Source organism: Dasypus novemcinctus, chromosome 23 (assembly GCF_030445035.2).
Source record: "Dasypus novemcinctus isolate mDasNov1 chromosome 23, mDasNov1.1.hap2, whole genome shotgun sequence".
NCBI lineage: Eukaryota > Metazoa > Chordata > Mammalia > Cingulata > Dasypodidae > Dasypus > Dasypus novemcinctus.
In genome coordinates, this window is record NC_080695.1 from 51,701,603 (window position 1) to 51,773,057 (window position 71,455).

At 45.2% G+C, this 71,455-nt stretch overlaps 2 protein-coding genes and 1 long non-coding RNA gene across 3 annotated transcripts; 2 read left to right on the top strand and 1 right to left on the bottom strand.

The window, feature by feature from the left end:
• Positions 1–24,855: 24,855 nt before the first annotated feature.
• On the top strand, positions 24,856–27,533 carry LOC139437454 (uncharacterized). Its single transcript, XR_011647257.1, has 4 exons — positions 24,856–24,978; positions 25,387–25,497; positions 26,668–26,861; positions 27,477–27,533. It is a non-coding gene; the product is annotated as an uncharacterized lncRNA (long non-coding RNA).
• A 688-nt stretch (positions 27,534–28,221) lies between these two features.
• Positions 28,222–33,368, top strand: LOC131275550 (ral guanine nucleotide dissociation stimulator-like). Its single transcript, XM_058286226.2, has 9 exons — positions 28,222–28,393; positions 28,642–29,312; positions 30,038–30,253; positions 30,539–30,642; positions 31,115–31,199; positions 31,543–31,617; positions 32,058–32,144; positions 32,553–32,585; positions 32,906–33,368. The coding sequence occupies exons 1-9, from the start codon at positions 28,228–28,230 to the stop codon at positions 33,029–33,031; spliced, it is 1,563 nt and encodes a 520-aa protein (XP_058142209.2). The 5' UTR covers positions 28,222–28,227; the 3' UTR covers positions 33,032–33,368.
• On the bottom strand, positions 33,311–36,988 carry LOC131275700 (ral guanine nucleotide dissociation stimulator-like). Its single transcript, XM_058286756.2, has 4 exons — positions 36,862–36,988; positions 36,426–36,611; positions 35,062–35,176; positions 33,311–33,692 (listed from the first exon to the last, which is right to left on the bottom strand). The coding sequence occupies exons 2-4, from the start codon at positions 36,576–36,578 to the stop codon at positions 33,517–33,519; spliced, it is 444 nt and encodes a 147-aa protein (XP_058142739.1). The 5' UTR covers positions 36,579–36,611; positions 36,862–36,988; the 3' UTR covers positions 33,311–33,516.
• Positions 36,989–71,455: the final 34,467 nt, after the last annotated feature.

Consider the following 71,455-nt stretch of genomic DNA (forward strand, 5'->3'; position numbering starts at 1 on the left):
TGCTGTGACAATTTGAGATTATTTATGAACCCCAAAAAGAGAAAGGTTATATTTGTAAACTTATCTGTTCCTTGGGTGTGATACCTTTGATAAGATTACTACTTAAGATTGCTTTCAGGGCTTTCTTTGATTGGACCACTGTCAGTATGGTGTGACTTGGATTGAGTTCCCCCCTTGCTGGGTTTGATATAAAAGAAAACACACTTGGAAGACACACAAGAGAGACCTTTGTCATTTTGATCTTGCCATGTGACAGAAAGAAGTCTCAAAGTTAAAACTGGTTTTATAGACCAGCGATATTGACCAGACTTTGAATGACGTTCCAATTGAGAGCTTTATTAGCCACATGGCAACTGCCTCATCCTACACAGAGGAGAGAGCAGCCCCAGGTTGCAGGGGAAGTTTGCTTATATAGGCCTTTAGGTTGGGGGGGGCAATAGCTCAGCAAGCAAGCACATACAGAAGGAGATGTTTGCAGTTAATTAAGTGCTGGGGATTCTATCAGGTGAGACAAGCAGTTGGGGAGTTTTTGTTATTTAAAAGGGTCTGGGTCAGGTTGGTCTTTTGGCAGGGGCTGACAAGACTTTCTACAGGAGGAGGATTTGAGATAAGGTTTTACAGTTGAGCAAGCTTGTTACAGAAGCAAGATATATGCGGTTAGGGGGCTGTGGAATTTTCCTCTTGGGTGGGGGTTGTCACAGGCTCCTACTTCTCCACACTGGGGGTAGACCATTTGCCTCATGGCTTACAGTTGACCATGGGAAGAGAGCCTGCTACTGGAAGCCCAGAGGGGAAGGCTGCACCCTCACAGAGATTGCCCACCATTTTGCCTCAACACCGCGGCAGCGAAGTTTGGTGAGGAAGCACCTCTCATGATACCTTGTGTTGGAGTTTCCACAGCCTTAGAACTATAAGCTTTTACCCCAATAAATGCTCTTTATGAAAGCCAACAGATTTCTGGTACTTTGCACCCACACTCTTTTGGCAAACTAATACACAAGGTAACATGTAATATTTTTCTCTGAACCTGTTTCTTATCTGTAAAATGGGGATGTGAAAAACAGGTTCAAGGAGGTTAGATTTTTTTTTTAGTTACAAATCCAGAGTGTGGGGAAGCTTAGCAGTTAAACACAGGCTGGGCTCTCTTCAAAGTTCACAGCACATAGATTTTGCACTCCCTTGGGTTTCTCTTTACTGTTCTGAAAGTGTTTGTTTATTTTTCTTCTATTGCCTGGACACAATGTAAAACACCAAATACAGATGATACAATAACTCTTTGTTTAGCTGTAATGCAGGTTTCCCAACCCCCAAAGTTATACTTCACAGAGCAAATCTAAGATGTTAGAGTCTTTTCATCCACTAATATATCCCATGCAACAAAATATTTTACCTTAAATATTAATACAATTTTCTGTTTGAGATCCCTTAAATTAAACCACAGGACTATTCTATAAAAGAACAGTGTGACTGAAATTACACTTAGTCTTGAATTCTATTTTTAGTTATCTCAATTGACTCATAACAGATATTCATAATTTATCTGTGCACACAACAAGGAGAATTGATGGTACCAACTTGTTATCAATAGTTTAGGAGACTAGCAGTTTTAATATGTTTACAAGGCATAAAAATTCAAGGACAGAATATTCTATAGTAATATCGATAGAAAATTTAAGTGAGGAAATTTAGGCAGAAATTTAACCTCTTTTAAGAATTTGGTGGGAATTCCCTTAGGGAAAATGAAACAAGAGTCTAAATTCTTTCTAGCTCATCTATTCTCTGCACAGGAATAGCAGCAAACAGTTACATCTTATTTACTAGCTGACACGTCTGTACAGGTGTTAATCATTGCAACCCTAGAGAGGACTGTTGCCAACCCCATTGTACTGATGAAGAGAGGCTGGCCCTGGGGGTTAAGTAACTGGCTAGTGAATGAGGGTGGAGGCGCCTTAGGCTGCAAACCCAGGCAAACTGTATTGGGGTTGATGACTGTGCCTTGCAGGTGGCCCCAGCAAGCTCGGAGAAAGATCTTCCACCTTTGCTCACTGTCATGGCTAAGGCAAATCAATTGACAATTCATCTGAGTTTGGGTTTAAATTCATTTCTTTTAAAGTTTAATCACAGAAAAGAGCTCCTGTTCCTGCAAGATAAGCTTTTGGAAGGCGCTGTGCTGTGCCCCTTTCTAAGGAACTACACATCCTTATTTCAGGGCCAGATTCCAATTTGTCTGCTTTTCTCAAAGGAGCAAAGATCCCCCTGCCTTCAGGGGGCCCCTGGGCACATGGAGAGGCAGAGTATGACCCCCAAGGGCCAGGCCTGGCCCAGGAGTTTGAGGGCCTTTGCCCCCTGGCCTTGCACCACCACTCCTGCCTCCTGGGATGCCTGGCATGGGGCCGGGGTTGGGGGTGCCCCCACCCAGCCCACCTGACTCCAGGTGAGGTCCCACTGTGCGGGGCCTGGAAGGGAAGCCTCATGATCACCCCGGGGTCTCCTCGCCTTACCCCATCCCCACTCTGACTCTGCAGGAGTCTGGCCTTCCTGCCCCAGCCTGCCCCTTGCCTGTGGAGGAGAGGGGTGGTGGGGCAGGGGAAGGAGGGACTGGAGAGGGCTAGGGGCAGCGCCCTCTTCTTCCAGGGCCCCCTCTCCACACCCCTGCAGTTTGTCCTGGGTTTTTGGAACTGGCTCTATTTCACCACACACACCCCTGTTGGAGTCCAGTAATTGGTTTCACTTTCTTTCAGTTCCTCCTCTCTCTTTTATCCTCTTGTTCCCATGTGCCCCTTTCCAGCCATTGCTCATGCTTGGGCTTTCCCCACCTGTCCCCTGGCCCCGGCCTCCCAAACCTCTTTGGGGAGAAGACCTTACTTTGGGCCCTCAAGGTCTCTAGGACCTTCTTGAATGACATGTTAATTTCTCTTATTCCCTGGCAGGTATTCAGTCAAAAACCCACTTGCAAAGCACATAGAATATGCCACATAATCTGACAAGTATTTATTTGTAGAATTACGTTAGGAGTTCCTGTGTCCACGGCACCATCAGTCTGCAAAGTCTTTTACAGAGAGGACCTCATTCTCTGCAGAATCCTGAGGGGCTTCAGCTTAAAACTTCAGGGTTCCTCACTTACTGGGTTCCTTTTGTCACCCTAGGAGGGGCACTAGCATTGCTTTTGTACAGTTCTGTATTTTGTAAAATTGGCAAATCTAAAATAAAATTTTAAGCACACAGGTTAAGGCTGCTGTACCTTTCCAGTTTGATTTTTCTTCCTATGCTTGGAGAGGACTTGGGATTTTGCTTTGGTATTAAAAATTCTCTGTGGTGCTTAATGCATCCAAGAGCTCTGGCTAGAGATTTGTGGGGCCAGGGAGGTCCAGGAGTGGTGGTGGCTTGCAGGTCTTCTGAGGAAATGGCTCTAGAACCGAGTTTGAAAGATTTCTCAAGGAAATAAAGAGAAGTTCATTCCAGGCCTCCCAGCCCAAGGGAACAAAGTGGCCTTAACAAAGGGAGTGATGGAGGCAGAATGGGGTGAAGCCACCAGATCAATCCTGTGTGGCTGGAGCCCAGGGGTGAGGCTGACAGCACATGGCTCCTAATGCTTGTGTGGCCTGGGGAGACCCTCACGGCTTAGGTAGGCTGTCCTGGAGAAGCCCTCATTTCTGATACTGTAAGATCCCTTTGGGTTTTTTGATGCTGATGTAAAATCTAGCTGCTAGGCAGCTGAGCCTAGAGAGAAGCAAGCCCTGGGAGAGAGACAAGATGTCCCAGCCTATGGCTGAGATTGGAAGAAGCTGGGACCATGGAGCTTTGGGAGGAGGAAGACTGAGCCCTTGTGGACATCGTCCACCATCTTGAAATGACACATGGCAATAGATTCAGGCTGAGAACGTACCTCTTGTGGCACCTTGAGTTGGGCACTTCAGGGTCTGGTCACTGTAAGCTTCTACCCCAAATAAATATGCTTTATAAAAACCAACCAATTTCTGGTATTTTGCATCACAACTCATTTGGCTGGTTAATACAGAGGGTGGAAAAATCTTAACTATTACAGGACCACAGTATATAAACCGATAACAAGTTTATCTGTGGTATTAAAGTGGACTTACCCTGGCGAGCTGACAGGGAGGTGAAGAGGGTCAACCACCACACCAGGGAGCTAAGAGTGCCTACAGCTGCAAACAGGAGAATCGCATCCATCATCCATGTGGAATCTAAGCCCCCTCTTGATATAGAGGGGAACTGGACATGACCATTCTAGGGTCCACAGGATGGAGGAATAGAGTATAGATTACACTGGACTTACTGGTGTTCTGCTGGGGGACTATTGTGATTAGTAAGAGAAGAAATTTTAGTAGTGAACTGGAGTGAGTGGCCACAGTGGCTGCTGATGGAAGGAAGATGGAAGAAGAGATATGGTGTGGGGGCATTTTCAGGATTTGGAGTTGTCCTAGGTGGTGCTGCAGGGATGGATGCTGGATGTTGTGTTTCCTGCCATGGCCCACTGGGTGGACTGGGGGAGAGTGTAGACTACAACGTAGACCACTGTCCATATCATGCAGAGGTGCTCCAGAAGGTATTCGCCAGGTGCAGTGGATATTCCACAATGATGGAAGAAGTTGTTGATGTGGGAGGGTGGGGTGGATGTGGTGGGAGGTATATGGGACTGCATTTTTTAAAATGTATCATTTAAAAGAAAATAAACAAGAAAAATAAGTTTAATGAGGGAGAGGTTAATTAGGAAGAGAAATGTCTAAAAGGGCCCCTTATAGGAACAATAATGAAAAAGTTTGAAAAATGCTATACTAGAATAGTGCTGTCCAATAGAAATACAATGGGAGTCACATATATAATTTAAAATTTTCTAGGAGATGAAAAGAACAGGTGAAAATGCAAAGAATATATTTTCTTTGATCCAAAATATCAAAAACATCCTTGCAACATGTAATAAACCTAAAATGATTAATAAATGTGGCATTGGTGTGGGAAGGGTGGCCATGGTGGCTGCTGGGTGCAGGGAATGGGAGGAAGAGATGAGATGGGGAGGCATTTTCAGGACTTGGAGTTCTCCTGGGTGGTGCTTCACAGACAACTACGGGACATTGTAGATCCCCCCAGGGCCCACTGGATTGGACGTGGGAGAGTGTGGGCTATGATGTGGACAATTGACTATGGGGTGCAGCGATGCTCAGAGATGTACTTACCAGGTGCAATGGATGTGTCATGATGATGGGCGAGAGTGTTGCTGTGGGGGGAGTGGGGGTGGGGGTGGTGGGGTTGAATGGGACTTCATATTTTTTTAATGTAATATTTTTTTAAAAATGAATAAAAAATTAAAAATAAAAGAAATTTTACCTTCTGTTTTTCCACTCTATTTGAATCAAGTGAGTATGCTACACTTACAGCACATCTCAATTAAAACTGGTCACATTTCAATTGGTCAATAGCCATAAGTAGCTAGTGGCTACTCTACTGGACAGCACAGTTCTTGACATTCCTTGGTGTTGTCCAGTCATCCACTGAGTTTGGATTCTGAAGAGCAGCTAGAGAACAAGGACAGCCTTGGTTGGTTTATGGCCAGGCTTGGAAGTGCCAAACCTCACTTCCATCCATATTCCTTTGCCCAGAAACCAGTCATGTGGCCCTATCCTAATTGCACAGTGTTGGGTGTTGGAACTGGGAAATATAGTCTACCTCTGTGCCCGGCAAGAAGTAGGATTGGTTAGAATCAAGGCAATCTCTGCTGCAGCCCACCCCATGCTCTCCAAATATCCATAATAGAGCCCAGATTCAAGGGGAGGGGATATAGACCATACCTTTCAAAGGGAAGAAAGTCAAAGAATTTCAGGACTATGTATAAATGAGCCACAAGAAATTTAGGGACCATTGTTTAAAATAGCCTTCAGATATCTATTTTATTAGAGAAATTGGTTTTTCACAGATTGGAATGTCATTTCCCCACCTTTCTACTGTCAAAAGACTGCCCATTCCTTAAAGATTTTAAATTGATTTTCCTTCTATTTCCTCTCAGTTACAATTAATCCTGGCCTCTTCTACTCTTCTGTAGCCTAGCTTACCTAGCCTTGCTTCCTCTGTTTCCACCATTGCACTGTAAACCACTGGACGGTAAAATTTAGAGTTAATCAATTTTCAGTCTTCATAGGGCCTGACAGATTGCACCATACATAGCAAGTGCTCAGTACATGAATGACAAATAAAGGATTGATAATAAGGCAGCTGGAAAGGGCAGAAAGAAGAGAAAGAGGGATCAGAGCAGGCAAGAGTCCCATTTTCTGTTTGAGACCTCAGGCTATATGGTTGGACATTGCCTCCTCTTAAATAATAACCAGGTGAATTTATGATAACCAAACATCTAGAAAGAGGAAGTATTGTTAGAAAATGCATCACTTTTCCCTCTGTTGGGTCATAAGTATTTCTGTGGCTTCAAAGGTTCTAGCTCAGGGCAATAATGAATGATTTTTTATGTAATACAGCAAACAGATAACTTGACATATATTCCTTATGTGGGAGTCTTTCCTAAGAGAGGCATTTATAATAATAATAATAATACCTCCAACCTCTTGTTATTTAAAAAGTCAAATAGTAGTTAGGCCCAGGCACTGTCTCACTCACATTTGATTATAAATTCTCTCCTAGCTTTATATTCCTAAACAGTTTGCAAGGCACAATTTACTAAGCACAGCCCAAAAATGTGGCAGCAGTTCCAAAACTGAGATCTGAGTTTGACTCATTAATAAATGTTGCCACTCCATCAGTCTCAGAAGACAAGCAGTGATCAAAGCTTCTTGAGAAGAGAGAGTGTTTTATTTTTCTGAATCTCCTTCAAAGCCTTATTTACAGCTGAATCCCTAACACAGACAGTGAAAAACTTTTATCCCCACTTAGGGCCAATCTTGTGTCTTGGGTGGACTTGTACCAGTTTAGCCTGGGACTAGATCATGATGTGTAATATGCTGTGACCCATTTCTCCAGAAATAGACATGGTCTGTTAAAATCACCTTGCTCAGGTTTTCTTGTGTTTCAGAGGGTAAAGACTTGATACTAAACCAAAGGGACAAAACCAAGAGTTCAGCCTAATTCATATCAGCCAGACTAACAGCCACACACTGGTTATCCCCTCTTCTCCACCCCAACCATCTCTGTCTTCATTATTTCTCACTTGGACTACAGCAGCAGTCTCCTTGCCCTTTGCCATGTCTCTAGTCTCTCTCTGCCTCCAATTCATGGTCTGCAGTCTGCCAGGATGTTATTTCTCTCTCTTTTTTTAAAGATTTATTTATATATTTATTTCTCTCCCCTTCCCGCCTCCACCCCAGTTGTCTGTTCTCTGTGTCTATTTGCTGCGCCTTCTTCTTTGTCCACCTCTGTTGTCAGCATCATGGGAATCTCTGTATCTTTTTGTCGTGTCATCTCTCTGTGTCAGCTCTCCGTGTGTGCGGCACCATTCCTGGACAGGCTGCACTTTCTTTTGTGCTGGTCGGCTCTCCTTACAGGGCACACTCCTTGCATGTGGGGCTCCCCTATGTGGGGTACATCCCTGCGTGGCAAGGCACTCCTTGCATGTATCAGTGCTGCACATGGGCCAGCTCTTCACAGGCCAAGGAGGCCCGGGGTTTGAACCATGGACCTCCTATGTGGTAGACAGATGCCCTAACCACTGGGCCCAAGTCCGCCACCAGGATGTTATTTCTAAGGCTCACCTTCCTTTCCTTAAAACTTTGTAATAACTGCTCATGATCTTCAGAATAAAGTGGCAGAAGGTTAGGAAGAAGATAAGAAATTGTTACTCAGTACTGAATGTGTGCCAAACACTTTTCCATCTGCTTAATCAGTACCACCATCCACCCAGTTGCTGAAGCCAAAATTCAACTTCTTTTTCCATCACCAACTCCTGACATTCCTCTGCAAGTTCTGATACTCTCACTCCAAAACATGTTAAACATCTATCAATGTTTTTTAAAATCTCCCCACAACCACACCCACCCTAGGTCCAGTAGCTTCCTAGAGCAGTGCATGCTGGGGTGGGCCCCCGACTCCCCCTTCAGGATGGAACCACTCATTCCTCCAGTTGCTGGGAAAGTTTGCTGCTGTTGTATCTTAGCTGAGAAACTCCATGGCTGAAAAGACCTGCCTTACCCAAGGTTATGTCCCCTCCCTGCGGTCAACCCTCATGCAATGATTGCTTAATGTGGAGATAAAAAGGACTGGTCTCTTTGCCCAAATTTGGGATAATTCTGAAGGGCCATCCCAGCTTCAAGAACCCCAGGTTTCAATGGAGTCCCTTGAAGCAACTGCGTCATGATTGAATTTCTCTGTCTGCCCAACCTTATTTTTCTCACTGCCCCTTGGGTGTGTTGCCTAGAGGACATGCCAGTGAACTTCCTGTGGGCAAATATCCCTCTCAGAATCTCCTTCCCAAGGGGCTTGACCTGTTACACATATCTAGTTTCTATTCTACCCCCTCTGTTGTGGGGCAACCATACAATTTGGATGGGATCAACCACACTCTTGGCTCTGGGATGGAATCTTACTAGCTTACAGCTGTCAGCAGAACTCTTTCTCCCTTGCAGCAGTTATTGGCTCAGGATGTTGGGGAATAAAAAGCATAACCTTGCAAAATATCTAACAAGTCAGTCCTGCCCCCACTTCTGTGGATCAACCTGTGAGGGCATCACCTTGCAGGAGAGTATCAAATACACAACTTCTGCCCCTGTTTCTGTAGATCAGCCTGTGGAAACATGGTCTAGTAGAAAGATATCAAATGCGTGACTTCACCCCTCACTTCTGTAAATCAACCTGCAAAATTGCAGCTACATTCTGCCTCTGCAACCCCACTGCTTACAAAATTTCACCTAGTATTGCATTAGCCAATCAACAAAAGTTGTGTTGATCCCACCAGAAATCCTATAAAAACCTATGAGAACTGAAAAATTGGGCTCAGAATTTGGAGATTGACTCTCCTCTGGGCCCACACATAAGAAAATTATCCATCCACCTTTCTGGCATGCTGGTTGAGAGTTTCTATGGTTCAGAACTTCTGGCTTTGCTGTAACATTTGATTCCCTGACCTGGAAACCCAACAGAGTTGACCCTTTGAGCCTGCAGTTTGGGGCTGGTGGGCATGGCCTGGAGAGATCTCCACACGAACAAGGCAGCAACAACTGTCCTCTTAATGGGGCCTGCTTCAGGGAAAGGATCCCTGTGGGCCGCCTCCTCCACCCTGGTCTGACTCAGTGGAGAGGTAGATTGAACATCAGGAATCATCAGAAATGTAAAGCCCCTGGGTTCTGAGTCCCAGTCTGGCCCATCTCTAGACGGAAGTGGAGATTGATCACCTTCCAACATCTTGAGATTTGAAAGTCCAGATAGGACAGTCCCTTGGGGGGACTGCATAACCTCTGAGTGATTGAGGGAATGAATGGGGACTGCAGAGGCTTGCCTCACTGATCCAGTTTATGGCTCCACGGCATGTGCTACGGAGTGTGAGTGGGCCCCAACCTGCATTCCGCGGCCATGTCATATGGTGTAACAGCTAATCTGGACTCTACAGAGACACCCTAGCTAAGATGAGCCACAGGTCTCATGAGAGATGTGGATAGGCAGGCATCTGAGTGGCCTCATGAAGGGCCCCCCTCCTTTGTTTGTCCTGTGACGCCAGTTCAGGGATGGGATCATCACAGTCCAAACACACAGTCTTAGAGGATATGATAAAAAAAAAATTCAAGAAAGGTTTTCCCAGGGATTATGGTATCCCTATGTCCCCTGGAACTCTCTAGACCTTGTGTGAGTTGGAGTGACCCACCTTTGGTATAGACTGGCCCTCAGAAGGAGCCGTAAATGTAACCAAGGTTCATGCAGTTTGGCAGGCAGACACTGAAGCCCCTGGCCACCCTGATCAGTTTCTCTACATCAATTCCTGGTTAAAAATTGCCCAAACCCTGCCCCCTTAGGTTCAATTCTGTGTTGAAAGGAAGGGTCAGAGCAGAGTCTTAGTAGCTCAGGTGGCCCATCCTCGAAAGCCTATTATTCTACAAGGACCTCAGGAGGAAGACGCTTTACCCTGCCATATGTTTCAGTCATTCCAGGGCATCTCCCTGTCCTAGAGCCTCCACAGGCAGATCTCCCAGAGACTCCTCCACCTTCAGTCTTCCTGGGCCATAGGCCTCCCGGAAGGGGGGATCCTGAGTCCCCTTTGGCAAGAAAACTCCAATCTGCACAGCCTGCCCTTCAGATGCCCATGCATGTGACACAGAGCTTAGCCCAGATCAGTGCAGATGTGACTGTCCAACCCGGGAGACCAATCCTGTTTTATCAGCCTTTCACAACTACAACTGTTTTAAACTGGAAGCACCACACCCCTTCATATTCAGAAAAGCCTCAGGCTCTTATCGACCTCATGGAGTTCATTTTCCAAACCCACCACCCCCCTTGGGATGATTGCCACCAACTCTTCCCAACTCTGGTCAATATGGAGGAGACACAGACACAGGATCCACGGGGGCTAGAAAGTGGTTGGAGAACAGGCCCCGCAGGTGTCTTGGAGCCACAGGAATGGGCCCGAGAGGTGGCACCAGAAGCCCAACAGGCCTGGGACTTTCACACAGATCAGGAGGGCTGCCCTTCAGTGGGACCAAGAAGCCTCCACAGAGGGATAAGGAAGGAGCGAGGCAGCCACAAACATGTCCAAGATGGCCTCTGTCACTCAAAAGCCTGAAGAACCTCCAGAAAGTTTTTATAAGTTACTTCACAAAGCCTTCAAGACTTACACCCTCTTTGACCCAGAAGCCCCAGAAAGCCAGAGAATGGTCAACACAGCTTGTGTCATCCTGGCGGCACTGGACACCAAAAAAAAAAAAAAAAAAATTACAAAACTGCTGAGGGGAAAACAAAAAGCAAATGAAACAGGAGGTCAGGAGGTCTTCTTGTTAGTTGCAGCCTTAAAAATCCAGACCCAACAAATCGAAAAAGGCCACCAAAAAGGGAGGGGGGAACACTTCACCCCAAAACTCCCCACTGCTGCCAGTACCACCTGGGGCCACCGGGTTTATGTGTCCAGATTTAACGGACTCAATTAACTTGGACTCAGGTCCCACAAAACTTAAAACAAACAAACAAAACTCCCCCACCTCTTTTCCTAAATCCTGACATTTTCCTGCTGATGGAAAGAGGAACTCCTGAGTGCAACTGTGCAAAAGTGACAAGAAGGCATGTACCAGCCTCCCCAACCTCCAGGACAGGCCATTTCCTAGCCCAGATCAAACCCTGTTCACAAAGGGCAGTGGTTTTGTCAGAAATGAGGAGAGGCTTACTAAGGTGCAGTCGCCACAGCTAAGTAAGCAGTGAGGGCGGCTCCCCTGCCTGGGGGGTGGTCTGCACAGCAAGCAAACACTGGGCACTGATTCAATCCCTACAACTGGCCACTGGGAAAACGGGGAACACTTGCACTAACTCTGAATATGCCTTCACCGCTGTACATGTCCATGGAGCAATTTACAAGGAGAAGGGACTTCTAACTGCAGGGGAGAAAAAAAAAGGAAAATCCTTCAATTGATGAAGGTGGTCTGGGGCCAGGCAATGTTGCTGTCATGCGTTGTCAGGAGCATCAGAGGAAAACAGATTCTGTTGCTGGGGAAAATGCACTGGCCAATGGGGTGGCTTGGCAAGCAACCAAGGCAGCCCTCAAGCTGCAACTCCACTACTGTTGCCCCACCTGTCCCTTTTAAAACAATGCATTGAAAGGCTGCAATGTCCCAGGGGAAGCAGTTGTGGGCAAGGAAGGCAGGGACACTTGTACAGCAAAGCCAGAAGTTCTGGACCATAGAAACTCACAACTGGCACTCCAGAAAGGTGGATGAACAGATATATTATGTGCAGGCCCAGAGAAGAGTTAATCTCCAAATTCTGAGCCCTGTTTTTTAGTGGTCATAGGTTTATATAGGATTTCAGGTGGGATCAGCATAACTTCTGTTCATTGGCTAACGTGTTGCTAGGTGAAATTTGCAAGCAGGGGTTATAGAGGCAGAATGCAGCTGCAAGTTTCCAGGCTGATTTACAGAAGCAGGTGGTGAAGTCACTCTTTTGATATCTTTCTCCTGGGCCATGTTTTCACAGGCTGATTTACAGAAACAGGGGTAGGAGTTATTTGATATTTTCCTGCAAGGCCATGCCCTCGCAGGTGGATCCACAGAAGTGGGGGCAGGAGTGGCTTGTTAGATATTCTGCAAGGTTATGCTTTTTCTTCCTCAACAACACCAGACCCCCGAGGGCGGCTGGCTACTCCCAGATGGCCAGGTCTTCATCCCAGAGTGGGCCGCCTACATCCTTGTTCAACAATACCACCAGCTCACCCACTTAAAATATAAAAACTGCTTTAAAGGCCCTGCTCAGAAAAGATTTCTACATTGCCAGGATGACCTCGCTCTGCACCACTGTTGGCAGCTGGTGCCAAACCTGCGCTGAGAGCAACCCCTCCCAGGTTCCCCAGCCCTGGCCAGCATCCAACACATGGAAACTGCCTCTTTTCAAAACTTAACAACGGACTTTGCAGAAGTAAAACCAGGTCAAAAGTATGGGTGCTTCTTAGTAATAATGTGCACCTCCTCTGGCTGGGTCAAGACTTTTACCACCATACTGAAAAACAAAATGTAGCTAAAGCTTTGCTCTGAGAAATAGTTTTCCAGCACAGGATACCTTTATCCATAAGCAGCAACAATGGCTCAGCTCTCCTGTCAGCTGTAGTTCAAGAGCTGGCAAAATGTTAGGAATTAAATAAAAACTCCACACAGCATATAAGCCCCACAGCTCAGGGAAAGTAAAACTCCTAAGTCAAACCCTCAAAACCACCCTACCCAAGGTCTGTAAAAATAAAAGATAAATAAATTAAAAACTGGCTGCCCATGAGTAAATCTACTCCCATTAACCATCCTTAAAGTCAGACTACAACTCTGGACCCTCAGGCTTTTGAACTTTTGAAGTTCTGTTTAAATAACCACCTCCCAATTTTTCAAACCTTCAAGAAAAATCTCAGGCTCCTAGGAAAAACTGACCAGGATTCTATCCTCCAGCAGTTGAAAAAACCCTTGTCCAAATACACAAAACTGTCCCATCTTGGGATCCCATCCCATTAGGAAACCTAAATTGAGTTAAAAAAAAAAAAAAAACCAAACAAAACAGAATTAATAATAATAACAAAATTTAATTTTATAACAAGGAAGCTTTTTGGCAGCCCGCCTCCCCTGCCAACTTGTTTCTAAAAGACTGTTTCTAGTATTACATGACAATAGGTATTTAAAATAAAAAGTTTTATTTGCAGATAACCTCACTGAATCATTATTTTGAGAAGTTTAGTTAGTGTTGATGGTAATTGTATGTTGTAAGAGTTTTGTTTTGAGACAGTTTCCAAAATCATTTTGATAATTCATGTATGTAGGGTATATAGAATGTGTTTGTATTATTAGGGAAACAGAAAGTAATTTTGTCCTAAGATAAAATGATTCGTTATCAAGAAAGAGTAAAATGTGGAATAAAACCTGAATGAATTCAGAAAGTGCAGAAGGTTTGTAAAAAAGGAATTTTTATGTTTAAAGTTAAGTAAGATTTAATGGGCCTATCTAAAAAATTCTAAAATCTTTAGTATCAAATAGTTACTAATGCAAAGTTAAAATTTTGTTCTTTCTCTGTTAGTGTGACAAAGTTTCTCAAGTCATCAGTCTGTTTTAGTAAAAGTTAATGGCGTTTTTCTCCTGAATAATCAGTATACAAAAAGTGTCGGTTTTATCAAAATAGCTTCTTGTATTTTATCCTTATCATTTCCTTGGTTTTCTGAGAAGAAAAAAGTCTCTTCTCTTTTTAAGGAACAAAATGTTCAAACCTGCTTTCTCAAAATGAGATCCTGAAAAATATCTTTTTATTTCAAACTATTGCAAAAGATTTGTTTTTTTTTCCTTTAATATATTATAAATTGAATGGAAAGTGTTCAAAAGTGTTATAAAATTATAAAGATTGTTTGGCCCTCTGTTAATTAAGTTTGTATAAGTAGGGGGCTCCTATGAATACTTAAAGAGTATACAAAATTCCCAGAAATCTACCCGTGTGTCAGCATAGTGTTAGACAGAGGTACAATATTGTTCATCGTGGTTATAATTATTTAATAGTATATGTCACAAAACCTGAAAAAGAGCCCCTCCAACCTACCTGGATGAGCCCACATACTGTTATCCCTGTAACCCCCTCTGCTCTCAGAGTTTCAAGTATTGGTCCTTGGGGTCATCATACTAGAGTTAGAAAGCCACACTCCAAGAAGAAACAAAACAATGGGACAACTCACCCTGTACCTGACTGTCCCTTGAAAATCAGAATTGCCTGGAGCCACCGAGAATCGCCATCACCTGACTAGATGGGGCTCCTATTCTTTTGGTTCCTAGTCCTCTTAGGACTGCTCAGCTTGCTGTTTGGAACTGGACTGGCAGCTACAGCTCCCAGAGACTGAAGTGTGGCTGAAAGGACACTAATCTTAAGAGTGTACTTGAGTCTTATAGGATGCTTTACTACCTGAAGTTGTTTTTCCATGTAGCAAAAGTGAGGCCTTATAAAAAGTGATTAGGGGCATCAGAGGGGTGATTGTTGAGGAACAAAAAGCATAACCTTGCAAAATATCTAACAAGTCACTCCTGCTCCCACTTCTGTGGATGGGCCTGTGGGGGTATGACCTTGCAGGAGAGTATCAAATGTCTGAATTCATGCCCTAATTCTGTAAATCAGCCTGCAAACTTGCAGCTGCATTCTGCCTCTATAAACCCACATGTTTATAAAATTTACCTAGCAACCCATCAGCCAATGAATAAAAATTATGCTGATGCCATCTGAAATCCTATATAAACCTAGGAAAACTGAAAAATGGGGCTCAGAATTTGAAGATTGACTCTCCTCTGGGCCCATGCATAATAAAACTGTTCATCCACCTTTCTGGGGTGCCAGTTGTGAGTTTCTATGGTTCAGAACTCCGGCTTTGCTGTAACAAGGAATGTCTTGTTGAAGCCAGCTAGTAAGATAGGGAATCAATAGATGGATCTGGAACCTGGCAGAGTCTATGTGGACTTCAAAAACCTCCAAAATGGCTACAGAAGAACCTCCCTAAGATTCTGCCACTGAGAAGATGACTTCCTCCAGAAGCCAGGAGAAGCCCTGGATATTCCCCAAGGACTTTATCTTTGGGCCCTCCTGGGAGATTGATGGGAGAAATAAGCAATCAAAACAGAGAACAGCTGGAACTCCTCCCCTGCCATTAGCAAAGGGGTGGAAAAAGGAACAATTCAAAAGGCAGGCCCCAAGCCCAAGCTCTCCCTCATGTGCTCTCTTGTCTGTGGACCCCTGTCCTGCCCTCTGCACACTATTCTCACCATTTTTCCTCTGGCATGTGGCCACACAATTAAAACTTGGGCATTTATAACCTATAATGGGGACTTGTAGTCTGTAAATCAGCCCTCTTTATCACTTTTCAGCCCCTTCCTCTCTACTTGGCCCTCTGCCCTGTTATTTTCTCCCATTTTTCATACCTGAATAAATTAATGTCCTAACTCACCCAATGTGTTCCTGAAATTCATTTCTGCAGCATAGTCAAGAAACTAGACAAAATCTGGTAACATTGTTATCACTACCCACAGTTAAGACAATTGTCAATGATATTCCCATGCCACAGTGATTGTTTTAAGGGTAAGAATGTGACCTAATTTGGACCAAGGAGAGTGTTCTATGGCTTGGGGAAGAGAGCAGTTTCTCTCCTGGAAGCCTATAGCCCTGGTTGCTCCTAGAAGCCACCCTGCAACGTAACAGAAATCCAAGTGAGGATGAAGCTGACGCAAGGTAGAGGGTAAGGGCTAAGAACATTTTAGAGAAATGTTGAGAGGGGCTGGGTGGTCCTTGGTTCGGTTCATTTGCTTGGTGTGGAAGAAGAGAAAGACACACAAAAGTAGGTTAGGAAGGAAAGGAGGGTTTATTAGGCCTCATCCATCTGCAGAAATTGCAGTATTTTATAACTGGGGTGCTAATGAGTAGTTGAGGCAGAGCTTGACAAAGGTTCCTTTGTTAATAAGCATTAAGGGGCTGAACATGATGGGGTGGGTACCAAACCAGTGAGAGTTACAAAGTTACAACCATTATCAGAGATCAAGGTTCTGGAGAGGAAATTACAGAATAGAGGTCAGGCACAAGGTTTTCCATGTGGCTATGAAACAGGAGGGTGGAGGGTTACTAGCACAATGGCAAGTACACACAAAGTGAGCCTAGCGCTGAAATAACCATAAACAATGGTAAATTCATTCTTGAATTATCATCACAATAGTAAATATATACAGGGGAGAGGCTAAGTCTAGAGAACCAGCCACAGGAGTGGGATCTGTTTAGAATGACCATCGTAATAGCAGGATTAGGCTAAATCTGGCCAGTTTCAGCAATTTCAGATATTGACCTTTTGCTATTTTATATAATATAAATATAAACTTTGTTTCACAATTATTTCTTAATTCTTAACTCTCAGTTACAGTTTTATAAAAAGCATTTTTGAGATATATTCATATACCATATTATTATCCAAACTGTATAATCAATGGCTTTCATTATAATCACAGTGTTTTGCATTCATCACCACAAAAAATTTAGAACAATTTCATTACTCCAAAAAGAAAAACTCCACAACCCATAGTAGTCACCTCTTGATCCCTCTCTCTTTCCCCAGCCCTACATAACCACTAATGTAATTTCCTCTTTATAAATTGATTTATATTTACATTTTATATAAGTGGAATCATGCAGTACATGGTCCTTTTGATTCAGGTTAGTATGGAGAAAGGGGGAGGCAGCTGAGGCCCTGCTGACCACATGGCCATGAGACCCCACCCAGAAACCTCCTGAGGGGTACCTCAGACCCTGGCCATGAGAACCCCATTTGGAGTGAGAATCACATTTGGGGTCATGGGAGAGAACTGGATACCCTCATAAGTACTCACCATTGGCCCCCTGGGAACTGACTGTGGGGGCAACCAGTAAGAACAGGAAACATCTGGGGCACCCCCAACATTAAGAAGGGGGAGGAGGAAATGCTTTAAAAAGCCTGACCTGGGGCCACAGGTGCGCATCTCACTCTGCAGCACACCCGTGGCCCATGCCTCAGACTATGCACTTTCCCTCAAGCCCCTGCTGAAACAATGCCCTAGCACTAACTTCTTCCTTCCTGCGATTCCTTTACTTAGAGTCAACATGGTTTAGTTTCACCCTGAACACTTCAAGTCACAGGTGAATTTGCTAGGCAGTGGAGTGAGAATTAGACTTGATCTCAAGCAGATTTGATTGACTCTGCGATCCCACAAGGCTAACTAGGAGCAGGACACTGCCGTGCACCCGCTCAGCCTTCCCCTTGACCCTGGGGCTAGGACCACCACATTGCCCAACGCCAGGGCCCCCATTCCCATTGTAGCCTATGTTTTGTGTTGTGAAACCTACTTGCCTAGTTGCTCTCCAAGACCTCACCCACCTCTGCAAAACCTCTGCAAACAGCTATGGAGGATGCAAAGAATAAACCCCACTGGCCACGCTGCCTGGGCAGAAGGGACCCAGTCCCTTCATGAGTGTAAGTCTCTACAGGCATTGCGGGTATGCAGCCCCTCAGCTTGTAGCTACCATTGAGCTGATGAACATTCTGGCATCTATGGGAGTTGTTTGAGAACAGAATCCCTCAAAGTGGTTATTATTATTTATGGAAGTTTGAGATAATTTTCTGAATTCCAGAAAAAGGAAAGATTATGTTATTTTTAACAAATAAATTTTATTGATGCATTTTGAAAAGCATAAATCCACACAAAGTATACAATCAGTAATATCTGGTATGGTCACATAGTTGTGCATTCATCTCTTCAGTCATTATTAGAGTATTTTCGTATTCCAAAAAAAATAATAATAATAAAAATCAGTCAGACAAACAAAGGCTCATCACTTCTCAATCTGTCAGTTCTTCCCCTGCCATACATAGCTGCTACTGTGTCCATCTCTCTAGCTTATTTGTGTTGATATTTTGTAAAAACAGTCTGATATATGCAATATCACCCATATTTGTCAAAACATTTCCAATTATGTGCACTGCATTAATGAATGGATACTGAAATGAAAGGATTACAAGAGCCCTGTGCCCAAAGGCAATAGAAAACTCTCCTCTGGCACCAGCACACCCACTGAGACCTCAAGACAATTTGGGAGAATTGACTAAATTAGGATAGTTCCTGCTGAACATTGGTCTTTACCAAAGCTACCCCAAACGTTGCTTGGTCTCAGCCAGAGAGCGATGGTAGCAAGTGGCTCTGCCTGCTGAACATTGGCTTGTTTGTGGATGCCCTAATGCAGGGCATCCCTCCTCCAAGGAATGCCCCATCCACCCAGGGCTGGAAGGCAGCCTCGAGCATCACATCATAGCCAGGGCCAGCCTCAGCTGCACCCATGGCTGAGATCCCAGCTATTCAGAGAAGGTCTTCCCAGGGCCACTGCAGCTACTGTGCTGAAAGTAGGGGTATGTGGCATGGTTTGCCCTGAGTTCTTCATTAGATCTGGGAACGAGACTCACATGGTCAGGGAGACCCCAGCCTTGAGCCCAGGGAGCTGTCACACATAATCTAGAATCTCCATATCCATCCCTTTCTCATTCCTGTCCAAGGGATTGAGAGTCTCTCCCTCCTCTTCATCCTCCCCTACTCATCTTCCCAATAATCATACATCAGCTGCCCTTGCCCACCATCCACCTTGGCTGGGCTAGGGAAGAGAGCTGGAGCCAGAAGGACACAAGGCCTTGCATGTCCTCAGGGAAGGTTTTCTGATTGGTCCCCTGGTGCCCTAAACCATGTCCACAGGTCACCTGGAGAACCTGTGTAAAATGACAGGTGTCAGGGATCAAGCCCTCAAGAAGCTGCTTTGAGAAATATGGGGTGGAACCTGGGAATCTGTGGTTTTAATATAGGGACAAAAATCAAAATAGACAGGTTAGAAATCCATTTACCCAAAAGCCTTGGGCAGGCTTCATGGTCACCTGAAGATAGTACAAGCCATTTTGTATAACTGCACTTTCCTGGTGCAAGCATCTGTTGAGCAATGAATCTCAGACTCCAGAAGAAATCAGCATTCCTATGGTGTGATCCCATTTACTAACAGGACATTTGAAGGTCCTAATATTATATAAGGTGTGGAATCATTTGTGAGTAGGATCTTGAAGACCTTACAAACAAAGGAACTTGGACATAGAGCCACAAGCCAAAAACCAGGAGAAGCCAGAGAGATGGGGGGGGGGGGAGATAAGGAGAAAGAGGGAGGGTGAAAGGGAGAGAGAGAGAGAGAAAGAGAGAGAGAGAGAGAAAGAGAGAGAGAGAGAGAGATTGTCATGTGATAGAGATAGAAATGCATCTACAAACCACAGCAGAATATTACAGACTCTCAGAGAAAACAAGCATAGCCAGTGCCTTGGTTTTGGACTTCTAGTCTCCAAAACTTTGAGCCAATAAATTTCTGTAATTTAAGCCAACAAGTGCTGTTGAGGCAGAATCCCAACTGGGACACCTCAGGCCTGCCCCAAGAACATGTCTGAAGGTTCTGTGAAGACCAGTGTCAGAAGAGATCAACATTTTATAGGCACTGAAGCTTTAACATTTGAGAAGTACCACCTTAATGAATGACAGGTACAGATGTTCGCAGCCCCACGTGCCATGGGCCACTGCATCTTAATCTTCAGGTCCATCCTTAATGGTCAAGGCCTCCCTTTCCTCACCTTACAGTCCAACTTCAGTCATGGTATGGCGGTTTGAAATTATTTTATGAATCCCAAAAGGAGAATGATTGTATTTTTAAACTAATGTATTCCCATGGGTGAAATTATTTTACGAATCCCAAAAGGAGAATGATTGTATTTTTAAACTAATGTATTCCCATGAGTGTGGTGACTTTTGATTGCATTAAAAGCATTTGACAGTCCTCTGATTAGATTACTTGACAAGATTGCTTCAGGCCTTTGGTTTGGACTTTGTCAGTGAGGCCTGACTCAGGTTGAACCTCTGCCCCTTGCTGGGTCTGATATAAATGGAAACACAGAAAGAGATACATAGAAAGACACAGGAAAATTAGGCCACCATATTTGATCCTGCAATGCTGAGACTGAGGAGACCCAGTGAGAGACAAGCCCTGTGCCAGGTTTGCCTGCAGCTGCAGAAAGGCAGAGAAGTCAGCAGAGACATCTTGCTCCCCCTTGTGGCAGCTGATTTTGGTGAGAAAACACCTGTTCAGGTGCCTTGAGTTGGACTGTTTGTAGTGTTGTGAGCTTTTACCCCAAATAAGTCCCATAAGAAATGCTAACCCATTTCTGGTTCTTGGCATCGGAAGGCCTTTGGCAAACTAGAACATGTGCCCTAAAGGGCCTGGCCCAGCACACCTGTGCTCATACTGCCCACTAGTCAGGCTGCTCTTTGCCCCATGCCTGTCCCACCACCTGCACAATGCCCAGGGTGTCACTGAGCTGCCAACTCCTCCAGGAAGCCTGCCTTGATGTGTCCCCTCTGAATTGGGTGACTTTCCTTGTTCCAGTCACACCTTCCTCTTGTCTCTGTGTTAGCATTTACCATATTGTTATGCCCAACTCTATCCTTCCCCAGTTGTCAGCAAAAACAGAGCACCGACAGGGCCTGACACCCTGTGCCATGGTGCTGGACACTCAGAAGGCACTTCACAAAGGATTGTTGAGTGACTGCATGACTGAGGCAGTGGAAAGAAAACAGATTGAGAAGGCATTCCCAGAACCACCTCTGAGCTGTGTATCACCAGGCTGGTAGCTGCATGCTGGTGAGCTCCTGAGGAGGATTAAATAACATAAAGGCCAGAAGCCCTCTCTGGGACTGACCTTCCTGAGCAGCTGCTTGACTCTTTGCACTGAGAGTTGCAGCCAGCATGGTCAAACCAGGGAGATCACTGAAGGACCCTCAGTGTTCAAAGCAGACACTGAGGCAGGCCTCCCATCCATGGCAGGTGCTCAGTGGCCCAGGCCTGGGTGGAGGGAGTTCTTGTGCCCCCTCAGCTCCCCAGCTCTTGCTATTCTGGGTGCTGTGGTCAAGGAGCCCTCCCTGGTGTGCTCCCCCACTCTGCATTCCAGCTTCACGGGAGCCTCCTTCAGCCCTAACCTGGCCAAGGCCATGCCAACATCTGACCCCCTGCCTGCAAGGCTGTTCTTCCAACCCACCCACATCCTCGGGCTCTTCTGTAGAGCACGGATTGTGCAGTCGTGGTGACTGGGGTTGAAACCCACAGCAGGAGTAGGTCACAGCCTGTGTCAATAACCCTGAACCTCAGGTTTCTTGAACGCAAAAGGAAATCAGTGACTCCATCTGAGGAGCGTGTATTGTATTGGGGGTTAAAGAAGGGGAGCTGAAGGCTCCTCAAGAGTTTCAGTGGGGAGCACCCCACAGAGCATGCCAGGGACAAGGCCCTGCTCAGGAACAGGAACGGGCGAGAGCAGTGCACGTGAGCCCATGTCGGAGGCTGGGCTTTCTCTCCTAGAGCTGGAGGACTTGATGCCAGGGCTGCCTGCTCACCCACCAATGGGGGACAAAGGCAGGGAGGGCTGGGAGGGCTCCTTATCTGCGTGAGTGCCGCCAACTCTCAGCGCTGCTGGTCTGCCCTCCTCCTGCCCCTCTCACATCCCGCTGGCATTTGTGAGACACTGGGTGGAGTTCAGGTGCCCTGGGTCCTCTCCGTGAGGACACTTGGGAGGAAATAGGAGAAGCACTTGCAAGGCTCACCTGCTTTCTTTCCTGCTGAGACTCACAAGGTTGTGCCCACCTCCAGGTCTGTCCCTTGAGGGCACCTCTCTCCATGTCCTGCATGAACACACGCTTATGCACTTCCACTTGCAACCAGACAGGTGCCATGTGGAAACTGAGGCCAAGAGGCATGCAGGAATGGTCTAGGTGCTCTGAGGTACGCAGACCACCAAGGGTAATTTAGGGTGACTTGCTTCTAGGAAGGGTTACACCCTTCCTCCTGGTTTGCTTTCAGAATGAGGGCCCCTTGAAGACTGGGTCCACTGCTCAGTAATTTCCCTTATGAGGCAGTTTTCCTTTTGACATCCCTGCATGGCCCAGTGCAAACATGCCATCATGGCTGTGGACCATGGGGCTGGGGTTGGAGGAGGAGAGGACCCCAGGGGTGTGAGCAGGGGTAACTGAGGAAAACTGGAAGCAGCTCTGCTGCTGGCCAATGCTCCCACTCTTCTCACAATGCCCATGGACTCATCCATGGGGATGGGGAGAGATGCCAAGCTGATGGGCAAGAGGATCACCAAGGATCCAGGGGCCTGCATGACTGGTGCCATCCCCAGGACAGCCTTGAACTGGCAGGCCTGGGTCAGAGGGGCTCTGAGCTTCTGGAACCGGGATGAACCCCTCCCTAGAGAGGAAGTGGCTCCAGGAGGGAGGCCTCAGTCTCCTCCTCTGTCTATTGGGGTGTTTACAGTGGGTGACCCACTAGGGATCCACAGACCAGGGAGCTGTCCATTCACCCTGGCCCTCCTTCAATTTCCCACTGCTCTTCCAAGGGCCTAGGAGAGCTGCTGCCTTGAGGATATTCAAGCAAGCTGTGTGCTCACTCCTGTGGGTAGCCTTACCTGGAGCTGCAGCGCGGATGCTGGCCAGCAGGGGGCAGGCAGCCACAGCTCCAGCTGTGCCCACTGTGCCTGCTGCAGCCTCTGGCAACTGGGAAGCATCATCCAGAGGCCTTTCTGGCTATCCACCTATTTCAGACACAACATGCACCTCCCATCATTTGCAGCCATCTCCACAATCTGAGCTGGGCTGAGGCTGGTAAAGGGCCTCTGAGAACATCTCAGTTATTCATACAGTGACTGTGCCAGGATCACTCACCCTGCAGCAAGCTTTGTGTTCAGTCCTGGATGTGGAGTGAAAAGAATCCCTGTGGCCCCTGCCCAACAGGATCTCTGCATCTGGAAGGGGAGGTGGACCAAAGCATTAGGGCAAACACAGGTTCAAGGAAAGAGCAAGTGGCATAGAGGAAGCTACACAGGGTGCTGGGAGGAGGGCTATGGCACCATCAAGTGGGGGAGGGTGGCCCAAAGGACATATTGAAGTGACACTTTCACTGTGAGTAGAAAGATGAGAGGAGCCAGCTCTGTAAATGTGTGGTAAGAGGGTGCCTGGGAGCATGCACAGCAGGGGAAGAAGCAGTGGCAGAGGGACAGTAGCACTTTGATATGGTCATGAATTCTAAAAATAGATATTGGATTATGTTTTTAATCTGGTCTGTCGCTGGGTATGATTGAGTTATGATTGGGGCTTTGATTGTGATTCATCCACATCATTAGGCCTTTGAGTCAGCACCACTTGGTGGATGGGGACTCACAGATAAAAGGCATGGCAAAGGTCAGATTTGAGGGGTTTTGATGTTTGAGTTTTGCTGTTGGAGTTTGATTTTGAAGCCTTAAGCTGGAGCCCCAGGAAGTAAGCTCACAGAGGAAAGAGGAGTAAGATGCTGGAGGGGAGGAACCCAGGAAGCCCAAACCCTCACAGACATCAGCAGCAATCTTGCTCCAACGTGAGAGAATAGACTTTGGTAAGAGAAGTAACTTATGCTTTATGGCCTCGTACCTGTAAGCTCCTACCCAAAATAAATACCCTTTATAAAAAGCAACCAATTTCTGGTATTTTGCATCAACAATCCTTTGGCTGACTAATATAGGGACCTTGGCCAGAGGAGGCTAAGAAGGCCACTGCTGATGGCAGAGCCTCACCTGAGGTTTACCTGGGGGAGCAGGTGCTTCCCAGCTCTGCTGTGTTGATCAGCAAGATTCACATTGGGATGGTGTCCAGAGAGGGAGACTTCACTCACAAGGGAGAGTGGTGAAGACAGAAAAGCACTTTGTGTAAGTCATAGCGGGACATCCACATTTAGCCATTTTGTTGAGAAGCGTGTCCCGAGGCCAGGACTATCTCCAAGGGGGGTTCATGGGGCTGCTTGTACCTGGAGGTAAAGATGTCAGGGAAGGAGGGCACAGGCAGAACAGCACAGAAGTTGAGAGGACGCACTTGCCTCTGACCCTCAATATAGTGGGAAGCCTCTGGAAGGATTTCTGGCCCAGCAGCAATATCTGACTTTCATCTCATTTCAACCACATCAAGATACAGACTGAGATGGCAATCCAGGAGTGGGAGTGAGTTTATGAAGATCACACAGCCCTGCCCAGGGCTGATTTGAGTTATATTCAATGTTCCCTCCATCACCTTCCTGTTTATTCCATGTCTATATCTGTGAATTCAATCTGTTACACAAGACTATGCGGTTTGCAGTGTTTGCCCCACATTGACTTCACCATGTACCCAGGAAGCAGATGCTAGAATGATTCCCAGTGTATTGGGCAGGAGAGTTGGGAAGCCTCAGAAACTAGTGTGGTATCACAAAACTGAAAAGAAAAGGGAGCCAGGTCTGCACCCAGGTGCATCTCCTCCTAGCCGGGGCCCGAGCTGAACACAGGCCTTCCAGGAAGCTGTGGGGAGGGACGTGTGGGCAGAACTTTGACCAGTTAACAAGATGATCTGGGTGAGGGGATAGACAGACAGACATGCAGAGGGAGTTTTGTGGAGTTTTTAGTCCTGAGAGGGCACTGGGAAGGGGACTGAAGGAGGTGATCTCACTACCTTTGTCACAGACCCAACAGAACTTGGAACCCTGGTAACCAGGCCCCCAGATTCCAGAGGCAGCCCCTTCCCAGCTCACTTGGCAGGAGACGCTCGAGAGAGCAGGATGTTCTCCTGCTGCATTCGCAGACCCCGAGGCTCAGGCCTCAACCAAAGTAGGAATGAGCCCTCTTCCAGTGGCTTTCGAAATTGGCTCAGGCCTCAGCCACAAAGCCCCAGGCCACTGATCAGGAGGTCCCCAAAGGTAACATGGGGTGACCTAGGAACAGCCAACTGAGCACCTGCCACTACTGAGCTCCTGCCTTGGCAGCCCCATGTCCCATCCACACCCAGTGTGGGAAGGCATAAGCAGGGGCCACCCTGGGAAGCAGCAGGCTGTCAGGGATGGGAACCCAGTAGGTCCTTCCCTGTCACCTGCCAGGCCATGGCTGGAAGGGTGGGAAGGTGTGTCTTGGGGATGGTTCTCATGTGGACCAGTGTTAATCCTGAGCCCTGAACTGTCATCTCCTCTCCAATGGGGCTGCAGGGAAAGGGTGACCCCCATTTGGGCCTGACCTGGATCTAGGCTCCAAAGAAGTGCTGTATCCCCTGTGGTTTGGGGAAGGCCTCTCACTGACCCTCTTGTCCCACCTGCTGGGCACTGTGTTTGCAGAACTCCATGCAGATGGTGGGGGAACAGCTGGAGGAGGGGCTCATCTACGCCGTCTATATAGAGAAGGTGCAGGTCCGTTGAGGCCCTGGCCAGGGCCAGCGCTGGTACCAGGTGGGAGTAGGGATCAATGGGGTATGAAACAGCAGGGTGGGGGGGTCCCCAGAGCCTATCTCCCATCTGGCATTCCCCACTTTCTCTCCCAGGGCTTTCTCCCCTGATGTGCCCAATAGCCCACTTCCCAAGGAACCTGGGGCCCCCCAACCCTCCACCACACTGCCATTCCATGGACCAGGGGGAGGTCACCTCAAAAGTTTAAGAACCTCAGAAAGGAGGCCTTAGCAGGGATTTCCCTGCAGGGTGGGCTGCAGGGTGGGCCCACATCAGATCTGTGTGCATTCAGCTGCTCTATTTCTGTTTCCACTCCTTGGCCCCATGTCCCCGGGCAGCAGTCTTCATGACTGTCCTCCCACACCTGCCCCAAGCCACACAGCTCCTCTCCTTAGGAGGGTTCTTGCCATCTCCCATGACCATCCTCTTGCCCTTCTCAGGTCAGGAGCTGAGGCCTGACTTGGCTGCCAATATTCCAGAAGTGAGGAGGCTTAGAGCAGCGGTTTGGCCTTCAGTGCTGCTGGACCTGGAACATTCCTTTCCTTTTCCCCTTTCAGCACTGGTGCCCTGTGCACCAACCATGGGTCCTAAGCAATATTCCCTCCCCCCACCCCGGTAGAGGCTCTTTGGAATGGGCGGGGTGGGTAGAGGACACACAGACAGCCCTTACACCAGCAAGCGACAAAGGAACTGCCTAAGGCTGGAGCAGTTCCATCACCACTGGCTGTCTCTGTGGGTGGCAGCATCCCTGCAGCCCATATGGAATTGTCTCTTTGCATTTTCCTTTAGTTTCCTGGTCTTAGTTCTGGGTGGCAAATGGCATCATGTTGTGGCTTTGGCCCCATGAGCTGTGGAGGAAGTCGTTTACTGACCAGGTGGGTCTGCCGGACCCTGAGGTGTCAGTTCAGCTCCTCGGCCCTGCAGTGGGGTTCCTCCCCCCAGGGACACCCAGGCCCTTGTCCTTTGCCAGGTCTGGAGTCTCACCTTTCAATTACCTCCTCACCTCCAAATCAAAAGGAGGCCGAGGACCTTTCCCTGCTGGAGGCACGCACATGACCCTGGCCTCAAGGCGCTGAGGGCTTGGATACAGCAGGACTGCCCAGAGCCCCAGCCCCACCCGGGGGTCCCCCGAGCTCTGCCCCTCAGCACATGTGACTCTTCTTCCCACCCTAGAGGATGAATGTCTGGGCCCGCTCGAGGGAGGAGCACCGCATGGTGCGCATGGTCAAGGCAGGCCCGTGGGAGAACCTGGCCGAGCACCTGGTGCCCGCCTTCCAGGAGGGGGACCTTGTCTTTGTCAAGACCTTCCTGGGGACATACCGGGTGTTCACCACCACCGAGCAGGTCCTGCACCTGTTGTTCAGAAGGTGAGTGCCCGCCCCGTCCCTGCTGACTTGACTGCTCCGCCCCCAACTTGTGTCTCAGAACTGTCATTTCACCCACCGGCCTCAGTTTCCTCCTTGGGCAGGAGGGGGGTCAGGGTACCTACCTGGAGGGTTGATTGTGAGGACTAAGAGTGAGGATGCATGGAAAGTGCTTCCCTGAGCCTGGCTCCCTGGGCAGGGAGGCTGGCGGGGCAGGGTTGTTCCTTAACAGGATTTTCCTCCTCCCAGTGAAGAGGCTCCCGGGCTCCCCCCCTTACTGACCCCGAGTTTCCTCTTTACTCAGGGAGTTTGAGGTCCCTTTTGGGCCTCTGACCTTGGTGGGTAAGAGGAGGGACCAGTGTAGCCTGTCAGAGGGGTCCAGGCCCACCCTATGCCTGAGAAGGTGCCACTTAGGGCACTTCTTCATCAAGTATATACATCAAGCGTCTACTAGGCACAGGCACTTCCTTAGGCAGCTTCACGCAGTGAACAAAGCCAGCCAAAGTCCATGCCCTTCTGGGTTCCATTGGAGTTGGGGCTGCAGGCTGCAACAGGTGTCACCTTAAGCAGGGGTACTCTCAAAGAGAGTCAGCCATGACATGCCCACGTCTCCCCTAGATATGGACGGAGCCTCCGTGGCAGAGACAGGCAAGGAGGAGGCCTGGAAATGAGGAAGTGAGTGCACTTGGGGGAGGGGGAGGGGCTCTCCTCTCCAGAGACCAGTGTTGGAGTTTGGGGGACAGGTGGCAGGGAAGGACTGGGCAGAACACAAAGCCCCACCCATCTTATGAGCTCCCTTGAGAGTAGAGTCCAGAGGGCTTTCCCCTCCACTTGGAAAGGCGTCAAGGGAAGCTGTGGGTGGGGTCCTGGGGCACTGGGCAGAGGACACTTGAACAGCACAGCCCAATCACACCCCAGGAGCCCAAACACCACCTTGTGCAGACCCACAACAGGAGGTGGTGAGCAGCCAGCTCCAAAGCTGCCCTGACCTCACTCCTGTCTGCCTGCATGGATGGCAGGGTGGCTGCACTGCTGACGTTTGGGAGGGCAGTGTCAGTGGGAAGAAGAGACACACACGATGCATGGCAGAGGATGAGGCCACTGTGCAGGGCAGAAGTTGCTTGGGGGGAGGGCCACGAGGGCCCAGGGGAGGAGGACAGATCTTCTTCCCTTATCCCTGACATACTGAAGAAGCTCCCACTGTGTGTCCATGCCTGGCTATGGAGAGAGCAGTCAAAACCTCTCCTGTCCTTATGGACCTGATTTTCCAATGGGAGGGTCCCTGGGGCAGCGTGGAAGGAAAGGCCCATGTCTGACTCTGCTGCCCCCTCCTGTCCTCAGCACCGTCTCCTCACTGCTGGGCACCTGGATGGACCAGTATGCTGAGGATTTCACACAACCTCCAGGCTTGCCCTGCCTCAAGCTGCTGGTGGGCTACGCCCAGGTGTATCTTCCTGGCTCTACCCTGGAGTGCCGAGCCATAGCTCTACTGTCATGGAGGAACCATCTGGAGTCCATTGAGGCAGAGCCAAAGGGTGAGGGCACCTCAGGATGGGAGCATGTGAGCTTGTGGGGTGAGGACCAGGACTGGACCCATAGGCAGGGACTACCAGGGGTTGCCACCAGGTCAGGAACAAAGAGAAGCCCCAGAGAAGTCACCTGGAGACTGATGTCTGGGAAGAGTTTTGGGGGCTGGATCTTCCCCAGAAGGTAGTGGGAGCTTCAAGTGGGAGCTTAAAGACACTTAAAGAAATTCACGGTTTGGAACTTACCTCTTCTGCAGCTCATTTGTCAGCCCCAGAGCAGCAAATGCCTCCAGGACAACATCCACTGCCAGTTCCACCACCTGTGGCAGTCACAGGGGCACTTCCAGAGCCTGAAGAAGCTACATCTCCACCTCTGCTGCCAGCTCCTGAGTTTGTCCCAGTGCTTGGACAACAAATAGAGCCTGAAGCATTAGGTGATGTAGCACCAGCTCCGGAGCTGAAGGTGGCTCTAGCACCACCACCACTTCTACCCACAGTGCTAGGGCCTGTGACACCTGTGGAGGTACCATCAATGCCGACTCTGATGGTAGAGACAGCTCCTTCCTCAGATGTTGCACCTGCAGCCATGCTGGAAGAAGTCACATCACCATCTCTATCACCAGTTCCTGAACTGGAGGCACTCCCACCACCACCTCCAGTGTCACCTACACATTTCAAGTCAGTGCCCTTTATGGAACCACAGCCTCTTAACTTGCCTTCAGCAGCAATGGCTCTTGAGGGGGAGGCAAGTCTGGCACCACCACCAGAGCCAGTGCCAAGGCTTGACCCAGCACTGGGGCAGGCCACAACCCCAGAACCTTCCTGCACTTGTACTTTGCCTTTGGAAATCAGGCTGAGTGAGGAGAATGCTAACCTCCTGGCTTTCCCTCCGGAGCTGGTGGCACAGCAGCTGACCCGAATGGATGTGGTGAGCAGCTGGATATGATAGGGTGGGGCTGGGAGGCTCTTCCCTCTGGGAACTGCTGCTCACCTTACCACCCCCTGAATCAGAATCTTAGGATCTGGGTTCAAACACTGGCTCCACTCCCAGAATTTCAACCTGGGCAAGTTTACTACTCCGTAAGCCCATGCTTCACTCCTCTGGAGAGTAGATATTGGACAGTAACCATCTCTGCCTCATGCACTGACTGGGAACATGACATGAGAGCAAAGAAATAGAAAGCCTGAGGGGGCTTCATCATGGAGGCCTGAAGGAGCTCACTGTGGTGCAGCCAACCCCATGGTGTCCCGCACAGTGCTGGTGCTCTCCATCACATTGACACTAGATAGGCCCTTATGTGTACTGGATCCTTAGGCAGGGACCCAGAGGCTTGGGTCCCCACAGGGACCATGCACCTGACCACATGGCATCCGAGGATGCATTATAATGAGGGTTGATGGTGCTACCTGGGCCTGTGGAAGTCTGAGGCACCTTGGGGGCTGGGGGCTGTGAGATGGACTTGAAAATGGAGCTCTCTCCCCTGCAGGCCTTGGGGCTGAGGACTCTAGAGTGCTCGGTCCCGTCAGGGAACAATGAACACACCCTGTCCTCAGCCTGCCAAGCCCCACCTGAGACCACTGGACCCTGGCCTAGGTCAGGAGGGCCTAGGGCATCTGAGCTTGGCATGGTTCCTGACATCCCCTCCTCCCCAGGATCTCTTCAAGAAGGTGGTGCCCTATCACTGCCTGGGCTCCATCTGGTCCCAGCGTAACAAAAAATGCAAAGAAGAAATGGCGCCCACCGTCCATGCCACCATCACCCATTTCAACCGGGTGATAAACTGCGTCATGTCCACCTGCGTCGGGAACCAGAGCATGAAGGACCCAGCCAGGGCCAGGGTGGTGGAGCACTGGATCGAGGTGGCCAGGGTATGTTCAGGGGGCTCTCTCTGGTGTCCTGAAACCCCACTTTATACTTATTGGCTCTCAGGACCACAGGCCCTCCCAGCCTGGAGCACAGTCCTGCACTATCCTCCCTTCCCAACAAGGCTACCTCTTCAGGACGGCTGTGGGTGTCACTCTGTGTCCATGATGTGCCTCAGGGCCTCCATCAGTGTCTATCTCATCCTGGGAGTGGATATCAGCTGTGGGAGCTGAAGCTGGAGCAGGGGGACACTCACACCCACTCTCATGGTGTATCTTTCTCCCTCCCAGGAGTGCCGAATCCTCCATAACCAATCGTCCTTCTATGCCGTCATCTCTGGTCTCCAGAGCTATCCACTCCTCTGTCTATTGAAGACATGGGAGGAAGTTTCCAGGTGGGCAGGCCTCTCTCTAGGGGACATAAGATTGGGCCAGGGACCTGGGGAAATCGCCACTTAGGGAGTCTGGGAGGCAGCAGCTCCTGGGTAGGGCCAGGCAGATTGTAGCTCTGGGTCTCCATATCACCTGAGGTGAGCTGTTTTGCCTCAACACCGCTTCCCTCCTCCATCCCTTATGGAGTGGAGCCAAATGGGAGCATGTTAAGTGTTAGCTTCTCAGCAACACACTCTGTCCAAATGAAAAAAGCATGTGCAAAAAGAGCTGCTCATGGAAAGGGATGGGAGTCCCTGCTGTGCACACATGAGAGCTCAGCTCACTAGTCCACACTGTCCTGCAGTGCTCAGATTTACCCAGTTTCAACACCACCTAGCCAGGCAGTCCGGGTCCCAAGCAGCTAAAAGAAGGTGGTTCAGCCCTTACTCCCTCCCTCCCACTCCAACCTTTTCCTTCCTTCTTGCCCTCCCCCAGGGACAGCTTCTGCCTCTTTCTGACTCTGTCAGAGATTTACTGGAAGGAGCACAACCTCTCCCATGGCAGTGAGCTGATCATCAAGGTAAAGAGGAGGCTGGGGTCAGGGCTCAGGAAGTGGGGTGGTTAGTTTTTCACTGACAGTTTCTGTGAAAACATCCAGCCTGGCCTATTCTGGACGAAGATGAAGAAGGATGTTTGGCTCATGGGCAGGGAGAGGGGATCATTGTAGGGCTCAGTGCTGTGTCCTCACAGCAGGGATGAAAAAATGGGCTCAAGAGAGCAGTCCGCATGCACAAGGTCATGCTGGGGACATTGTGCACGTGGTAGCTGCAGATTTCCCGCAGTCCACTATTCCCAGGTGCTCAAGACCCACGGGACAATGGGTGAGGGGGAGGGCCTCACTACCTCATTCTCCACCCTGGCAGAGGTCCATCTCTAAATTCTCCACCCTGGAGGCAAATCCCCAAATAGTCCAGAGGCAGCATCAGCAGCAAGAGAGGGTGAGTGTGCCTGAGGCCAAAGGAGTTGGGGTGAGGTGGCCTCCAAATCAGGATGGGGGCCCTTCTCAAGCCTGTCCCTCCAGTCCACTGAGCCTGGAAAGCCTCCCTTCAATGTCCCTTCTCCTGGCCTTAGGACGGTGAGCTGTGGGAATCCTGGGGTTCTCCTTGCAGCCAGTCAGAGCAAGAACCTTGAGGAGCTGGCTCAGGGTGGCTGCAGTAGGGGAGGGGTACACATGGTTACTGAAGAAAAGTCAGTCCTGGGAGGTGGCTGCAGAGAAATTTGGGGTCTTTGGAGGCTTTAAGGGGAACTTAAGGGTTACAGCAAAGTGTCCTAGAGGAAGGCTGGGTGGTCCCTGAGTCTGAGACTGAGGAGTTTCCCACGTGGTGTCTTGGGGGCACCTGAGAGCCTGTGCTCATCCCCACCCTATCCAATGCCACAGGGTGACATCCAAGGTGTGGTCCCATGCCTGAGAACTTTCCTCACACAATTTTTGCTTTTGGAGTATGCCATGCCAGAGTATCTGGATGTGAGTTGTTCGGGGGCCAGGGTAGGGTGGGAAAGGGGCCCTGAGGCTTGGGTGGACAGGTCCTTCTGTGAGCCCTGAGCTCTCAGCAGTGAGCACATCATGTCTCCTGGGAGCCTCACAGATGCCCTGGGAGCTGGGGTGCCATGAACTTCTTACAGAAGAGTAGATGGAGGCTGGTCCAAGGGGCCTTCTCTCCATTGGTTCATCACAACTTGGACTGGAAGGTCTCTGTCACCACTCCCAGTCCCCACTAAAGGAAGCGAGGGGCTTGCCTGAGTCCATCTGTGGTCTGGGCTGCCCAGTGCATGTTGAACCTGCAGTAGTAAAGCATGACAGGGGCAGAGGGGCAATGGGCTTGACAATGGCTAGGAGCCCCTTTATGATGAATGCAAATTCTCTGCCTTCCAGGGAAGGAAGATCAATTTCGAAAAAAAAAGGAAGGTGAGTAGCTGTGGCCATCACTACAGGGGTGGGGCTGGGGTGGGGTCAGGGTGATAAACAGAGACCCTCCTGGGCAGGACCCCCCAGGGCTGCTCATAGCTTCCTCTGAAATTGAGGGGGATAGTGGGTGGGGTTGTGCATGGGATGAAGAACAACTTCTAGGAGGATGAGCTGTGTGAAGTCAGCCCTGAGGGCAGGCAGAGCCTGGAAGGGAGTGAAGAGGTGAGGGATCCACAGGACTAAATCCAGCCCCTGGACCCCGTCCCACCCAGCAAGCCCACCCAGGTTTTGATGATACATCTTCCTTTCCTTGGCTCCAGGAATACCAGATGGTGGAGGAGCTCCAGCAGCTCCAGGCGGGCTGCTGCTATGAGGCCCTTGTGCCACATGAATCATTTGGAGCCTGGTTTGCGGCCATGGAGCAGCTCAGTGAGAAGGACCAGTGAGGCCAGGACAGAATCAGGCCATAGTAGGAGCGGGATGGTCCTGGTGGCTCCTGGGTCACCATAAGACCCTGCAGTTGGCTCCTTTCATGTTTTGAAAACCTGTCCTGTGGGTTTGGGTCCATTCCTTGCTCTCCAGGATGTAAGAATTGTCAGGGACCTCTCATGCATTTCCTGTCCAAGACCTGGACTCACACAACCTCCCAGTTGCCCTCTTCTCTTTCCATGTAAAATAGCATTTAGAGACCAAAATCTACACATGAGAGGAGGATTTTGCTACCAGATTTTCTTTACTTACAGGCCTGTTCAATAAAGAGAGCTAGAAGCTCTTTTTTATTCATCGAGAAAGTGGATTATTTCAGACATAGATCAGGGACATATCAGGGAAGTGCCTGCCTGGCCTGGCCCACTGAGGTTGGGGTGAGCAAAACTACTTGGCCAGGTAGACCTGGGAAGGGGGACCCTGAGCTGGCAGGCATCAGGGCCATTTAGAATTTCTCCTTTTGGAACTTGGGTCCTTTCTGCATACTCCCCAGAAGGGCTGAGATAGCTCTGTTCTTCACCTTGGCATCCACAGGTGTGTTTTGCTTCAGGAGAAGAAGATGGTGATGGGCTGAGGGATCCATAGTGTAGTAAACTTTTGCACTGTGCGGGATCTGCAGCACTGGGGGGTGGGACAGAAGGGGGGTCAGCTGTGCTCTGGAGGACCCCAGGACACCCCAACACTTGTGCCCACATGAGAGAAGGCCCCAGCCAGGGACCTCAATTCCCTATTCCAACTCCAGGACCATAAAGGAGCCCTGGGAGTGACACCTGCCTGAAGGAAAGACTCTGCAGAGGTGCAGCTAACAATGAAGGACACTTATTTAAAGAGTGACTCTGACTCTAACTGCCATCCTCAGAATGGAGCTGCCATGAGGTCATGTACTCTCACCACCATGCCCTGCCAGCTTCATTGCTCAGGATCTAGGGGCTGAAATTGACTTTCTAGAACCCAGTGCACATACACCAAACCCAGCACTACCCAGGACAAGACCACTAAGGCCCAGCAAAGACCACCTGAGCCAGGCCTTCTGAGTGGGATCCTAAAGTATTTCTACTTTGACCCTATTTTCCAACTGTCTTTGTGGCCTAGAACAAGCTAGAAAGAAACACCAGACTGGAGTTCCTGCTCTGGCTTCAGTGACATGGTGACTCATCTCCTTTCTTAGTTGCTCCAGTCCTCAGTCTTCCTGTTCTGTAGGACAGGTCCTTCTGCCCTATTTAACACCTCCCAGCTGCAGTTTCTCATTTGAAAGATGGGAGAGGATATTGAACCTCCGTCTAGGAAAGGTGGGAGTTATTTTACTTTGCCTGGGTTAATGGCTGGGGGAGGAGGATCAGCTCACTGAGAATAAGTTACCCTCACTGTGCACAGGCATGCTATGTGTGCATTCGATGCTGGATTTTCTCTCCCCTATGGGGATAAGGAGCAGGCCCAGGAGTGTGATTAACTGATCTAAGAGCTCAGAGTCAGGAAGTCTGGCTCTGGGTCAGTGCTATTCTGGATTCTTTCACTTCCCCACTTCCTAGAATACTGAGGGGGCTCCCTCAAGCCTCCAAAGGGGATCGAGGAGACTTTGTCTAGTTTTCACTATCATAACAAGATGGTCTGTGCATATTTGGCACTTGTGTCCATCAGTCATGGTGCTTTTGGAGGTGCAGTATCACAGAACACCCTTCAAGTTGAGCCCCTCTTCTTCACCATCTTGTGAAAAGCCCTTTCTTTGGGAACCTCAATGGTGTTAGCTTTGATCTAAGTTCCCAATGCCTGGGTCTCATCCAGGGAAGGGTACACAAGGGAGATAGAGCAGATAGGGAGAAGGTGCTGTGGGCCCTGTGGGCTGCCATCGGCACCTTGTTTTTGGACAGGGTGCCTTCTCACCCTGCTGTCAGGTATACTGGAACCAGTGGGCCTCGGATCTTTAGGCTGTGGACAGGGCTCATGCCTACCCCCTCCAACACCACCCTCTCCAACACTCCTCCTGACTTACTTCGATTGTCTGATATGATTTGCACCAGCTTGTAGTCTTCTGGCTTGTCTTGATGCAGGCTGTGTTCTTCCAGGGCCTTGCTGATCCCGGCTAGAGCCCTATCTTGGCTGGTCACCTGTGGTGGATCAGGGACAGACTCTCAGGGCCTGAGTCCTAGAGCCTGATCCCTCACAGTGCAGCTGCCAGAAATCCTATGAGCCAAGTCTATTCAGGGCGGGGTCTATAGGGGCCATATGCTCTTCCCATGGACCTACAAGAGATCACGGAATGAGGCCAAGAACTCAGGGGCCAAAGAGTGACCATGCAACAGACTGTGGGAACTGAGGAGTGAAATCTGACCCTCACGCTCTCACTTCCTGCCTCCCAATCATGGGAGATGGTGTTCCCCTGCCCTGCCCCTGACCCTCCAGGACCCCTCCAGGTAGCAGTGAACACCCAGGAAATAGCACACATCCAGTGTGAGCCCAAATGTCAGAGAGGAGGAGAGGCTGAATGATATGCTACAGGTCAGCAGGACTGCCCTGGGCTCCAGGATGCAATTGTGGTCAGCAAGGTCTAGAATGCAGTTACCTTGACATGAGGGCCAATCTGGAGACAGGATCAGGACATGGGTCAGACAAGTGAGAGCTTAGTGAAACTACCCCTGCTCCTGGCCACAAGAGAGGAGCACCCAGGGTGGTTATGGAACAAGGCTCCTAGGCCCAGTCTCTGTGCAGGGGGCCATGAGTGGCTCCATATGCACACCCCATCCAGCATCTACCCCTGCTCACACCTTCATGGCCACTGTCCTGGGGCAGACGCTGTTGTCCATGCTGGTCACAGCAACAGCCCTAACTGGCTGGTATCTGCATGCATCAGCTCAACCTCCACTTTAAGACCAAAAGTCACCTGCTATCCCTGTTCTCCTCTGACCCTTCAGTGGCTCTGTCTCCCCCCATGAGAAAGTCAAGCTCTGTCTAGCAGTCACAGGGCCTGATGTGACCCACACCTCTTTGGACCCACCTCTTCCCCTTGTTTCCTGTTCCTTCAGGCCCTGGGCTCCTGGCTGATCCAGGGGCTGCCCAACACATGTCTTCCTTGGGCCTGGTGGGCTGTCCCCTCCCTGATCCTCTCTGGGGCCACCTCAGCAAGCTCTTCCAAGGCTGTGCTCACTCCACGTGCCAGCCTCAGCCCCTATGTCCACTATCCTTAGCCCTGACTGCCATTGAACTCACACTCTTCCTGCCTCTGGAGGTGGTTGTCTGTCTTTCACCATCCACCAGGAAGTCTGCTCCATGAAGGCAGGGAGGGAACATGTCCTTCCTTATGTGTCAACTGCCTGAACCACTGAGGGGCCCCAGGGGATTTCCACATGCCCAGCTCACCAGGATACTCTTGTACTTGACGTTGTCCTCATACAGGCTGACACGGACAATGCAGCAGGGCCCCCCTTGCCATTTATAGAGCACGCGTGAGGAACCATGCATGTGGTTGGTCTGCATGGCCCTGGATTGGATGGAGGGAGATGAAGAAGGCATTCCTCCAGATGCTGATGTGACTACGGACGAGTTCTGTGATGGGGAATACAAAGATAAGCAGAAGGTCTGGGAGCTCAGGGCAGCCCTGGGCTGCTCTAGAAGCTCCTATCAGTTCTAGAAGTTCTTTAGCAGTCAACAATCATCAAGACCTTTGTGGATGGGGGTGGCAAACAGGCACAGGGAAGGGAGGGTGAGGGGAGGGCCAACACGGAGAGGAGGTGGGCATTCTCTTTAAATTCCTGGCCATCTTTGGAATCTGAGACATGGTCCAGGTGGATTTTACCTTAGAACTGGAGGCATCAGCTGTATGTATAGGACACGAGTCAGCTGCATCCCTGCTGCTGAAGCCTTGGCTCCACCTGTGCTGGACACTGGAGTGGATGGTGCTGACACCACTGGATTCAGGGACATGGTGGCTGGAAATGAGGGTCAGCTTACTTTGGGGCTTCCCCCAGATTGCAAACAAATCCCTACACAGCTCCCACTGCACCCTGCTAAATGCTCTGACTACCTCAGAGATCATGCAGCATCATCCCATTTCACAGAATAGGAAACAGGCCCAGAGATGTGGCAACTTGCCCCAGTCACAGGGTTGTTTTGGTATAGAGCTGAGATCCTGTGGCTAAATCATCAGTCTTCCCAAGCCCATGCTTAGCCTGATGGTTCCCTGAGTCCAAAGACAACCCGCACTTAATGCCCAGGACAGGGAAATCACTTTTTGCTCTAAAGCTTGATGCTTTCCGGTAGGTGTTTGGCTTTGAATCTCTTACTGGCCAACTGGGATGGGGGCTCTAGCTCCTGAGACAGGTGCTAGCTACAGCACAGAGTGGCAGCTGTGAGCTTCCCAGAGCCACACCTCATGTATCCCTCCCAGTGCCCACACAGCAACTGTCATTTACATGCCCCAGATGTCTTCAGGTAAAGGTCTTATGGTCAAATCTGGAACATTTGGTATCATCATAGCCAGAAAACACCAACAACTCCAATGGCCATAAATGATGAAGGCTTACAGAGAATGTAGTTTATGCATCAAATGGGATATTCTCAGCCATAAGACATAATGAAGTAGAGATACATGCTGGAACGGAAGGGGCCTGAAGAACATAATGGTAAGTGAAAGAAGATGGACACTAGTGGCCACTTACAGGATTCCATTAGTATGAAGGCTCCACACTGGGCAAATCCACACAGAGAAGATAGATTAGTGGTTGCTAGGGGCTGGGTTGAGGGTAGTAGGGGGGGAGTTAGTACTATTGGGTCCAGGATTTCATTTGGAATTATTGAAACTTTACTGCGATTAGGTAGTCGTTATGGTTTTATAACCTTCTGAATACACTAAATACTCTGACAATGGCCCTTTAAAAGACTAAAGTTATGTTAATTTTTTTTTAAAGATTTATTTTATTACTCTCCCCTTTCATCCTCCCCTCCTCTCTGTGTCCATTCGTGTGTGTTCTGAGGCTGCTTGCATTCTCCGCGGCACTGGGAATCTGTCTCTTTTTTTTTAATTAATCAGATAATTTTATTTTTTTAAGATTTATTTATTTCTCTCTCCTTCTCCCCCCTCACCCCAGTTGTTTGTTCTCTGTGTCTATTTGCTACGTGTTCTTTGTCCACTTCTGTTGTTGTCAATGGCATGGGAATCTGTCTTTTTGTTGTGTCATCTTGCTACGTCTGCTCTCCTTGTGGGTGGCCCCACTCATGGGTGGGCTGCACTTTCTTCATGTGGGGCAGCTCAATATGGGGTGCACTCCTTGATCGTGGGGTTCCCTATGTGGGGGACACCCCTGCATGGCATGGCACTCCTTGTAGCAGTGCTGCATGTGGTCCCGCTCACCACATGGCCTGGAGGCCCTGGGTTGGAACCGTGCACCTCCCATGTAGTAGGCAGGCACTCTATCAGTTGAGCCATGTCCATTTCCCTGGTGTGTTAATTATATCTCAATAAGACCGAGGTGAAGTCCATACTGGAAGTCCATAATGTAGTTTGCCCTGAGTGGGCCTGTACAGCTTGTGAAATAGACAAACACCTGCACATTCACTGCTGGGTTTAAGAAAGCCTCAGGGGCTTTCAGAGACTAGAGGATTGGGGAGTGGCCAGATGAGTGGCTCTGACCCTGGCTCTGATATTCACCCTGGATTGCATCTGTCCCCACCCCCTCCCCACCCTGGCTGGCCTCCTGGGAATGGCATCTCCCCTCATTTATTTTGTGTGGAGCTCAAAGAGTAACTTCTCCTTACCCTGAGCTTCTGTGCAAGCTGTTTGATTCTGTGAGTCTGCCACAGGGAAGAAAATGTCTTTGTGGGAATTTGTGAAACAGCAGGTGGTGACAGTTGTCAGGCACTACTGTACTGGTTGGTAAACTACCATGGCCTTGAGTCCCCCAAGCACCAGCCTAGACTCCCTGCCCCTTTTTTGGGACCCCAGGACCTCCCTATGATCTGTCACCTAAAAGGTTCATGCTTCATGGCAGGGGCCTCAGGACCCCGACCAGGACTGGTTTTCTTTGTCTTGACCAAGCTGCCTGCCTAGCTCCTTGTGTGCCTCTGCCCACTCTCAGCCTTGTCCTGACTACCTCAAAACTAAATCTGTAGCTGTGGGACTACAGAGAAAATCCATCCACAATTCAGAAAAACAAAGAAAAGAAGGTACTCTCAGGCCCTAAAATTTCTTAATCTCACACTGGTCCCTGATCTTCTCCTTCCTGCTCCCCCTCGCTCAGGCCTTTAGGCTCCCCTTGGGCTGAGAGGCCCCTGACCAGGCAGTTCCTTCCCTGCCTCTTCCTCTCCTCCAGCCTCCAGAACCCCAGGAGGCCACATCACTGCTGAGGAAATCCCTCCACACTGGGGTACTCTTGGCAGCAGCCTCAGTCAATCCCTCACCCCAGGTGTGACCCCCAATCCAGTCTTCCTGGGATTTCTGCTCACCCACCCCCAGCCTCACAGAGCAGGCTGGCCTGTGCTTCAGTGGAATTTGTTCTGTCTCTCCCCAAACAGGGTGGTAATGATGAATTCATCCTTGCCTGTTGCACAAATCTGGGGCAAGTTTTGTTTTGACAACACCCAGTGTGTCTATGGTCTTTGTCTATTCTGATAGGCTAGGATGAAATATGCTGATTACCACCCCAATACAAGAAAGTTTACACACACAGTCACGTAGGACCATGGGGAACGGACAGAGAAAGGAGCCAGCCTTGCCAAGAGTTCATTTTAAAGAAACCTCTGTCCTCTCAAGAAAACATTGCACTGTTGCTATCTTAATTTTCAAGCTACTGTAAACCTTTTCTTTCATTTGACCCATGAACCCTGTGAAAAATATTTGGATAGACCTTCACTTTGACGCATTGCTTTTTTTAAAAGCTGTTTCCAGAGAGCCCACTTATTCCTAGCAAATACCAAGGTCTACATTTTCTTTCCCATCTTACCTGTGAAGAAATGTGAGGCCCAGGGAATGAAAGAGACACATCAGAGTCTCAGCAGAGAGAAGAGGAGCTGCCTTGGGAACGTGGGCTTCTAAGCCCCAAGCTCCATTTTCCTTTTCCACCATAGAAATAGACGAGTGTGGCTCCCAGGCAAGTGTGGCTAAAAGAACCCAAATTTAATGTAGATGATTTCCGTTTTTACCATGCCTTCTTCTATCCTATGTTTAAAAAAGCAAAGCCATTTCAGTCATTGTGAGGCCAGGAAGAATGAAAGAACCTAGTGGCCACATCAGGAAGTCACAGTTGCCAGGAAATAACAGGTGGGGGCATCAGGGAGCTAATTGGAACCAGGAGCCCCACCAAGGTTGCCCTTTGGCCTACAGGTTAAAAAACAAGATGGCGTGGCCCTAGTGCTCACTCTGCTGGCCAAAGCCTATCCAAACTTTAACTGCTCATGTCTAGGAGGCACCAAGGCCTCCTGGGGGTGATGGGTGGTTGTTTGCAGAAGGGCCCCAGAAAGACCCTGTGTCCCCAAGAAGGGGAGGGAAGGTAACTTAGGAAAGGAGTTTTCCATGGTCGGTGGAAGAAAGAGCAGTTGCATGTGTGCTGGAGGTGGGTTCAGTGGTCTATGTGGGTGGGGGTCAGTCCCCAATGCCCCCAGATGTTTCAAGGGTTGTGGGAAAAACAATGACCACTTCCACTATACAAACAATGAAATGTAACATTTTTAAGCACCTAAAGGAAGGGCGTGGCTAATAAACATGGCTTGCAAGCTGAACAGATGAAGGAGCTGAGCCAAGAAGTAAGGTGAGAAAGTCAGTTAAGAGAGAGAAAAGGTACAGTGTGGCAGGGAGGAGAAGGTGGGGCGTGAGAGGAGCTGAGCTGGTGACCATGGGAGACAGAGAAAAAGAGAACAGCCAGGCACCAGTCTCCTTGTCCCACTGTCATCTGCCCTATTCTTACCCCAGGGCTACAAGAACTAGTTTGCCTGGGCCTCTGCTTCTTGAACCAAATTACTGGGCAACATAGAATTTGACCAAGAGTGGGTGCCCAGGGACTTTTGAACCCATGCTCATAGGTGCATGGGTTTTCCAAGTGATCCTATCTGTGCATTTCCCTAAAGCCATTGCTGACAATAAGACAAAGGTGGCTTCTGAGGTTCAGGAGTTGTGATTCAAGGGATGCCTGCATCCTGGAGGTTCCCAGGGTCTCTGCAACATCCCTAGTGTCATGTCTGATCCTGGACACAGGAGGAGTCAGCTTGGGACACAGAAGAACAGGTACTCCTGACTCTCCACCTCCTGAGATTTGATCAGTTCCTTGAAATGTCATCACACTTGTCCTCATCCACTATGTCTGCCCTTGTCTGGAACCCTCGATGAAAGAGAAGTCAATAGCACTGAGATGAGCTTCCTCCTTAGTACTTCTCTTGCTTAATAAGACCTCACACTTCCAGACTGAATGTCAGTGCTGGAGGATCTCCTTGTCCTCCATTCATCAGGCATAAGGAATGCCCTCTGGCACATTCGATGGAACAAAGCTCATTTGTCACCTCTTCTAGGAAGATTTCCCTGGCATTCCACAGGCAGCATGAACAGTTTCCTCCTCCAAGTTCCCATAGAACATTTCAGGTACATTTATTAGAATACTCATGCCCTTGAATCATGGACAGATGTTTTCCTCTTGTTGTTCCTTCCTGTGGACTTCCAAGAGGTAGTCATGCTTTATCCATTCAAACCCCTCCTAGCCCTGGTGTACACAAGGCACCTGCTGGGCATTGGGATTCAGTGCTGAGTGGGACTGGATCCTGTCCTTGGGGAGCTCAGAAGCCATTGGGGAGGGATGTTTAGATTCCCTGCAGCAAGAACACCGAGTGAGGCCTCTGCTGATGGCAGGACCGGGTCCTGGGAGCCATCCTGCTCCATGCAGAGGAGCCTACATGGAGCTGGAGCTTGGTCAGCCCTGGCTGAGGGCAAATGTGGAGGCTTGGTGGCAGTGGTAGCCTTAGATCTTGTTTAGGTTAACTCAATCCAAGACAGTGGTAGGGAAGGGACTACAACGAGTACTCCTGACCTCAGGTCTATTGGCCACTCCAACATGATTGTTACCAGTAAGTGAAGTTATAGCTAAGCAATTCATCCTTCATTTGCCTCATTTCTCTAGTCCTGCCAGGGGCCCACCATGTTACAGCCCAGAATCGGGAAAAAAATTGGAGAGGGTTCTTTCTCCATGGAGCTGACAGCTTAGAGATGGGCAGGCAGACCCTGCACAAGACATCACAAAATATCACAATATAGATACCAATCACTGATACTTACTGGGAGTTTAGGATATGTCAGGCACTAACTTTAAAGTGCTTGAACTTCATCATCAAAACAATTTGGAAGCCAGAGTGTACTGCCCTCTTTTAATATAAATAAGGAAGCTGAAGTACAGAGAGGTAAAGGAACTTGATCAAGTTCTCAGCACTGAGAAGTGGTACACTGAAGGTTTGAACACTCTGAGCCCCAGTTTTCTAACTTTATAAAGGTAGGATTACAATGGTTAACAACAGGATTGGTTTAGCATCAGTGCTCTATAGCGATGCTGGAATTTCAATGCTCTGCGATGGCTGAAGTGGGCAGAGTCTTACCTCTGCCCTCTTCTTGGCATCCTGGGCCCTTTCATGTTCAGCTCAAGGGATTTTAAATAGTCAGACATTGAGTGAGTATAACTCAGTGGGTGACCACCTGTTCCCCATGAAGAATTCCTGGGTTTAATCCCAGGAACCTGACAAAAATAAAAATTAAAAAAAGCATTTGGTAAGCTTTGGGCTCTAAATAAAAGGGAAATCCTAGGCCTCAGGGCATGGCATCTGGGTCCTCCTGACCACCCTAAGGCCCTGTAGCCCTGCACCAGATGGCTCTCACCCCTCAATCCTCTCCTGTGCCTCCCTGTTCCCATGACTGTGCTCCTGTGTTTCCCCACCTGGAATCTGTTCCTACCCCTGCCACCCTCCTTCTGGAGGCCACTATCCCGCTGAGCCCACCTTATCCCTGGGACCCTGTGCTGCTTCTTCATGCTAACACCCAGCCCAGTCTGACCATTGGCCATGGTAAGAGATGTCTCAGTTCATGCCTTCTTGTCCTCCTAAGTTGGTGGCCAGGATCACTGAGTACTCCTCTCCCACCAGCCCTGAGACTCTGAAAGAAACAATAAGGAGGACCTTGTCAACGGAAGGCCACACTTGCTTTCAGGGGAAAATCTGGCCTTTCAATTAACATCTCAGGTATTACAATTTTCCAACCTTCCTCAGTGACAGAAAGCTCTATGTGGTAGCCAGATTAAGTGCTTCTTAACATTTTGGTCCCCAAGGCTGCCTTCATACCATGGAGAGTACAGGACATTTCTTGTGTTTATTTTCTTTTCCCCAAGGCTGTGAAATCATCCTGACACTCCACCAGGTAAGTTGTTTCCTGAGGGACTGGTGCTGCCTGTCACCTGAACCTCCAGTGCTCCTTCCCCCACATGGCAGGGAAAGCTGCTCTTGAGCCTGGTCCTTCTCTTAGGGCAGACAGCCTGGCCTGGTCAAGGAGCCATTCTCATGGGTCAGAGTCAGGTCTCCAGGCTCATCAGCAAATCCCAGGAAGATTTGGCCCTGTGACCCTCTGTGGATGTGCTGGGCTCGATGAGTCTGGGTTGTTGATTAGGCTCTGCAGCAAAAACCACCTCATCCTGGGCCTCACTGAGACACGGGGTCCCAGGATGTTTCAGGACAGAGAGACCAGGGTAACTCAGTGAGCCTCTGCCCAATCAAAGAGGCTGTGGGCAGAGCTACCCGGAAAGACTTTGGTGTGGCAAGAAGACCTGGACAGGGTTGTCTGTGGACATGAAGTGGTCTGGAGGGATGTGAGATTGTCCCACAGAGCTGGGCATCTGCTGTGTTCCAGGACAGTGAAGACAGCCCAGATTATTGGTGTGCCCACACTGACAACAGGCTACTGGGTGGGCTTCCAGAGAAGACGGTGCCTACCCATGCAGTGTGGGCTGGGAATGGACATTCTGGAGCTCCAAGGAAGCTAGACATGATGCCCCTGAGAGCTTGTGCTGAGCTCCACTAGGAGGATGGGAGTGACCAGTTAGCAAGACAAGGACACATGGTTGGAGGCTCCCATGGCCAGCCTTCCTGGGAGCTCATTCTCCTGAACTTGTGGGGAGAAGGGCTCTCCAGCACAGGAGTGGGGGAGCAGGGGGAAAAGATGTTGTGCTTGGGCCATCTCTGGGTTCCCAGGGAGGCCTTTAAGGGATCCATTTCTTGCTGTCCATCCCAGTGTAGTATTTACCTGCTGATTAATTTAGGTGCCAGTATGTGATGTCCTACTCAGGTTCTTCTCTCTGTGGCCTGATATCAAGATGTGACAAAAGCTGACTAGCACAGGGTTTGTGTGATAATGGCCCACAGACAGCATGCCAAACCATGCACTGAATCCCCAAATCCAGAGAATACACCAGGCCAGGCTGTACCTCCCCAGGATTGCTCCGGGGTTGCTTCATCTCACATGACTGCTGTGCCAGTTGTTGCCACATGGAACCCTTGTCTTTACTGAAATATATTAAACTGACTTATAAAGAGTTGCAAAGACCAAAATATCCAAAGAACCATTAAAACTCAATAATAGGAAAACAATGACATTAGAAAAAGACCCTTCAACAAAGATTGCATAGAGATGGTAAGTGTGTAAGAAAAGATGTTCAACATCATGTGTCACTAAGGGAATGCAGATTAAACAATTCCATTCCACTATACTCCAGTCAATGGGCTGAAATCCAGAACTCTGGCAACAAACACTGGTGAAGACGTGGTGCAAAAGGAGCACTCATTCATTGCTGATGGGGCTGCAAAATAATTCAGTCACTTTGGAACCCAGTTTGGCATTTTCTTACAAAGCTGAATAGAGGCTTACCATAGGACCCAGCATTCATACTCGTTATAATTTCCTCAAAGATTTGAAAATCATATCCATGCTAAAACCTGCACAGGAATGTTTACAGAGGTATTATTAATAACTGCTAAAAATTGGTAGTGACCAAGATGCCCAATAATACTTAATAGATAAACAAAATGCACAGCTCTACAATGGGGTATATTTCTGCATTAAAAAGAAATGTGTTGTGAAGCCACAAAAATCATAGAGGAACCTTCAAGGCCTGTTGCTAAATGAAAGTAGTCAGTCTGCAAAGGGTCAAAGCTCTGCATTTCCAACTATATGACCCTGTGGAAAAAGCAGAACTATAGGGACAGTAAAGAGATCAGTGATTCCTGTGGTTTTGGGGGGCTGGGTGGGTGGATGACTGGGGGGAGCACAGTGCATTATTAGGGTAGTGCAATTAATCTGTAAGCTCATGGATTGCTGGATACATGGCATGATGCATTTGTCAAAACCCGTGTAACTGTTCACACAAAAAGTGAACCCTCATGTGAACTATGGGCTTTGGTTACAAAAATTTTATCAATATTGGTTCATTTCCTGCAAGTTAATATTAAGAGAAACTGCATGTGTAGGGGTGGTATAGAGGAACTCTGCTTTCTCGGTATTTTCCCTGTAAAGCTGAAAAATCTATTATGTTTAAAAGAAGATGTAGATGTAGGCACTCTCGGTTCCCTGGTGATTGACCATCTTTACTCCCTGTTAGCTGACCTGGGTAAGTCCAATGAACCAGAGAGTAGTAGTTCCAACTCTGCTGAGGCTCAGGACTCAGCTGTAACATGGACAGTCCAGAGATTCAAGTCTCCTGAGTAAACATCAACCCTAGCACCAACCACCGGTTCAGTAAAAGTGAAAGAAGAGGCATGTGTAGTAAGGTCACATCTTAGTCCAACTCCAATCACACTCAGAAATACAAATTCCAAAGTAGGGTTCACTGACATGGCACTGAACTCCAGAGCCATGTGCCATGCCCTGTGGGTCTCTGTAGCCCTCAGGAGAACCAGTACCTGGGGTTGTACCTACTTTGGCTGTCTCTGGGTTCTCACTGAGGCGTGAGTAACCCAGACCCCTCTGATGACTTCCCAACTCTTTTTTGGAGACTTTTAGTAATACCAACACTTTTGTCTTTGCCATTTTCCAATTTTAATTCAAGGTCAAAAAGCAGTTGTTGTTTTTTCTTTATTTTTTTAAAACATTACATTAAAAAAATATAAGAGGTCCCCATGTACCCCCATCCCCATCACATCACCCCACTCCTCCCACATCAACAACCTCTTTCATCATTGTGGCACATTCATCGCATTTAATGAATACATTTTGGACACTGATGCACCACATGGATAATGGTTTACACTGTAGTTTATACTCTCCCCCAGGCCACACAGTGGGCCATGGTGGGACATACAATGTCCAGCAACTGTCCCTTTAGTACCACCCAGCACAACTCCAAGTCCTGAAAATGCCCCCACATCATATTTCTTCTTCCCTTTCCCTACCCTCAGCAGGTACCATGAACACGTTCTCCACATCAGTGCTACAATTTCTTCCATTACTAATCACACTAGTTCCATAGTACAATATCAATAAGTCCACTCTAGTCCATACTCTATTCCTCCATCCTGTGGAAACTGGGATGGTTATGTCCACTCCATACCTGTATCGAGAGGAGGCTTAGATTCCACATAGATGATGGATGTAATTCTCCTGCTTGCAGTTGTAGGCACTCTTGGCTCCATATTAACTTCAAAAAAGATAATAAGGAAATTAAATTAAATAAAAAAAAAAAAAGAAGTGGTAGAAAGTTCCCTAGAGATATATTCCTTCCTAACTATTTTATGGGGAATAGGACCTCAGTGCCTGGGAGCCACTGTAGCTTGGAGCATGTTCAGGCCCTGGCTGTGGATACCAGGCTGTACCATGCTGTCCATGAGCACCAAGGCAAGGAGCCTCTGCAGCATGAGGATGAGGAGGGAGCCTGTGGGCAGTGGGAGCCGGTGTTCCCTAAGGCCCTTAGTGATCCAGCCCTGCATGTCCCTCACTGCACACCACCTTCTAACCTCCCCCCACACCACACAAAGGACTTGCAGTCTTCTACCTGGCTCATTTGCTCAGGCCATTTCTCCCCCATAGTGTGACTTTCCTTCCTTTCTGCTGACCTCCTCCTCACCCTCCCTGGTCCAGTTTAAATGTCAACACTGTAAAGCACTCATACCTACCCTGGGCATGGAGAGTCACTTGCAACTCTGAGACAGTGCTGCTCCTTGCACGTCCAGCCCCATGTTTCAGGAAAGGAGTAATGATTCCCTATTTTGGTTGGGATTCTCCCTCCAACCTGGATGTCCCTGGACAGTAGGGTCTAGGGCTGCACCTTGCTCACCTCTCCTACCTTCCTCCCCAATGACATGTCAATTACTTGAAAACCAACTTTCTCTAATCCTTGATGGTGAGTAGAATGCTCCACTAACTGTTCAGTCAAGAAATATTCCTCAAACCATCTCTGTGCCAGATGTGGGGCCAAGTGCTGAGAGCACAGAGCTAAACATGAATGTGAAGAAGGATGGTCCAGGACAGTTGAGCATATATGTATCCATAGACCAGGAGAGAAAATGATCACAGAGAGACTCCCAACATAGAGAAAAAAAGCAAGTGCACCTGCTCCATGAGTCTCAGACTCGAATCTCCAGTATTCTCTGGCTCAGGTTGGGGATGTAATAGAGTGATTGTTGATGAAGTGGGAGGAAGGAGGAATGTGGAAATCTCATATGTCTGGAGGATAGCATGTGTGATGGGTGGGTACAGACCACGAGGATACTGAAGGACATTCTACAGCTCATGGACAGGAATGTCCATGGGCTCCTGAGGGAAAAATGGACAGTGTTGAGAAGAAGCATACAGATCAGACTTCTGCCTCCCCCATTGGACTCTTGACAGTTGACAAAAATGATTTTTTTCTAATTCCCCAACTTCTTGGAAGAGTTAAACCATGAGCAGCCTGCTGTGAAGCAGTCAGAATGCTGGTCAAACCCTCTGAAGCCAAAAGTGTAATCCCAAGAAAGGGACCACTGTGCATCTTAGAAAAGTCCCTCCTTCCCACCATGGGCCTCAGCCTCCCCTTCTGTGCATAGCTGCCTGTGGTGGTTCAGCTCATGTGAGGACTTGGCTAGCTTATGCTGTGCTGTTGTGCAGTCAAGCAAGTACTGGCCTGTTTGTTAGAGTATTTTGAAGATTGAAGGTATCAGTTAATTGCATCTAGGGGTGATTACATTTACAATTAACAGAGGAGATTGCCTTCAACCATGAGAGGAGTCTCATTGAATCAAGTGAACACAGGGGAAGGAGCAGGTGAACTGCAGATTTGCAGGTCTCTGGTTAAACTACAATTTTGGAAATGTTCTTTTGGCAAATATGCAGGGGAGGATTACTGGTATAGGGTGTTGGATGTGGGGGGGGGGTATAAAAGATACGGTGCACCTGAAGTGGGGCATCTGTGGAATATGTAAATGTTCATCTTGTCATATTGTGTTATATCAGTGGGCAGTGCCTCACGCAATAAACAGGAAAATATTGAACTCCCATCCTGAGAGTCATGAAATGTTCTTTTAATCATCAAATGGAGATGCTGAAATTTCCAACTGCAACGTGAGTCTGGCTAACTTTACATTTAGTTCTAGCAATGTTTGCTTCATGTATTTTGAAACATTGTTATTTGGTATGTAACTATTTAGGATTATGTCCTCTTGATGATATAACCACTTTTTCACTATAAAATGGTCTTCTTTACTCCTAGTAATTCTTCTTATTCTGAAACTTATTTCATGTGATATTTTTTAAAAATATATTTTTTATTTTTTAAAAGATACTTAGATTTTATAAACCTTACATTAAAAATTAAGGGGATTCCTATATGTGCTGCTAACCACAACTCCCTCAACTGATATTAATTACTCTTTTGAGATTAGTATTCCAAAGTATATATATATATATATATTTCTATTCTTTGGCTTTTACTCTAGCCACATCTTTTTACTTAAAGTGGGTTTCTTATAGATAACATATAATAAAAGGGACTTGCTTTTTTATCTAACCTGATCATCTCTGCCTTTTAGTTGGTGTCTTAGAATTTAGAGCATCTGGCTGTTTTCTATTTGTACTTTTAGGTTTTCATTACTTTTGTCCTCTTTTGATGACTTTTTGGGGAATTGAGTATTTTTCCAATATTGCATCTTCTCTCCTTCATTGACTTGTTAGATATATCATTTGATTTTTTAGTGATAGCTCTAGGGCTTATAATATACATCTTTAACTTATCGCAGTCTATTCAAGTAATATTAACTCACTTTATAACTGGTATAAAGTATCAACTATTGAGCCCTTACAAGAATATATTTCCATTTCTCCCCTGCTGGTCTGTGTTCTACTGTCACCAAATGTTTTAAACCTCACTAGGTGGGTCAACAATGGCCTTACATCTAGAGCTATTTTGGCTCCTCTACTGAGGCCCTCTCCTTGATGTTGTGTGTGTAAAGAGGCCTTTGTGTGGGCTGCTCTGAGCTGTGTGGACTGCTCTGCCTGCTCCTTTGAATGGTTTGTTCCCCATCCATGGTTGTTTCCTCTCATGCATGTACTTATCAAACACTCAAGGGGGACTCCTTCATATCTCTGGAGCTTTCACTCTGTCCAGCTCTCTTCTCAATGGCACACTATCCTGTGAATTCTAATCACCATGGCTCCCCGAAATTTTGAATTCTGCTCATCTCAGGGAGAGCACCAGGTTCTATTTGGTTCCCCTCTCCCAGTGCTATGGCCTAGAAAATCTCTCTAGGGCTCATCTTGTTTGTCTATCTTCTTTCACTGTCCTGTGCTGACTATTATCCAATGTAGGAAAACTGCTGTTCCATAACTTGTGTCCATTTGTAGTTGTTTAAGGCAACTGGACCCTGTGACTGTATTATGGCTGATAGAATCCTCCACATCCTTAACTTGTATAGGAAAAGCAAAACCATGCTAACAGCAATAGAATTGTATTTGTTTCTAAGTTTAAAATGAAAAGGAATAAAATACCTAGATCCACCTCCATGGCTGAATCCATTTTTAGTTTACTTAGATAAAGATATTAAAACAAAGAGGAAAGGGTTTATAATCTTATTTGTTTAAAGGGGTCAAAACTTTTGAAATAATCCAGTTCATCTCCCTCATTTTGAATATGAGGAATCAAATCTTAGAGAAGTTAAGGAATTGTCAAAGGTCACCTTAATTCTGGGCCTAACAGGGAGTAGAACACAAGTCTCCCAACAAACAAGCCATTAAACCATGTTACTTCTGTCGTGCCCAGAAATATTATTATAATCACCATTTTCTTTAGCACTTTAAAATATTACTTAAACATCCTGACAACCTTAGTAGAATCAGGGTATGTAGAACTATTACCACCTCTTTTCAGTTAAATAACCTGATTAATGACTTGTCTAAGACAGCAGTGCTCAAATTTTGGGCTCTGAAGCTCCTTTAGGGAATCTGCTGGGTCAAAACAATTTTTAGAAGAGTAAGTTATCATTTGACTTTTTTTTTCTTATCATGTTGACATTGGCACTAATAGTGTAAAAGCAAAGATGGGTGAAACCCCTTGCATCTTAGCATGAATCAAGCCAATTACAACTAGGAAGTCTCTTTGGTCTTGCCCAGTGTTAACTTCCTACATCTCTGTGGTTTAAGATAGATTGCACATGGTCAGTATAGTAATTGTTTTTTCAAGGAATTGTTTTCTTGGGCACCTGAAGTTCCAATTTTATGTACTACAATGGAACTGACCACTGTGGAGTTAAGCCTATTTTCTGCATGTACTTGTGGATTGTGGTAATTAGGTAAACGACTGCTACTGGGAAATGAAGTAACTCTTTGCTTCCTCCAAGGGAAATTACATGCTTTGTATTAAGGAAAAGTATGTTTTTCAAAGCTGCAGTGGTGGGAGTAGGGGAAGGGATTGGGCAGAGGAGATTTGGGATGCTACTGGATGCTGATTCAGAGGTATTCTAAACTAACAGCAAGTCAGGCTCCTTGAGTGTTTGGGAGAGATGAGATGATCAACTCAGCCTGGTCTGAGCAGACAAATTTGGAGACTCACATCAACAGTAGCTTCGACTCTGACAAGGAATTTATATTTATATCATTTGGGGGATGGGCAGGGAAGCCCCAAGATCCTGAGCTGAGGCAAGATGGTCCAAACATACCTGACAGAAGTATTAGTTCAGAGGAAGCTGTTAGAAACTGTCTCCTGAAGCAGACAAAATGAATTCTAAATTGATACACCATCACTGATTGACCTATAATCATTTATTGACATTTACTGAATGACTAAAATTTTATGTCGATAAGGGATTTCCTGCTTTAAAAAAATTGGCCTTGAGATTTTGGTTATACTTGGGACCCAGAAGCCAGGTCACTTGGTCCCAAATCCTAGCTCAGCCATTAGCTGCAGGACCTGTGGATAAACCACTCTGTACCCTAGTTTTGTTATCCAAGAAATGCGAACAGTAATATTACCCACATCTCAGAGCTGCTGGGGGCCGAGATGAACTAGCTGATTAAGAGATTTCCAGTCCTAGACACAGGACCAGGTGTCACCAGGATTGTAATGTGGATGACTCATTAGACAGGAAGTGCAAAGGAGACACGGAGAGACTGTGTTTCTGAAGCCACAGCCCCGGAAGAGAGCCCGACTCCAGCACATACTGCAGTGATGCAAGAATGGCAAGCGCTGGCAGGCCTCCTCTCCTGCCCCCTGGGCATGTCAGGCCCACTTGTCAGAAGTCATCCAGCTCTATGTGGACCCACATAATGACTGTTTCTTCCAGCTTCTGTCCCTGCTTCTTCCACACCATAGTGCACCCCTTGGTTTTGGATGCAGGTTACCTTCAGGAGCTGAAATTGGAGTTGCATCTGCTTTTGAGCCCTTTCAAACACGCCTTCAGCCACCTGCTGGTCCACCCCTCTTATGACGGCATTGTTCATTCTCTCACAGGCTTTTGTGCAAGTGATCTGAGCTGCCTCTGCAAAAATGATAGCCACAGTCACACTACAGCAAAGACCTAGATATCTTTAGCATCAGGGAAAAATATGTGTGTATACATGTACATATATGTACCTATATACATACATATATATACCATTTCCACAGTGATGGAAATAGTTAGAAATACAATGGCACAAGCAAATAACTCTCTCAATATTGAGATAATAACTATCATTCAGAAAATCTGTGCGAACTAAGCAGAAGTTTACAAAATCCAATCCCTCTCTCCTCTTCCACAATGGGGCCACCAAAAGAAAAAAAGGCTCTGGAAAGTGAATTTACATGTACTTAAAGAACGTAAGAATGAAGCATAGACTTCAGAATTTGGAGTCTAAGCAGCTGAGATTCAGCATGGAGAGGAGAACCAAGGAATCCAGATAAAGAAAGCAAGTAAAAGTGTTTGTAATTGGCCTTTCCCCAGGCCCTTGCAATTATTTTGACCTAAGACATGGGAGGACAAAGACTTTGAGGAATGAGGGCAGTAAAGGATGCTGACAGGCTGAACAGATAGCCCCTGAGGAAGCAGGGACACTGTTCTCTTGAGGCTGCACCTTCATAGCAGGATTTCAGTTCCTTCTGAACAGAGGTGCTGACAGACTAAGGATGTTGTCTCCCAGCCTCCCAGGATGGCACTTACCTGGGAAGCCAGGGTAAAAAAGGCCCTTTGCTGCAATTCCTTCTAGAGCAGCAGGTGGGTGTTCCTGTATGTGGCAGGAATTCCCCTGCCTTACATCATGGTTGATTGCCTCCAGGCTGTCTCCACTACTGGGCTGCAAGCTTTTCAGACCAGAAATTTGACATAAGACTCTATTAAACAAAAGTTCTTCCTGTAGCACCTCACACTGAGGAAGCATTTGAACTCAAGCATGTGCCTTAAGTGGGATGGTACTGGAACAGGCCCTTTTGGGTGGGGGCACAGGCTATTTCTCTAGTGCTGCCATGTAAGTTGGGCTGAGCCTGGAAGAAAGTAAGCCATGGACAGGAATTTTAGGGACTCAAAACTAAAACATGATACTTTAACTTCTTTCAGCTACTCTACTTTGGATGATATTGTATATCACTGGCAAAACTGATGGAGACAAGAATGAAAATGTTAAATGATTTAAATTTTTAAAAACTAAGGGTTCTCTGAGGATTCCAGCCTCAGGATTTACTGTCAGTTGTTTTCCAGTGGAACAAACTTGGCCTGGGTGTCCCACTTCTCTGTAGCAGCCTGCCCCTCTCCCCTACTCCTTTATGGCTTGTATTTCCTTATTTATTTATTTGATTGTTTGTTTGTTTATATATCCCCACCCAACCCCCCATTGTTTACACTCACTGTTCTGTGCTCTGTGTCCATTCACTGTGTGTTCTGCTGTATCCGCTTTTCTTCTCTTTAGGTAGCTCAGGAAACTGATCCAGGGACCTTCTGGACTGGGAGAGAGGTGCTCAATCACATGCACCACCTCAGCTCCCTGGTTTGCTTCATCTCTTATTGTCGCTCCTCTATATCTCCTTTTGTTGCACCATCTTGTTGCGTGACCTCTCCACATGGGCCAGCACGCCTGCATGAGCCACCACTCTGTGTGGGCCAGCTCATGGTGTGGGCCAATTTTCCATCACCAGGAAGCTCCAATATTGTAGATAGGAGCCCAATCACTTGAGCCACATTGGCTTCCTGTATGGCTCGTATTTCATAACTTCTCCTAGGAGAACTTTCAGACCCTGGAAACTCCTGGGGAATAAGCAGGAAGATAAATGGGCAAACTCCAAAATCCTTCTGGAAAGCCACTACTCAGCCTTGCTACCTTCTTCATTCTATAAAGAACTTATCTCCTGGATTAGGAAACTGTTTTCCACTATCATATTTTCAACCATTTCTTTTCCCAATTTCCATCATTTACTCCTGCAGTGAGTGCTTAAAAACAACTATGTGAGGCATCAGACCTGAATCAGAAGGGTTCCCAGACTTACAGAAGAAAACAGAGCAATATCTTAAGAGACATTAGTGGTTACTGTGGAGTAAAACAAACAAAAACTACCTTGTGGCCTTGAATATATTTCTAAGCAAATAGAAGGTAGATGAGACCTAACTGTTATCAAATGCTAATAATGTGCCAGGCAGTGTGACTGTCCTAAGCCCTTGACTTAAAAAAAGCTATGAAGTTGATGTAATAATTATCATTTTATAGATGAGAAAACTGAGGTTCAGAGAGGATTACTGATGTATCAAAGGGCACACAGCTAATAAGTGACAGAGCCATATTTTGCCTATAAAATTCATCAACTTTGCACTACCCAGTTGTTTCTACTTGAAAGGTTGGAACTTGATCTATACTTTAAAAGACAGGTGACATTTAGGGAAGTGAACAGAAGGAACAGTTATTCACTATGGGGATAATATAGTGAACAAAGTTTCAGAGTATCCCATGAGCAAGATGTAGCATGTTGCAGAAGAGAGAGTATAGGTTTTAAAATCTAGCTCTCTACTTATGGCCTGGGTGACATTGCAAATTTTGTGTAATTCCTCCCAATTTCAGGTTTTTCTATATAAAAAGACAGAAGCCACTTAATTGGGTTATTGGGAGGATTTGAGGATGTAATTCTTATAAAGTGCTCAACAGAGAGCCTGACACATCACAGTAACTCTTTCTTTCCTGGCAGGCTGGCCACAGGGCAGGAAGGACAGGAAAAGGCAACTGGAGAGTCTTGAATGACACTCTAAGGATTTTGGAATTTATCCCACAGACTTCTAAACAGAGTTTGGGTGGCTATAGATAGAATGGCCAAGATGTATATAAAGAAACTGTCAGAAGAGCAGGAGTGGAAAATGTGGGTGCTGAGTAAGACACAAGTAAAGGTAGGAGAATGGATGAAGCAGCAGCAGGGGATTGATCACATGAAATCCCAGAGGTGAAGGAGAAAGGACATTGGGGACAGGAACTATACTTAGAGATTAAGAGATTCTGCTTCTATTAATGGAGAAAGATGATGTTGGGGGTTCCTCTGGCTTTGCCCAGGCTGCTTGAGGCGAGGGATTAGATGGACGCACAGCGGGCGCGAAGAATGCTGTGGAGATGGTGAATGGTGGTAACACGCAGTCTGCTTTATTGAGGAAGTGCTGGACAATATATATTGTGGGGTGAGGGGACGGGGCAGGCAGGAGGCGGCGTGTGGGACGTTGGTTTGTCGGGGCTGGTGGGAGTTAGGCAATGTGGGAGTTGGCTGGTGGGGATTGGCTAGTGGTCGTTGGATGATGTGGCCCCGGTGAGGGGGAAGTGGGGGAGGCAGTAGGTCGGGCTTGGCGGTTAGGTGGGAATGGTTGAGAGGGCGTGGCTCGCCCGAACCTCGGCAAAGAGCAGGCGGCCCGTTCGCCAGACAGGGAGGGCGGGACTCGCCCATGCCCCTGCGGAGAGCAGGAAGCCCATCCATTCTACCAGTTTCCTTGGCCCACTGCAGCTCGCCTAGATAGCCTCCCCTCAGAAAGAGACTGGAAGTCAGTGGAGGAGGGAAAGAGCGAGAACACAAGATGTTAAACCCTCCAACTCATGCCACCTATGTGAGCATTCACTGCGTCAAACACATACAGTGTCATCGTTGAGCCAATTTTCCTTTTCACATTAAGAGAAGGTCCTGACTGCCATGTGTTTGCTTAACTCCACTCCCTCCAACCAAAATACCCTGACCTGGGCTCAGATCCCTAAAAATTTGATCCCCTGCTACAAGTTTGAGATATTTGATAAGTAATGGGAATCATAACATGAAGCAACACCTCAATCTCTACTCTAGGTCAGCATGGGAAATATTTAAATAAACCAAACTAAGAAGGCCTTTGTGCTTTGCCAAACACCAAGCTTTCCTCAAGTTGCAAGCTCCTCTTTATACTTCTAGATCCAAACTACAAATTCTTAAAGGTGAGATTCTTGCCCAACGTTCTTCAGATGTTTGCTCACAAGGGAATGAGATGAAAGATCCTTTGCTTGAAAATGCCTCCAAATTGGGATCAATTTGGTCATAAATATGATGAGTGTGGCTTCACTCAGATCTATTCTTGCAAGAGACCTGGAGGCACAGATGCCATTCTTCAGGCAGACAAAGCTCAGAGTCTGGTGAAAACCTTGGTTTCCTTTATTCCTTTACTTTTTTTCAAATTTCTTCAGTGCTCAGTAAAGAAGCAGTCAGTATTACTTCGTGGTTTTCTCCTGCCTGGGTTAAAGGCCACAGGCATGAAAAACAAAATACAACTCATTAAATGACTGAGTTTGAAATAAAAGGAACGACCATGAAAACTTTGGGTAAGTATGTACAATGAAGCTAGTCTGACCAATTTCCCAGAAGAGTAAAGGGCCATAAAATAAAGATACATATACAAAATTAATTACAGAAAGAAATTAATGCCAACCACAAAAATGTAATTACACTGTGGTTAACTTCACATTTCATACAAGAGCATCTAAATTAGTAATCCATAAAACAGGAACATCTTTTGCTTCCTCTTCTTCACTGTCTTTTTAGGTAAAATCTTCAGGACTTTGGGCTGACCACCCACAGATACAGGTCAAGAGGTCAATCTGGATTTCATCCCTCTCCTGCCCAAAGTCTCTTAGAGCACAGCTGACCTGCCCCACTGACCTTATCTCTTGGCCAGGAACTGTCCCTTACTCTTCTATTTTACCCAAGTCTAGGGACTGGGTTCTTGTTCTACAGCTGTGGGAAGATGTCCTGGGACTGACTGGTCATTGCTGCAGTGATTTCAAGGCCAAATCAGTGGTTCTAACACAGTCTGGGGTCAGTTGACCTGGTCCAATTTTAATTTTAAAAAATCCATCTTCTACCAAAAGTCCACACACATTAATAATTGAAGTTGCATAGCCTTACTTCTTTTCTGGAATTACAGCCCCCACTGCTTCCTCCCAGGTGCTCCTTTATAAGCTGCTGCACAGTGCTGAGAGGGGCATCTACACTGGCTTCACCAGTTCTGCCACCTACTGGAAACAAAGGGCTGTCAGGTGAACTCTGTGTAGCAGTATGTGCATCCCATCTTCTGAATGTAGCCTATGTGACACTACCCCAAAGATCCTGTACATTTACATATTTTTTATCAGCTTCACCCCATGTGCCATGATCTCTGATAACAATGTATATTGTAGATAGAGCATACTTCTTCCTGAGAATGCATTTTCCCCTAGAATTTACATTGGAAAACCAACTCCTCTTCTTCAGTTTTAATTAGTATCACCAAGAACTTCCCATTCATCTGTAGATACCACTGACTAATAAGAATAATTCAAATGGTTACTGACTATAAACATATACACATATAAACAAAAAACTTATTATTTAATTAGGAAGAAGGCTAACTTTTTCATTCAAGGTATTAAATAAGGAAAACAGAAGGAATTATTTCTATGAGACAGTGGGCAGAAAGGACTGGGAAAAGTGGGATATAAATTGCCATTGAAGCCAAGAAAGTGGAAGGTGACCCAGGCCTCTTTTTTCAGAAGGCATGGAAGTCACGTTGGATCACATATAGAGAGAAACTGGGGTTTGAAGGTAACCCACAGGATAGGTGAAGTCATTTAAGGTTTTGGAACAAGGGAGGGACACAGTGGAATACAGGGTTTTGAGAGCAACAGTGTTCAGGGTGAACAGGAAGAGGATCTCTCAAAGGAAAGGTCTTAGGCTACTGCCTAAGTGGCCGTGAGGAGAGCAGAATAAGGACTGGAAATTCATCAGGTGAAGGAGGATTGTAGAAGGATGGTTAGAGCAATTTGCTGACAATGAGGGAAACTAAATAAAATTAAGAAAATTTCAATTTGTATATTCTGAGGAAAAAGGATTAATTCCAACCACTGAAGAAATGGGAATATTTTTATATTTAATGTCCTCTGGGACATTATATGACATCTCACTCTATATCTAGAAGAGCAAATATTGAAAACTGCCCAAATGTCCACCACAGACTAAATTCAAGAGAATATTATGGAGTCACTAAAAATGATGTAAATATGCATAGGATATAGATTGGGGAAGGAAACTAGGCTATAAAATAGTATAAAATATGAAATATAAAGTATCTCCATAAAAACATTTATTAAAATCCTTTATCTATTCTTAAAAACTCTTTCACATACATACAGAAAACATTTCCTATCATCTGGTAATATAATTTCCAGTGACATACTTGCAATTACTTTTCCCTATCATCATGTATGGACATTTAGAAACCTGTAATATGTGTACAAGGTACAAAAAGCTTAAAGTACTAAGCAGTATATTGTATAATATCTTTCTTCCTCCCTTCATTATTCCCTAGCCACCAAATCCTCCTCCCCATGGTTTCATGTATCCTTTCAGTTACACACATGTGGTGCATTTTCTATTTGCACAAATGATAATATACTCTATATACCACTCTGCTCCCTTTCTATATTCCTTGAACAATATACCTTAGAGATCTTCACATATGACATAGAATACTCCTTATTTTATTTTTCCTTATTTTTTTAATGTTACATTTTAAAAATATGAGAGCCTCATATACCCCCGCCCCCTTCAGCCCACTCCTCCCACATCAAAAACCTCTTTCCTCATTGTGTCACATTCATTGCATTTGAGGAATACATTTTGGAGCACATGGATAATGGTTTACATCATAGTTCACACTTTCTCCCAGTCCACACGTTGGGCCATGGCAGGACATACAATATCCAGCATCTGTCCCTGCAGTACCACCCAGGGCAACTCCAAGTCCTGAAAATGCCCCATATCATATCTCTTCATCCCTCTCCCTACCCTCAGCAGCTACCGTGGCCAGTTTCTCCACATCAGTGCTACAATTTCTTCCATTACTAATCACAATAGTTCCATAGTACAATATCAGTAAGTCCACCCCAGTCCATACTCTATTCCTCTGGCCTGTGGACCCTGGGATGGTTATGTCCACTCCCCCTCTATATCAAGAGGGGGCTTAGATTCCACATGGATGATGGATGCAATTCTCCTGCTTGCAGTTGTAGAAACTCCTTACTTTTTAAAAACAGGTGTGGCCATCTCAGGAGTCTCTTACTGTCACAGTAAACAATGCTTCAAGCAAGGGGGCTCTTGAGGGCTCTAGAGACATCTAGACACTATAGGCATGGTAGACAATCTTAGCACTTTGGCACCTGTCAATGCACCTTGCCTTGGAATATGTTTCCCAATGTAACAGAATTAGACTCATTTATAATTTCCCTACACATGACTCTTCTGCCCTTTTTAGTTGAACCCATGTTAAGCACTATATTCATTAAGTATATATCCCAGGTACTTCAATCTTTGGTCTCTTTGAATGTCGGTGGAGCCCTGAATCTCAGCAGAGTTGCAAAATCTACTCTCCAGTTCACTGGACTTACCCAGGACAACTAACAAAAGGATAACATCCATACGCAATAAACACAGAGTATCTACAATGGGAAGCAAGACAGCTCCATCCCATCTGCCCCATGGATCTAAGCCCCCACTCAATCAGAAACAGAGTGGCCATCACCATCCCAACATCCTCAAGATTGAGGAATGAACAAACATAAGGGGGGAAAGCAATTATGGACTAATGTAGACATTAATTTTAGAGCAATGGAAGAACTTGTAACATTGCCATAAAGGTAGTGGCCACCACAGTTTCTGAGGGGAAGGAGAGGGAAGAATTGGTGCAACATGGATATTTCTGGGACAATGGAATTGTCCTGCATCACATGGCAATGACGGATACAGATCATTATACCTTCTGCCAAAACCTATAAAATTGGGCAGTGAAAAGTATAAACTATAATGAAAACTACACACCATGGCTAGTCCAATGCTTCAATATGTGTTCATCAATTGTAACAAATACACTACAATAACGAAAGATGTTAGGGGGAAAAGTGAGGGAGTGATGGGGATGGATATATGGGAATCCCCCTATATTTTTGATGTAGCATTTATGTAATTTAAAGCTTCTTCCAAGAAATTGTATCACTGATGTGGAGAAAGTGTCCATGGTAGCTGCTGAGGGTAGGGAGAGAGAAGAAGAGATAAGATGTGGGGACATTTTCAAGACTTGGAGTTGTCCTGGGTGGTACTACAGGGGCAGATGCTGGACATTGTATGTCCTCCCATGCCCACTGGGTGGACTGGGGGGAGCGTAAACTACAATGTAACCCACTATCCATGTGGTGCAGCAGTGCTCCAAAATGTATTCACCAAATGAACTTATTATGTCACGATGATGAAAGAGGTTGTTAAAGTGGGAGAAGTGGGGTAAGGAGTATGGGGAGGATATGGGGCTCTCATATTTTTTGAATGTAACATTTTAAAAAAATAAAGGAAAAATAAATAACATTTCTGATCCCTTGTGTTACAAACACGACTCAATGAATATCCTTGAATATCAAAATCTTTGCCACCTATATGCAGAAAATATTCATAGAAGTGAATGGAACTAAGTCTATGTGCAGAAAGTATTCATAGAGTATGAGCAGAAAATATTTGTAGAAGTAAATGGGACAAAGACAAAGGATATGTATACCCTATATTTCCTTAGCTTTCAATCAATATCACAAAAATGCCCTGCAAACAGTGTACTAATAATTTACATTAACAACATAAAATAGTGCCTGTTTCCCCATTCTCACTAAAAAAAGAAAGAAAAAATTCAGCCCGGTGCAGCCGCTGTGGAAACCAGTTTGATGGGTCTTCAAAACATGACCTGGAAATTCCATTCTAGGTATATTCCAAAATAACTGAAAGCTGGGACTCACATATGTGTACACCAATGTTTAGGGAAGCATTATTCACAATAGTTAAAAGGAAGTGGAAAAACCCACATGTTCCCCAATGGAAAATGGATAAACAAAATGTGGTATATTTATACCAAAATGTTATTACTCAGTTCTAAAAAGGAATAAAGTTCTAACACTTGCTACAACATGGATGAATAGTGAAGACATGTTGAGTGGAATAAGCCAGACACAAAAGGACAAATACTGCATGATTCTACTAACGTGATGTGTCTAGAATAAGCAAATTCAGAGACAGAAAGTAGATTAGAGGTTGCCAGGATCTATGGGTGAGAAGAATGGGGACTTAATGCTTAAGGGGTCTTTTCTGTTTTGGGTAATGAAAAAGCTGTGGTAATGGATGGTGGTGATGTTAGTACATTGTACATGTAACTAATGCCACTATATTGTACACTTTAAAATGGCAAATTTTATTGCACCTATGTTACCATGATAAAGCCACATGTTTGTAGTGAATTAGGGATTTCCCTAATTCAGTTTAGCTTCACTACGGACATGGTAATAATCAGATGATATTATTTTATCTGGAAAAAATAATTCATCACAGTGTGGTGTGTTGATAGATCGATGTTGTTTGGGAATTCTGCATGTGTGCATGATTGTTTTATAAGTTTACAACTTTGTCATAAAAATTATATTTAAAAAATAATATTAGGGTGGTTTGGGGGGGAAACACACCAAATGTGAGAAAAGGACTATAATTAGTAGTAAGATTTTGACAATATTCTTTCATAATCTGTAACAAATGTCTCATGACAGTGAAAGGTGTTGGTGAAGGAATGATGTATGTGACCCCAGTATAATGTTATGCATATTTGCTTTGTAAGTCCACAACTTTTACTATACACTTATTTCTTATGTATGCTCATATAGAAATGATATAAACTAATAATAATAATAAGGGGGTTGGGGAAAACACTTTGGTTAGTAATAATATTTTAACAATGGTCTTTAATCATTAGTTTAGAATGTTTAACAACAATGCAAGGCATTGGTGGTAGGGTGAGTTATGAGAGCCCTGTATGATGGTATCTATGTTTCTTTTGTAAGTTCACAACTATTACTGTACACTTATTGTTTATGCATGTTTATGCATGAGTGGTATACTTCGATAATTTTTTAAAGAAAAAAATACATTGAGACTATTTTTTTAAAGCACAAGTTCCATAAGTTTGACGTTAAAAGTAAGTTAACTCTGTTGTGGTGACTTGGAGCTCTGTAACCCAGAAAAACAAGTTCTTAAAGGTAATCCATTCCTGGTGGTGTGAACCCTTGTAAAAAGGAACTCCTGATGTGGTGATTTCAGTTGAGGTGTGGCCTGAATGAATTAGGATGGGTCCTAATCTTATTACTGAAGGCCTTACAGGAAAACTACAGAGAAAGAGAGAGTTTGGGAAAGAAGCCAGAAGCTGGAAATCAATGGGACCTGGAAGAGAAAGGAGAAGAGGCAGCCATGTGCATTGCTCTGGGAAAGAAAAGCCAAGGACCAAGGATCTCAGGCATCCAGCGCCAGAACACCAAGATGTTCTGGCAGAGAGCACTGCCATGATGACACCTCGATTTTGGACTTCTCTTAGCCACAAAACTCTGAGCCAAAAAATTCCCATTGTATGGTATTTCTTTCAGCAGCCAGGAAACTAAATCATGTATGAACTCTTCAGACACCTAGATTTAAGCTTCAAATTTTCTCAAAGAGACCATTGTTTAAAATGACCTTTGACTGGTAAGCTAAACAGAATTGATTGTGCCCAAATTACATTTGGAATAGTGCATAGAGAAGGGAAACGTAATTCTATAGATAGATTGGGAATATGTCATCTTTAAAACTATCCAACTTTGAAAAGGATCATACTTGCCCATCATGCTTATATCAACAGCATTTGCCGAATTCAGGAACACATGAAATACAATATCATCTTCCATGTATAACTGATGTATGGAACAGGAATGTGGACTTGTTATGCTACCCTGTTTCCATTTTTATTAAAATATATTATATTCAAAGTCATGATATCATACACAAAATTGTCAATTACATAAATATTATCCTTCATAGCTTTATTCTGACAATTTTTTTAAAAGAAATCCTCAGTGTAGTAGAAGTGGAAAGGTTTAAAGGGAACTATTCTAATAAAAATTCTGAATTGAATGACATCCATGGTGAACAAGGAATCGTCTGATTGCCATCAGTCCTAAGTCAGAAATCAAGACTAGACTGGAAGAGATCACTTTCTCTGAATGACAGCCGTCAAAGCCAATATGGGAAATGTATCTGGCACTCTTGATGTAGTCTGTTAAAAACAGCAAAAGGATGCTAAGGTTGGCCCTCACACCTGCTAAACTTCACTTTGTGTAGTTGCTGGGCTTTCAGAAAGAAAAAAGGAAGAAAAGAAACCTAGCTTCCAGATCTGTGTGGATTTACTTTATTTTTATTTAATTTTTGCTAAAAAAATGTGTTTTTGTGTGTGGGTGTTTGTACTTGATTATTTCTTGTTTTTTTTTTCTTCATTTTATTTAATGGCTCATTACAATCTGACCACAAACAGGAAAAGTCTCCATAAAATAAGACTAGGCAATTTAAACTATTTTTTTGAGGAGTGGACTGTGTATAAATCAGTTTACTAGAATTTAAACTAACTTCTAGTAGTTTAGTATAGCTCTGCATAATATACTTTTATTACTCAATAGAAAAAATTACAGAAAGTTTCAAAGACAAAATTGAAAATAACTATGCAATATTCAGTGCATTGATCACAATAAATATTTCTTAGATTTATCACTTACTAAATAATGTAAGATACATTTTTCTCAGTTTTAATGTATATTACAGTGACCATCAATAGATAAAGCAAACATAAAAGAACACCTACTTGTGGTTCTCAATAATTTTTCAAACTCTGGAAAGATGCTGAGGACAAAGCTCGAATCCCCTTTCTATTTAATATTGCACTGGGAGCCCTAAAGAGAACACTAAGGCAGTAAAAACAAACACATGTACACATGTAAAAGAGACAGAGACTGGAAAGAAAGAGATAACATTATCTATTTGCAGCCAACATGTTTATTTATATCAGAATTTCTCAACCTCCACACTACATTCAGTCCAGAAAAAGTTTGCTCTGTGTAGCTTCCCTATGCCATGTAATCTCTTTGGTAGTATATTTACTCCCTCGCCATTAAATGCCAGGAGCATTCTCCAAGTGGTGAGAACCAGAAATGTCTCCAAATACCAAATATCTCCTGGGTCAGAAAATAACCCCCAGGAGCAAACCATTGGTCTTGCTATAAAAGCATTAGGAGTCTAACAGAATACCACTGGGAAAATATGTACATTTAACCTGGATGCAGAATAGAAAGTTAATACACAGAAAACAATGAAATTTGTATAGATTAGCAACAAGCTTTTGAAAACTGGAATTTAAAAAATATATTCATATTTGCATAAACATAAAATAATAGGAACAATTTAACAAAAACTTTTAAGATCAGTACAATAAAAATTATTAAGCATTACAGATTAAATGAAAGAATATCTAAATAAATAAGGACCTAAAAATTCATGAATCAAATTATTGTTTTCAAAATGCTCATTCACCTCAAAAGGATTTATATAATTAAACACAATCTCAACGAAAATCCCAGGAGGCATTTTTTGGGGGAATTGATAAGATATTTTCAAACTGTAGTAAAAATTAAAATGACCTAATATGCTCAACATGATTTTTTAAAAATAAATAATTTGGCGTTAACACAATATTTTTTTCACACTTAATATTTTAGTAATCAAGCTAATGCCATGACATAAGTTTAGTCATTTAAATCAGTGGCGTGGAATGGTATCTACTAATTAATGCAAACATCTGCAAAGAATTCATTTTAATAAATGCATTGTTCTGTAAATCAGTTTAGGTAGAACTGACATCCTAACACATGTAGACTTCTAATACATAAACATGGAATGTGCTTCCATTTACTTGGGTCTTTGGCTTCTGACATAGTTTGTAGTTTTCTGAATATAGGTGCTTCTCCCTGGTTAAGTTTATTACTAAATATTTTATTCTTTTAGTGACTATTGTAAAGGAAATTTTTCGTCTGACTTACTACTCAAACAGCTCATTAGTAGCGTATAGAAGTGATAAGAATGAATCTTGCTCCCTCTCAAGTTGTTTATTAGGTCTAGTATCTTTGTTGTGTTTTTCTTGTTATTTTTGCTTGGTATTTTTCATGTTTTCTACTTTAATCAATTCACTGATTAACCTGAAATTAATCTAAAATTATAGAGAAGATTTGAACAAGAAATTTTTTTCAAGCATCAATGGATTTTTAAAATAATAATACATGGAACTTAAAATGATTATGAACAACATTAAAATGTCACAAACACAGGGAGTTTAGATTCTCTTCAGAATCTGGTAAAATGGAAATAATAATGAATGAGCAAACTGAAAGTCCCAACATGTATGGAAATTAAAATATAGTATGATAAATATCACAGTTCAGATATGAATTCAAAAAGGAATTCAGAAAATATGTTGGAAGTTATTTTTAAATATTATTCATCAAAATATGTTGGTTGCCAAAAATAAAAGGTGAAGGAACATTTCTAACTTACAATGCATGATTTAGATACAAAGAAGCAAAGCAAAGTGATTGCCAAATCACAAAATTTTCCAAAATTGATAGAAAACTAAACTCAAAGGAGATAAATATAAGGAGAAAGAAAACTCAAATTAGTGAAATGGGAGAAAGAATAGACAGGATGAATGGAAGCAAAAATAGATTCATTGAAAAGATTAATAAACTTGATAAAGGTATGTTATGTCTGATCAAGGAAAACAAAGAGAGGCATAAATATCAACATCAGAAATAAAAAGACATAAATATTTTTCAACAGATAAAATCGTATTTCAAATGTGGTGTGAATAGATTTGGAAATCTCAATGAAACAAACTCATTGTTAGTAAAACATTACCACATCTGGCAGAAGAAGAAGTAGGAAGCTGAATTTAGAATTCCATTCACAATTTAAAATCAGAATCATGAACATTCCCACAGAGAAAATTTTGAGCCCAGATTTCAATACACATTCAAAAAAAGTTTTTAAAAAGGTTAAAATGGTAACACCAGCTGCACCAGAAAACATGAATTATTATAAAGGTATTTTTAAGACAGTATGGAGAAGAGCAAAGACCTGAATTGAAAAGGAGAGCAAAAGCTCAAGATATGTATTTATTCATTTGACGTGACAAATGTGGCCTAAAAGCAAAGTGGGAGAAAAATATTTTCAATGCAGTCTGCTACATCATTTGCATACCTTAATTGAAATACTAATACTTGATGCCTACTCATATTCTATCCAAAATCAATTGCAGAACACAACAGAACACAAAATTCACAATCGGTAAGGGAGAATATAGTTGAATTGAACTAAATGTACATTCAAAAGTGATGTCATTGGAAAGATACATTTAAGAGTTGAAATGGCAATCCAGACAGTGAGGGTTGATATTTACCATACGTTGCCAACTAATGACACAAGTCTAGTGATAAAGTTATGAAATAGTTTCAAAATGCTTTTGGGATTATTTTTGCCCTTTGATGGAAAAGATGTACATTTCAGTATAGACAAAACACCTGAGGGGGAATCATTTCTTAAAAGTGAAAACAAAATCTAGGAATGATAAAACAGTTGTGTGTGTGTGTGAGTGAGTGATATAAAAAGTTTAAACCAGGAAGGAAAATATTTCAGTGATCTTACATAATAATTTTAAATGCTACCTCATAAGAATCTTTAAATTAATTACAATACAGCATTTATCACATACAGCATTTAATGATTTTTAAAATATAACTATGAGAAAAAAAGAACCCATAAAAATCAAAATATCTAAGAAGATAATTTACAAAAAAATTATATATATTTATGTTAGCATTAAAATAAAATGATAGTGAACAGTTTTTTCAAGAATCTGACAAACTAATAAAGTATCTCCACAACAATAAATTGGGATACTATTTGCAGTTGTTTTTTGACAATGTATAAAATATCTTGCCACTACGTGTGAAAATACCTAATGTATAAATTAACCATCTGGAATGTATATTCAGAAAAATAAGATATTTTCACAAAGATAAATGTTACAAAATCCACTTACACAAATAGTTACATTATCAGAAGATTGAAAACCATCTCATGTCTACACCAAAGTATCACTTTAAACTGATGGATGATACAGAGAATCAGGCCCTGTACAGCCATTAAAATCAAGTTGCATGTAAATATTTATTGATACATGACACTGATGCATAAGAATGCCAATTACTAAATAATTTTAAATCCTAGGATAACATTATATATATATGATGCAGTAAATGGTAAGATAACTTTCTGTCATTCTGATGGTTGTATTTCTATCTATTTTGGTCTCTCTTCTATATTTGTACTTTTATATGTTTACTTAAGAGCATAGCTATCACTTAGCTTAACGAGTGAGTTTATTCTATTTTCTTTATATATATATATATTTGCCAATTTGGGATATTATATATAAAATGTGTCATACACTGTAGCAGTTTTATATGGTTTATCAATTCCAAAAATAGATATTGGACTATGTTTGTAAACGAGTCTGTCCTTCCAGGCATATTAGAGTATATTGAATTCAGAAATTTAACTTTTACTTAAGCAATGATTAAGGCTTTGATTGGGCAATGTTAGCAGGATGTTGAGTCCCCATCCCTTTGAAACTATACTGCAGAGAAGGGAGTTTCAGTTTTGATGTTGGAGTTCTGATGTTGGTGTTTTGATACTGAAGTTTTGATCTGAGGCACGGGAAGAGAACACACAGGGAAGAACACAGGGGAATAGGGATTACTCCTTAGACACAGCAGAAGCTCTGAGGAGAGAGACAGAGCCATTCACCTGGTAGTCTACAGCTGATGTTGTGAAGAGAGCCCAGCAGCTGAACAGGGAGAGTAACACAGCGCTGGGAAGAGAGGAAACCAGAAAGCCAGAACATTGCCAGCATATGGCAACAGGCTATGATGAGGGAAGTACCTTATGCTTCATGGCCTAGTAACTGCAAGCTTCTACCCCAAATAAATACCCTTTATGAAAGTCAACAGATTTCTTGTATTTGATATCAGCACCCCTTTGGCTGATTAATACAGAATTTGGTACTGAGGAGTGGGGAAGTGTTTTTGAAATTACCAAGATGCTGGAACAGTTTTATAAAAGGCTAAGGGGTATGTTTTGAATGAATTGTGAGATACTTGGGAGAAAAGACCCACAGTGCTTTGAAGAGACTGTTGTAGTAATAGAGAATCTAAAGAGACTTTTTATGAGGGCTTAGGAGCAAATGATAAAACTATTTTTGGAAAATGGAGGTATGGTGAACTTTGTTTTAAAGTTGCTGAGAACCAAGCAAGATTAACTCCTGATGTTTTATGGAAGACAGTATTTAAAGAAGACAAACCTGGGCATTTAGCTGAAGAACTTTCCAAAGTAAACTGGGAGAATGCAACTTGGCTCTTCCTTGCACCTTATGGCAAAGAAGGAGACAAACATAAGCTGAGGACTGAACTGTTGGGCATAAAGAAACCAGAAAATGACTGGAAATTCCAAGCCTCTAAAAATCAAGTGCCAGGTTATACTGCCCCATTTGAGGACATAACCAAACTCAGAACTTGTAAATCAGGATTGAAGATGCAGTTATCTTGGAAAGACTTGTGGAAAGTCTATCTGATGTCTTGTACCCCTGCTTTTTTTGCAGGCTAAACCAACAAGCTTATTGAGAGAGCTGTATGAAGAAAAACACTGTCAACTTGGATAAAAGTGACATGGTGAGGAGAGACTGAAGGAGAAACAGTTTTAAGAGAAAAATCATGGCAGCTGATTTCTTGAATTAAGTTGTTGCCTTGGGCAAAGAAAGGAACCCCACTCATGCATACAGAGTGGATGACTTTCAACCAGCTGTTGAAAAGAGTGGATATTCCCACCTGATGTTCAGGGAGAATTTGCAGCCTCAGGGCAAAGATGATGCAACACATTTTTCAAGGAAGAAAGCAGTTAAGGTCAGCACCCAATAGGCCTGAGAGGGGTGCACATTTCCCCATGGATTAGGGAAGACAGGTGGTCAACTCATTGCTCTGAGAGGATTGAGCATGTATGCCAAAAGTTAGGGAGGATGTTGCCTTCATCTCAATGTATTAAGGTGGTTAAGTCTCCAATCCAAAGATTGGGTAAGGTATGGCAATCATCCCAGTGCCCTTTGAAGATGAAGTCTGGAGCTTGGTCACCACCTAGATGCTTGGTTAAGATGGAACCAAGAAAATGGCCATTAGGCAAGCCTATGGAAAGTGTGGGTCCACATGTGACACCAAGAAGAAGAAACCATCATCTTAACAATTACCCTGAGACTTTGAAATCTAATAGAGGTTAGACTGTAGGTCCAGTGAACAGTAAAGGAACCATATCTCATGTTTTCCTCCCAATTTCTCTTTATGGTAATGAAATGTTTATCCTTTGCCCATTTGTGTATTGGAAGCAGGTAATGGTCTTTTAAAATTCAGAAGTCTACTGTAGATGAGACTTTGCCCCAAGGCATACTGAATTTATTGAAACTGATTGCAATGCGATGCTATACTTAGCATTGCTACTGATTTAAGCTTGTTTTAAAAAATATTTTAATGTCTTTTTGGAATTCAGAGGGTGGTGAGTAGAAGTTTGATATGGTTTATGAATTCCAAAAATAGATATTGGATTAAGTTTGTAAACTGTTCTGTACCTCCAGGCATATTAGAGTGTTTTGGGTTCAGAGGTTTTGCTTTTACTTGGTTAGGATTAAGGATTTAATTAGGGAATGCCAAAAGGGTGGTGGTCCCTTAACATTTGTTGGGCAAGGACTCACCGAAAAACTATGCTGCAGAGAAAGAAGTGACATATTGGTGTTGGGAGTTTTGATGTTGAAATTTTGAGTGGGAGCCCGGGAAGTGAACACACAGGAGAATACAGGGGAATAGTGACAGCTTCTTAAAAACAGCAAAAGCCCTGGGGAGAGAGACAGATCAATTCACCCATAAGTTATTTTGGCTTTTGTCTCAATCATAAAAGAATCACATCTTTTAATATTTAATTGGTTTGGTTTTTAGATTTGCTGCATAGATCCAATCCATAATGCTCATGTTAGGTAATCCCTATCTCTATTAGTGCTATTTTCCCTTCCATCCAGTTTATACCTTTCTCCCCACATCTCACTGTGACCAGGTTGGCACCTGTCAGTATCAGCAGTCAGTTTGATAACTGGCAAACACCTACTGACTCTTTTGTGCTTCCCTTTTATCAAGTCTGAGACTCTGTGGCTTCACTCTGCTTCCCCTTGCAAAGACCATCCATGTGAGTGTGGTGGCAGGTTTAGGGATAAATTAAAAAACATTTTTTTGTGGCTATGGACGGTAAGGTTTAGGAAGTTCAGGGTATTCAACAAAAGACAGTCCCTCAATGATTGATCATTTTCCATCTCCCACATCAGGTATCTCTGGGCCAAGCAGGTCAATGTGGTAAGGCTGATGTGCATAGCAGTGCTGAGCCTCTGGAAGGCTCAATGAGACATTCTTGTTCAAGCTGTGATGACAGGGACCAGCATCTTTTTCTAAGGCCATACTTTCTCCTGTAGGGTTGAGATTCTGTGTCCTGTTCACAAGAAAGTTCTCAAAAAAAGACTCTTGACTAAAAATCAATTGATATCTCATCCAGAAAACCTTTATTATTCAAAGATGAAAAGATAATCAATTGAATTAACAGGGAATATTCCTCCATTTCTTTAAGTCTTCTTTGCTTTCCTTTAACAGCATTGTGTAGTTTTCTGTGTACAAGTCATATGTATCTTTAGTCAAATTTATTTCTAATATTTTTTCCTTTATTTGCTTTTGTAAATCAGATTATTTCTTGATTTCTTCCTCTGATTGCTTATTTTTGTTGTATCAAAATGTTACTGATTTCTGTGCATTGACCTTATAACCTGTGACTTTACTGAACTCATTTATAAGCTCTAGAAGCTGTGATGTAGATTTCTCAGGGTTTCTATGTAGAGGATTTTGTCATCAGCAAACAGTGAAATTTTTACTTCTTTCTTCCCAATTTGGATGCTTTTCATATCTTTTCCTGGCATACATGCTCAAACATGTAGAAAAAGATAGATAAGAACAGTGATCCTGGTTACCTTGTCTTGTTCCCAATCCAGAGGGAAAGCTTTTAGGATTTCACCCTTGTATATTAGGTAAGCTGTGGGTTATTCATACACCCTTTATCATGTTCAGGAAATTCCCTTCTAGTCCTCTACTTGGCAGTATTTTTATAAGGAAAGGGGGCTGTACTTTGTTGACTGCTTTTTCTGCATTTGTAGAGATGACCATGTGACTTTTTCTTCTGATCTGTTCATGTACTATATTGCATTGTTTGGTTTTCTTATGTTGAAGCATCCTTGCACAGCAGGGATGAAAGCCACTTGACCATGCTGTATAATTCATTTCATGTGTTGTTGAATATGAGTAGCAAGTATTCTGTGGCAGATCTCAACATCTAGGTTCATTAGAGGGGGTGGTGTATAATTTTCCTTTCTGG

Bases quoted from the DNA above. Each gene is read 5' to 3' on its own strand.
- LOC131275550 (XM_058286226.2), top strand. From the start codon at position 28,228: ATGGACCAGTATGCTGAGGATTTCACACAACCTCCAGGCTTGCCCTGC. The intron at 31,618-32,057 runs GTGAGTGTGCCT...CCAATGCCACAG, and splicing joins AGCATCAGCAGCAAGAGAGG to GGTGACATCCAAGGTGTGGT. The intron at 32,145-32,552 runs GTGAGTTGTTCG...TCTGCCTTCCAG, and splicing joins CCATGCCAGAGTATCTGGAT to GGAAGGAAGATCAATTTCGA.
- LOC131275700 (XM_058286756.2), bottom strand. From the start codon at position 36,578: ATGCCTTCTTCATCTCCCTCCATCCAATCCAGGGCCATGCAGACCAAC. The intron at 35,177-36,425 runs GTGAGCTGGGCA...GATCCACCACAG, and splicing joins TCAAGTACAAGAGTATCCTG to GTGACCAGCCAAGATAGGGC. The intron at 33,693-35,061 runs GTAAGTCAGGAG...CCCACCCCCCAG, and splicing joins AATCATATCAGACAATCGAA to TGCTGCAGATCCCGCACAGT.